This window comes from Trifolium pratense, linkage group LG7, assembly GCF_020283565.1.
Source record: "Trifolium pratense cultivar HEN17-A07 linkage group LG7, ARS_RC_1.1, whole genome shotgun sequence".
NCBI lineage: Eukaryota > Viridiplantae > Streptophyta > Magnoliopsida > Fabales > Fabaceae > Trifolium > Trifolium pratense.
In genome coordinates, this window is record NC_060065.1 from 15,701,073 (window position 1) to 15,768,472 (window position 67,400).

Genomic DNA, 67,400 nt, shown 5'->3' on the forward strand with positions numbered 1-67,400 from the left:
ATTCACCAAACTGGTACCGAAATGACCGCAATCGAGTTAAGTTTCCACAGAATCAAATTCCAGTAAATTTAGAGTTACACAGAGAGATTAATTATCATTTTAGTAAAGGTTTGTCCAAATTAATTATTGTATGAAACTACTATTGGTATTTTTGTCATATCTCTCACCTTGTAGCTCATTTTTTAATAGTATTTACATGTCTGGAAAGCTAACAAAATTACCCTTGTTGTCATTTCAATTTCTTCGAATTTGGAGTTACGATGTGTTTGGTAGACGATGTTGAATTTGAAGGTCAGAAGTAGATTTCTGCAAAATTAGTAATTGGACAGACCTTCACTAAAACGGTAATTAATCTCTCTTTGTAACTCCAAATTTAGTGGGGTTTGATTCTGTGGAAAGATAACTCGATTACGGTCATTTAGCTATCCGTTTGGTGAATTATTAATCCAAATTGAGTTGTGTGCGAAGCTTTGAAGTTGTGACTCGAAAGCATATTTTGTGCAGAATTTTGGGTGACATACCTTCACTAAAACGGTAATTAATCTCTCTTTGTAACTCCAAATTTAGTGTGGTTTGATTCTGTGTAAAGATAACTCGATTATGGTCATTTCGGTATCCTTTTAGTGAATTATTGATCCAAATTGAGTTGTGTGCGAAGCTTTGAAGTTGTTACTCGAAAGCAGATTTTGTGCAGAATTTTGGAAGACATACCTTCACTAAAACGGTAATTAATATCTCTCTGTAACTCCAAATTTAGTGGGGTTTGATTCTGTAGAAATTTAACTCGATTACGATCATTTCGGTATCAGTTTGGTGAATTATTGATCTAAATTGAGTTTTGTGCGAAACTTTGAAGTTTAGACTCGAAAACAAAATTTTAGGGGGAGCAAAATCCAAAAAATTATAAAACAGGGGGGTAAAAGTCCGCATTTTAAAACAGGAGGGGTAAAATTCCGATTTAATCAAAACAGGAGGGGTAAAACTGCATTTAAGCCTAAACAAAATATGATATCATTTAATTTTTTATTTATACACCTACTATCGAAAAAGTTAAAAATATTGTAAATCAAAATGTAAAGTCTTTAATCTCTTATTAATCAACATTGTTGTTTCAACACATCTTTAACCCTTATGGGTATGTCTTATATGTGTTTAAGCAGATTAGAAACAAACGAGAAAAAAAAACTTTTGGGACACTTGTCCGACATACGTTGTATAGTAGTGTCTTACAGGTGTCAGACACCGATTCAAAGAATGTCAGAATTAAAGAAAAATTATTTTGTTTGGCACGTATATCTGAGATATTTGACAGTGTCAACAAGTGTTATACGAGTGTCAAGCACTGACAAATATCAAACACCGCGACACGTCTAAGCATAAACGTGTTGATGCTTATTATTATATATAAGGGATACCAAATTTTGGTGTGATTGCTTAGAGTCTCTAGACTTATTTTATGGTAGTAAAAGACTATTTATTACGATGAAACATGCATACGAAACACAAGAATGAATACGTGGCGGTTCTACAAAGAGAGTTGAAAAGGTTTTGTTTGGCTTTGGCAGAAATCATGGGTTGGGTGACTGATATAGGGAACAGGATTTTTACGCGATTTTGGATCTCAACCGTCCGATTATAAATAGATGGTTCAGATTACAAACAGTTGATTTTAGTAATATATAATCTGGACTGTCTGATTTTAATCTAACGGTCGAGATCCAAAATCGCGTGAAACTGCGTGCAAAATGCACTGCAGCAAATCCAGATCCCTGATATAGTGGTCATGTGTTTAATTTTTGCCGCAACTTTTTGTAATTTTAAGCATTATCCTAATGAAAAAATAGTGAAAAATCAATGCAAATCAAGTTTGGTCGTAGTTAAAGGGTCAAGAAACCGTCATTCAAAAGTTGAACACCCAAAATGTCACATTTCTAGGATCCACCATGACCCGTGATGTCACACCATGGGCGTGGCAGGTTTACAGTGGGTGTGACCGGCTGATAAACAACATTCAAAATTCGGCAATTTTATGTCTCTTCAGTTCACTCTTTATTTTTTTTTGGTACATTCTTCAATTCACTCTTAATTATCCATTATCTCTAATAATGCTCTAGTGGTCATTGAGATGCATGACCACTCTTGTAACATATTCCAAAGTTGCAATATATTTTCTTAGTTTTATTTCTTGTTTTGTTTAATTTTCAATTTTGTTTTCTCCTCATCTTAGCGTTATGGAAATTCATCCAAGAGCATACTTTCCAAAATTCATTCCTTTATACTTTTGTTGGTGGAGTTTCCAAACATCTTCTTATTCAACCCTATTGCACTCAACTATGGTAAATCTTAAACGTGGACCGAAGTACCGAAAGATGAAGGATCGATGTCGGAACTATAGGATTGGATAAGCATTAATTTTGAAGAATGGAAATAGCCTAAAGGTGGTTGAAGTAATATAAGATAATGGTGGTTAATGAGTTCTACTAGAGTATTCCATGAAAATAGGATATTACGTTAGCTTAGAACATGCTTTTGTGGATTGTTTCGTTAATTAACTCGAGAAAGGACATTTGCTACATTTGCTTACCTCACCTTTTGAATTCTTTTTAAATTTATTCTCCATAGAAAAAGAAAAAGGTTGGAAATATGTTCTTGGGTGAAATATCATGATTTTAAGGTATATCTTTTAGGGTCATGCTAACCAGTGTCTCCGGGGCACTAGTTAAGGATACCAAAATGAGTAATTTTTGCATTGAAAAGAACATTTTTTATATTTATAAAAAGTAGATTACACAATTTCCAATACATTCATACCTTATTTAGCTTCTTAACCAGTGTCCTAGGGGCACTAGTTAGCATTTTCCTATCTTTTATTATATGAAGAACTATGACAAAAAAAATCCATTAGAAAAGTACGCAATTTCATGGCCTAATTATGAAAGTATGATGGAGTGTTACGAAATACTCCATACGTCCCAAAATATAAGCAAAAACTAGTCAACAAAAGTTGATGTATTTGGTTTAAAATTTAGTCCAGATACATTAACTTTTGTTGACTTATTTTTACTTATATTTTGGGACGAAGGGAGTAAGTCTTATTAGCCGTAAGAATAGATTGAATGCTAGGTTTGAAGAGCTTGCTATAAAATACATACAAAAAGCCGGTAGTGAGAATTGAAGCTTAAAAAAAATTTAGCAAGTAGCAACAGCCATTTCTAGCTAAACAATTTGGAGACAATCAATTCGACGAAATTGATTCGGAATAAAAACTAGCAACAACACGAGCAGCGGCAACCAATCCAGGAAATTGCTTTTGACCAAATGAATTTTCTGGAGGCCGGTTGATGGAGGTAAATCTTTAAAGGAACCAAGTTATGTCTCAGAAAAACCACTATTAGTTGTTAGAATCAAAATACACAAATAGTAGGAAAAGAGAAATACGGCTAGAGTTTCAATAGAATACCAAAAGTTTTTTATTACAAAAAAGTTACTAGAGAATATATAATAAAACCTAATGGACTCTAAACTAACAGACCAAATAACATAGACTATTAATTTATTATCTAACATTTACTCTCAAACTCACGATGCATCAGCAAGAAGCATTGTGAGTTTGTCAAACAAAATACGAAAAACATACTAAATACTATAAACTTCAAACACTACCCTTCAAGCTAAAGCTTACTAAGCTTTAAGCTTGTTACAAATTAAATGAACAGATCCAAACCAAACAGAAGAATCAACCAATAGAGGGAGAAGTGCAATCAATCGGAAGAAGTCAGGGAGAAGTGCAATGCAATTAGAAGAAGCCAAGAAGAAGTGCAATCAATCAGAAGAAGCCAGAGAGAAGTGCAATGCAATAAGAAGAAGAAGTCAGAGAGAAGTACAATGTAATTAGAAGAAGCGAGGGAGAAGTGCAATCAGAAGAAGCCAGTGAGAAGTGCAATCAATCAGAAGAATTCAGTAGGAAGAAGTGCAATCCAATAAGAAATCAGAAACCAAAAGAGAGAAAGACAATCAAAGAAGAGAAACCAACATACCAACAAAAAGAGGATCAACCAAAGAGAATAATCAACCAATCCAAATCACATGAGAAGCCGCCACATAAAATTACATTCACACCGTGCATCAAAAGAAATACTTCCAGAATAAACCAAGAAATTGCATATGCCAAAAACGATTCTGACCTACCACTAAACGCAATGGCACAGTAGCACAATTCTCACAAATCAATCTCATAAGATTGAAATTGATCTTCCAAACACCAAATTCAATGGCAAACATATAACTTACTAGAGCCAAACTTCAAAACCTAAATCAAACACGTTCCCAAACTTTTGGGAACTCGGCAGCGGAAACAGCGAGTAATTTAAGGCGGATCGAAACACGCTCTTGATACCATGTTAGAATCAAAATACACAAATAGTAGGAAAAAAGAAAGATGGCTAGGGTTTCAATAGAATACCAATAGTTTTTAATTACAAAAAAATTACTAGAGAATATATAATAAAACCTAATGGACTCTAAACTAACAGACTCAATAACATAGACTATTATTTTATTATCTAACATTAGTAACATGAGAAAACATGGATTAATTCCTCGACCTCCAAATTTGATCAACCATCAATCCGAACACACCTGACAAATATCTATCCTCATTAGAATGACCTGCTCTAATGTTACTAATTAACCATTCCTAAATATTTGAATTCCATGCGTAAAAAGAAAAATTGAATTCCAAAATTCCTCTAGCAAGTTATTTTTAGAAATAGTCTTCCACACCTTTTCAGTCTCTCAAAATATGTAGGTGAAATTCCTCCTCAGTTGATATATGACAATCAGGTTATATAGTCACACTCACATTTGGGGTACATATATGTTGGAAACAAGAATAAAAGGTGCAAATCTGGCTCAATTCACTAAACCATTTTGATAGGACAGCAAAACCTAAAATTCTGCAACCAATCTATGCCCACTTATCATTCACATGCAATAATCATAAACTTAAATATAAACACCTAATTAGGGTTCTTAAAATTCACTAACCCAATCTCAACTCTAATTCCTTTGCGGATTTTGTCTTGCTCTAAAATACTAGTACATCCATTTCAAATTACTTGTTTTAGAAAAAAAATGTTTCAAATTACTTGTCATAAAAGATTTAATATATATTTGGAAAACTAAAATGTTTTTAAATTTTTTTTGGTACATGACATATTAATTTTTTTTTGGTACATAATATATTAAATTTATTGGAAAGAGAAAGTGTGTGAAAAAGGAAAGAGAAAGTGTATGAAATTTTTTTTTATTCTTGAATTAAAATAAGGGTATAATAGAAAGATAAGGTGCAAAAATACACTTTTTTAATTTAATTTTTTTTTTGTCTCTAAAATGACAAGTAATTTGAAACGGAGGGAGTATATATACTTGCCTTGCCTTGCCTAATGACTTTTTTGCCTTTTACTAGACCATAGTATAACTACTTCGTGATACTAATTCTAATTCTAACTATTACTAATTTGACCTTCACTAATCTAGCTAAGAGTTTACTAATTTGACCTGCACTAAATCTAGCTAAGAGTTATACACTTTCCTGATATATTACAAAAATAAATAAAATAAATAAAATTTAAATCTAAACCAAACTGTAAAGAAAAATAAAAGGAAATAAGATAAATTCTAATGTCAAATATCCAAGAAATTTAACCAAATTTAAACTAAATACCAAGTACAAAATAAAAAAATAAGCAAATATTTTATGAAATTTTTCAATTCAAGTTGCATTAAAAATGCAAGCTAAGGATGTTGAACTCATATGCATCATCAAGAAGAGGGTGATGGAACCTTCACACCATAGTTTAGATGGACTCTGAAACGATCATCTATTGTGCCTTCATTTTTTTCATTTGTATTCAGCCAAAACTCAACCAATTCATCTGCTGTTGTTGTTGGGAGCACAGGTATCCCCATACATGTAATTTCAATCTACAATAAATGTAATTTGCGAGTGAACATTGAGAAACATTGATCTAATCAAGAGTCCGTTTGGATTAGCTTATTTTTGAGCTTATGCAAATAAATAATTTTTTATGTATTATTATAAGTTTATCAAAGGTAGTTTATGATAAAATAGCTTATAAAAATACAATTTTCATTAGTGAAAACTTATAAATTAACATAAAACCTCATCTATTTAAATATGTTATTTTGCATAAGCTCAAAAATATGCTAATAAAAACGAGCCCTAAATGTATTTGAAATTATCATAACCAATAAGAAGCAATTGTTTTAATCCCCAACAACACCAAAAGTCATGAAGAGACATGATTATATCGTCTTTTTTTGTAAACAAAAAATAAATAGGAAATATATATTATGAAAAGCATATATAGATGATTTTGTTATAAGAGTCTCACATTCAACGAGAGATTGTCTAAAAATATATTGATAACTGATAAGCGAAGGTTGAAGAGAATCCCTACTTTAAAAGTCAATTTTGTAAAATTGAGTTAAATTCAACTTACATTCTGAAAATTTCAACCTAAACACATAAAATTTCAATAAGAGGTGCTAAAATACTATGTACACCTCATCAATTTTTTTTTTTAAAGAACAAACTCAACTCATATCATTAATCAAATGATTGCTAATACAAAGAGGAATCGACTAAAAAATGCAGCGACTAGCTAGAATGTGCCGCCCTAACTAAAGTATAAGTGACCATATTTGTTTGTTGCTTAACAACTAATATTAATTTTCCTATTAAAAAACCATAAATCTAGGAGACCAGTACGCTAGATATTTTCCCAATATAACATAAATGCATTTCTGATATAAAATTAACAACATAATTTACCTCGTCTTTGTTCACAAAACCAAGTTTCTTTCTCAAAAACTTGTAAATGTAGGAGATTGGCACGCTAAGATTCCTGCAGAAAAAATGTTTATACAAACAAGAGAAATAAAAAATATATCATATTTTAGTCAAACTTTATCTAAATTTTAAGAAATTGTGTGAGCAGTGTGTGTAAAAATAGGATGCATTTAGCAACCGGAGTTGAGGACATGAGAATCTATAGTGTAGAACTTGAGATGGGATGAATTATGAATACCAGTTTTAGAGTTATATTATCCGCACATTCGTAGAATCAATTCACATAGCCTATTGGCATGTTATATATGCAATATACAATCAATATTTAGTCACATATTTTTATCATAAACATAAAATAATTAATCTTTAACTACTCTTTTATATTATAATAATGAATAAATCATATAACCTTTGCGCCAAAGATTGAGTTTTTCATTTGATAATTTTTTATATATGTAATCTATTCACTACAAGAAATCAACAATTTATTGGGGGTCAAAAGCCCTCTATAAGTGGCAAAAACCGCCACTTTCTTTCCATTTACCGGCGGCCAGATGGCGGCCTCAAAACGCCAAGAAATGGGGTGTTGGTAAGCATTGTGCGGCCAGAAACGCCAGAAAGTTGCGTGACGAAAGTTATTTGTATCTTGGTATATGACTACTCAGTTCTAAAATTGGGAAATTGATGTTATTGCTGTTATATTATTATAATTATTATAGGAATATTGAAGTTGTTGTTGTTTTTTGGAAATAGAATATTCAAAGTCTTATACGCGCACGTACGCACACACATAACAAAATATACTTTTTAATCTAAAATAACTATTATATTGGAGTATTTGTACATGTCTTGATAAATACTATGATATTGGCAATAAGATAAATATAATATTGGCAATAACAATAAACTATCATTCTACCACATGAAAACAATTATAAACAATAAATGTATGGAAAACTCAACATTGCTCTAGGAGTGAAGAAACAAGGAAAAGTTTTGTTTTTTTTAAGTATGACTCATAGTTTACTGATAAATGAACTGATTGAGGAAGCGGGGGCGAGAAACAATGAAATGTTTTTTTTATATAAATGATTGCATAGAAATACCATAAACATAGACCTATTTAAAGTGTCCTTAATGAGGAAAAATATTCATGAATAAATTAAAAATAGTGTGCGGTAAATGTAAAGGAATTTACCTCATTTGTGCATAACATGTAGTGATTTGTGGCAATGATGGACTTCCTTCCCTAAAAATATTAGTCTAATATTAGTTTATACACATAAACATCTAAAAATAAGATCTATGCTACTATTATAACATTCATTCACAAGATTTACAAAACTATATATTATAAATATCTTACTTATTTAGCGCCCTCAATTTGAATGTCCAAACCTTATAGTTTGGTGGTAAACTGTCATAATCAAAAAAGAAAGCTTGAGGTAAAATACTTGCAGCTCCAAATATGGTTTCCTCTTTAGGGTAAAGTCTTGATGACACTTCTTCTTCTTGTTCTTTTTCTTCTTCTTCTTCTTCAAGTTGAGTAATATCTCTCTTGTTTTTCTTATTTTCCAGCTTAGAAGTCAAAGTGCTTGATCCTGCTTCCATATTAGGCTTATGTCCACTAGCCTGCATTAGGACATCAGGGAGGTATTTGCGGGCCTCCTCCTCTTTTCCAACAGGAAATAGGAGGTTTCTCATGTCTTGCAAATTGAAGTCTGGCCTATAAGTAATAAAAACAACCAATAAATGCAAAAATAATAAACAAATAAATAAATTGTGTATGAATATCTAACCTCATACATGGCACAATACTGACACATTGACACTCATAATAGTTTGAGAAAATAAAATTAATTGAATTTAATATGGTGTGGTGATACATTCATATATGTCTTAGTATACATTAGACAGACACACTTTCAATATAAAGTATGAGTACTACATCGATCACAACACTAATAATAAATTGAGAAAAAAGATAGCAGTAATTGAATTCAATAACATGTGTTGATGTTGTGTTGGTGTCTACGTCTTCAATCTAAAATATATGTTAGTCATATATATGTTCCTAATTGAAGTTACATGTATAATTTTGTTTTTTTGAACAAGGAAGTTGCATGTATCCAAATGAAATAACAACTATCATTTATTATATTTAAATTACAAGTTCAACAATGTCAATACCACAAATCTTTGATCCAATTTCAGAATTATATACATGTTCATAATTGAAGTTCCATGTATAATTATATACTATATTTTTTATGATGAAGATCATTTGCTTATATTTTGATTCCATATATAATATAAATCATATGCATTCAACTGAATCATTGAAACAATTGTTTGGCTTGTAAAATTAATTAATAAATCTCTTCCTGGTACAATATTGCAAGTTAGAGTAACATTATTCATTGATATTGGATAATATAAAAATGATATCAAATGAAATAATAGAGTACACTACAACAGAAGAGTTTGAGAAGGACTAACCTCAGATTTATAAAAGGATTCACCCCTAAATAAATTCTGCATACAGGACAACATTCTAATTCCTCTTCTCTTATTTTGGTATAAATGCACTCCTTGCAAACTAAACCAAGTCCAAAGAAGAAGTAACAAATATTTAGAAATTTACAATCAATATTTTTTTTTTCTATTGTATAAGTATTCACAATAAATACATATCCAACATCGTCAACCTAAAAAATTAGCTAAGTTTATACTGAATTTCTAAGCTATTGTGTTGCTAAATCTTATGAGAGGATCACAATCCACAAAACGAAAAAATATCATATTTAAAATTAAATAACGAATGTAGAACTTAATTTTTATTTTTTTACCAAAGGCCCTTTTTATTTTTAGAGAAAAACTAAAATACTTTTCTGGAATTATGTCTTTTTTTATAATAATCAAAATGTAATTGAATAAAACAGAATGGTAATTCAACCCAAACACATATTTAATCTGCATCAACATACATAATGCACTACTAGAAATTTCATATTTAGAGATCGATTTAATGACCGGAAATTTGCCAAATCAGTCACTAAATTTATCGGCGACCAATTTTGTGTAGTGGCGAAAATTTGATTGCTAAATCGATTTCTAAAAGCGAATTTTTTAATAGTGGATACATGTCATGTTAGATTATTATAGTACACTAATAATAAAAAATTGAGCAATAGACTTTCCCAAATTTGAAAACAACTGCAGCAAATCATTTCCCTTTTATTAAATAAAAAGCCAATATGATATCAAATTATATATTTTAATTTTCCATATCATTTGTCAAACCTCTTACTTTTGCATATTTATGATTTTTTTTTCTATTTGTTACCTACTTAAAAGAAGGGGCTAAATAATATTTACCCTCAGTAATAATGTTAGTGAATTTCGATTTAAAACCTATAATATTTTTTTATTACCTCCTATTGTGTAGTGTAATTTGGTATTTTTCAAAAAACAAAATTACGTTTTATATAAAAAAAATGTTTTTATTTTTATAGAAATTTTGTCGTTAAAAACATATTTTTATTATGACAAATAAACACAAAACTTTTACTTTCAAAATAAAATATTGAATATCAAAATCATTTTTTATGTGGTGGGATATAGTTTCCCACCGAAAGATAAGTCTTTGACTTTGAGGGATAAATTAGATTTTTCCTTGTTACCATTTTATGTAGTTTTGTTTCACTTTTTTCTTTGGGATAAGGTTTTTCTTTGGGGTAAGGTCTGGTCTCCCGTTGTACATGTTTTTTTCATTTATTTATTTATATTATGAGTTATGGGCAGAGGATGAGAGCGATTAGGGATACCAACTTAGTTGAGAAGTCTATACAAGAAACCTGCAAATCTCAACAGATTTGGACACCAATAGATATTAAAAAAGAATCATGCAAATCTTAACAAATTTGAAAAACGGTCAGAGAATCAAGTATCGTAGAAAAATCACTCACACACAACATCAATCACACATCGACAACGCCAGATACAAACGTCACCACTACACCACCTCATCACCTCCAACCACCCCCAACACCCACCAAATTGCCACACCCACCGTGACCACCACCACCACAACACCACCACATCACCTCACCACCTCCACCGCGTCAAAACCACCACCGGAGCCAAAACAAGCCGGCAGCTCCGCCATCTCCAACCTCACCAACAACCTTGCAGCCAAAATTCCACCAAAAAGCCAAGATCTCCGCTGGAGCACGAAGCAACCGGTGGAGATCTCTCACTGTGTTGCTGCCAAAAAACATAAAACTTCCAGATCCGTCGCTAACCGCAACACAAAGAGGTCGTGTCGTCGGCGAAATTGGACAAAAAGGTGGTTTGGATGGCCAAGCACCATCATCACACCACCATCTTTAGTTTCTACATCTATGCAAAATGGGTTTTGGATAATAGGGATGTGGGTGGTGACTTTAGGTTTAGATCTAGAGAGAAGGCAGAGAAAAGTGTTTCGAAGGAGAGAGAAGGCGTTATCGTTTGTATTAACCCTAGTTGCTTAATGTTATGATGCTCTTGATTCAGAAAAAAAAAAAAAAAATCATTTTTTATTATCCTAATAAATAAATTGACCCTATCGTTACCAATATAAATTCTTTATGAAATATTAACAAAGATATATACTTGTAACCAAAATTTCAAAACCATAGAAAAGATTGAAGGATTCTATAGAATAGAAATTCTTACAAGTATGGAAGCAATTGATGATTTTGGTAGCTTCAGTTAGTAGATTGTTGCAAAGATTGCAAGACATGATTTTTGCAATCTTTTGGCCCCTAGCATAAAATTTTCCTTTTCTCTCCATCTTTTGATCAGTTGCTTGCAAAGTTAGTCCACAATTTGATACTATATCATCACCTGCATCATGCATCAATGAACATTTATAAGAACATTACACACTTAAATTAAAAATTCAACAATTAATTAATAAACCATTCAATTTTTTTTTTATAGAACACTCAATATGATTTATTAAAAAAAAAAAAAGCATACACATATTGATCAGCAGATTTGATCATACATGCAATCATAAGCTATCTTGATCGTTGATTTTGAGGTTAAACAATTTAAATTATACAACCAATAAATAAAAGTTATACATTTTCAATATAACTTAAGATAAGATGATTGAGATCTACAACAACAGTGAATTCATATATAAATAATTGTGAGTGTGGAAGTCATTTGTAAGAATTAAAAAGCAAAATAAGAAGAATATATGAGCCTACACACCTACTAGTTACTCCCTTTCTAGCAATTGCTTATCTCTTGATCTTATTCTTAACCATTTACTTATATACTACTTCCTCATGTCCTAATTACTTTTTAGATTCATTGAGAATCTGATGTATCTAGTCCATATTATAGGCTAAATACATTAGATTCTCAATGAATCTAAAAATTAAAGTCCCTTTTATATTAAGGACCGAAAAGAGTAATAATGAAGAGTGTGTTTTACTATGTGTTCGGGTGAACCATATGAGACCCACCTAAGCAATGTGTTTATATATGTTTTATTTAAATTTTATTTTTATTGTTAGAAAAGTAAATAATAAATTATATATGTTTTATTTAAAAAATAAAACAAATGTATTATAAATTTTAGTGCATTTTCATAATTTAATTTTAAATTTATGCAGATATAGTTTAGAAGTATTCTCCAAATTAAATTAATCATAATTCCATAGTTTTTTTTTTTACAGAAATTCCATAGTTATCCTCTATCCATATGAATGTGTCATATTTAGAATACACTATTCTTTTCATATTTAAATTGTTTTTTAAAAAAGCAATATAACATTAATTAAATATTAAATAAATTTAAAATTACACATTAAATATTGTTGACTCAATTTAATTAATGAAAAACTTTAATTTATGAATTGAATCATTAAGCATTTAAAAAAATTGGTGAATAAATTAATTGAGTAATTTAAATATATAATTTACAGATAAGTTATACAGTAAAAGTGATAATATATTAAGTTTGCCACATTATTATGTACTCTATTCGGCTTTAACTATAAGCAATTTTTCACTTTTTAGATTTATTGAAAAACTAATGTATATGGTCTATAATTAAGGCCAAATACATTAATTATTCAATGAATCTAAAAGGTGAAAATTTATTTATAATTGAGGCCGGAGGGAGTATGTGACTAAATCTCTACTTCAATTCATATTATTATTTTGATTAATAAATGCGAGAAATATGTTATTATATATTTACTTGTGATAATATGATCGAAAATTATTTTTCTATCATTTTGAAATAGATGGTAGTATGTTGGAACAAAGAGCATATATAATAATATAGTGTGAATCAGAAATAAAATTTAGAGTCCCACCATCGAGTATAGAACATATTAGTATGTATAACATACTAGTTTTTAAAGTCACTATGTTTGGTCTAGTGATGAGGGATTTGAGTAGTATGCATGAGGTTCTAGGTTCGATCCTCATTGCCAATATTGTAAATCAAAAAATATAATAGTGTTTAATTTGAAAAAAAATAAATAAATTAAGTTTCATATCGATAAGATTGCATACTTTATTTATTTAATTATTTATTTAACTTCCAAAAACACTATGATCCTGTTTGGATTAGCTTATTTTTGAGCTTACTCAAATAAATAAATAAATTTTTATGTATTATTATAAACTAGTTTATGATAAAATAGCTTATAAAAATACAATTTTTATTAGTGGAAACTTATAAAATAGCATAAAACATAATTTATATTGCATAAACTGAAAAATAAGTTAATCCAAACAGACCCTATATAAATATAAATAGTGCTTAATTAGAACAATTAACCTAGAAGAGAATAACAACACCGCATAAAACCTTTTGCGGTCAGCAGTTAGTTTGTTCCCATTGTGTTTAAACATTGCGGAAACAATGTTACTTTGAGAGGTCTTGCTAGTTTTTAAGGAATTAAGTGCTTGTTAGTGTCAGGTTGGACTACAAAGAATCAAAACTGTCAATTTCTTACCGTAGGAGCTGTCACGACCGTCGGACTCATTGTCACGGTCGTGACAGTGTTCAGGACCGGTTATATGGATGTGCAAGATGAGCCACCGCGCAGGGCTCAAACATTTAGGGGCCTCTAATTGTTTATATCGGTTTATTAAAAAATTTATATATGTACAAAAAATTAATGACTTTGTTACTACTAAAAATATTTTATTACTCGAAAAAAAGAAAATTTAATAGAGACGCTCTTAATTTTATAAGTAACTTGCAGTTGATTGTAAAAAAAGAAGCAACATCACAAGAATTTTTTTTCCCGAAAGAAATGTAAAGTTGATAATGATATTAGATTGAAGATGTATTTTGGTGTTATCTATATATATAATTCCTAGATAGTTCTCCTACTATCCATCTTAACCCTAATCCACATCACCCACTTACATCCAATTAAATCACATAATAATGCCACATCACTTCCTTATATTATATCATTTTCATCTCTATTTTTTTTTGTTTCCACATCACTTCCTTATATTATATCATTCTCATCTCTATTTTTTTTTATATTATATCAATCTCATAATAAATAATAAAGAATTATGTTTCTCCAATTATCCAAAAATTGATGTCACAAGATGTTATACTTTTCTACATTATTATAACATTTCTTAGTGACAATGAAGATGAACATAGTTGGATTCTCTTTCAACATTTATCCCATTTAAATGTCAACCGTTTTCATAGAAACAACAAAGAGTTTATAATTTAGTCACACAAAAAAATACGAAGAGTGTATACATTATTGACTTAATTACATTATAATTTTAGAGAAGAGTGAAGGTTATGCAAAAAGTTAGGTTATGGGATTGAAATATATAATAACTATTATCATTATCATATTTCATTCAATTTTAGTGTGTCGCCTATGCGTTGCACTATTGCATTGGCTGGCGCACCCCACAAAAAAAAAAATTCATTCAATTTTGATGGTCCGTACTCATTCTCTATACATATAGGTATATATATTGGTTGGAGGAAGTGATAAGTACATCACTTTTATATTATTATTATTATTATTATTATTATTATTATTTTCATTTTATAATACTTATTGTTACAATTTATACGAATAATTTTTCAACATTATAATATAAAATACCACATAACACATGTGCATCGCACGGGTGTGAGACTAGTTGATTAAAACATGTCGTTTTTAGATGTTATTTACTATGATGATTATTTTTTATGTTATTTACAATTTAAATAGATAATGACTTCTTTTTTTAATTTTTTTTTATTAAAGATCCATTTTTAATTTACAAACAGGGACTCCAAATACTCGGGACCGACCCTGACAGTGTTTCTATACACTATATCTTCTCATTTTTTAGATTTGTCAGAGGGCTTGTCACGATATGACAGATCTTCTTCACCTTGTATTTGATTTTCCACTTCTTAAATCAAAATGTAACGGCTAGGAATGCCATAATGCACGAAATTATCATCCTTAACTTCATTTTCCATTATCCGTTCATAAAGGAAGTGTCCCTTTATAAAGCACATATGATGTCATGATTAAATATCCATCAATTAGGGGCTAGAAAATGCTCATTTCCACTTGTTCATGTGTTTGGACCTACAAAATGCAAAACAAAGCAAATGCAGCAAAATAGTTCCAAGAACCTGAACAATAAGCAAAATTTATTAAGTAAAATAACTAATAAAACCATGCATATTTTAGAGGTACAAGGTAACAACTAGATTTAGATGATCTAAATTTTGCAAGCCTTCATACGAAGAATAACACTAAAGTGTGATTGCTCATGAAAGCGCAGAGGTTCGAGAGGCAGAGGGACGCCTAGGATAGATAGTGTTTCGCGAGGTAAAACGATTCAACTTTTAGATACCACAACTTGTGAGGATTTGAGCCAAATATTTTCACGGTATTACTTTTTCTTTCTATATCTTATGAGAATATCCGTGTATTTGTTTATTTTTTAGAACTTGTATTTATTCTATGTTAGCTGATATGTTTAGACTTTTACTCGCATTGAGCCAAATGTTGGAATAATATTTTATATTATTTAATTATTATATTCCAATAATTATTATGTGGCCATATGTATATTTATATTAATTATATTAGCCATTTATCAAATTAAATGCATAAATTGATTAAGTGATCAAATAAAGTTAAAAAGACTATTGGATTTCTATTTAGAATTAATTAATTGGATATGAGCTCAAATGAGTGGATGTTAGGATGACCCATTTTGGGATAATGGGAACCCTAATGGGTCATCACCTATATAAGGCTATGGTCCCCAATAAACCGTATGTAAGTAAACACTCTCTTCTCCCCATCTGAAGAGACTCAAGGCATTATGGTACAACTTAAGGAAGAACCATAAGCCGCCAAACCTTTGTTTCAGGATTACTGCCAAAAAGACTTATCTCCATGGATCCAGGTATTCCCAAAGATCAACTTGTCGATCCTATGATTTTATACATGCTTTTGTGACTATTTTGTTTCCGCACTATGTCATAATGTGTTGAGCATGTATATGTGTTTAATCTTTAGTGATTTAATTCCAACACCAATATATTTGGTACTTTGAGCCTTTTCAAGCCACCATGTTGTTATTATTATCCTTTGCTTAACCCCTTTGAGGCGTAAAAATTATCGCTTTTCTTTCGATGACAAATCACATTATAAATCTATAGATCTGAAAAATAAATTTGTTTACCCTCTTTAGAGTTAGATAAAAACTTTAATTCTCTTGTCTTGACAATATTATAAGTTTGAGGTTGCTCATGAAATCTACAACATTCTACGTTTGCGATAGGGATACAAGAGAAATTATTAGCATCACATAAAGAGACAAGATTTTCTTTGATTTAAACTTTAAATTCACATGGATACATATTATTAATTTTAAGTCATGTAATAAACCGACAGTGAATTATTACTCTCTCCGTTCCAAAATGTAAGTCACTTTGAGAAAAAAATTGTACCAAATTATAAGTCACTTTACATTACCAATGAAACATTTAATGCTATTTTTTCTATTATACCCTTAATTATTTATTACTCTCTCTTCTTTCAAGTATTCAATTTATCTTTCATATACCACTAATGAAGGACAATTTTATAAACTAACTCATAATTTCTCTTTTTCATACAACATTAATTACATTTCTTAATTTGTATAATTTGTGTAATTTCTCTTTTTCATACAACAATGGTTCCTTTTTTTTAAATTCTTTTCTCTACGGAACTGCCCTTGACAACAATGGTTCAAAAGAAAAAATCACCATCGACCAAACAAAGCATCGTCCCTCCATTGACCCACTATCATCGCACTACCGTCGACCAAACTATCATCGTCCCTCCATTGACCCACCACCACTCCATTTAAGAAAGTGTCAGTGCTCAATGCTCAAGCAGGCAACCATTGAGAAAACCCATGAGCAAAAAAATAATCATCAATAAAAAAAATTGTGGCTTTTCAATTTAATGGGTGTATAAAATTTGCAATAAAACCCGAAGAGGAATGACAAATTTGCAACTACGGCATATACAAATGGCATTTCTACGAATTTGAAGAGGAGATATCACTACAACAAAATTGCATTTTAGCTTCAAAAATATTAGCGTCTGCCCCGACGCGGATGCTATTAGCGTCTATTTAGAGTCTGTATGACTGACGCTACTGTCTTTTTATTGTAAATCTTTATTTTAATTAAATAATTATAGATAGCGTCCGCTTTGATAGACACGATTGAGACACTAATAAAAAATAAAATAAAATTCATCTTAGAGTCTACTGGAGCGGACTCTAATAAACAATAAATTAAATTTAAAAAAACTTTTTGTTAAGAGCCAATTTTTTTTCCCAATTTTTCATTTTCCCACTTTTTTCTTTTCCTTCCCTATTTCAGCAATGAGCAATAATATATCATTTGATATATTTTTGCTTTTCTTTCTCAAATACACAAAAAGAAGTGACAAAAAAATACAGAAAAAGAAGAAAACAACCCTAATCCTTATCCCTCTTTTCACTAAAACCCTTTTCCTCTTTCTCTTTTCACGCATCATACCTTCACCCTCCCTTCTTCTGCGAGCGAAACCCTCACCCTCACCTCAGCGCTGCGCCATTCTTTCACCACTTCCCCAATCGTTACGTTGTTGAGCTAAGTGTACGTTTCAGAGCCATCATCTTCTCATTCTATCGATTCTGTAAGTTTACAAATTTGGTTCAATTTCTCTTTTGATTATAGTCTTCTCCTCATTCTTTAATGGATTCTGATTCCAATTTCAATTTTTCATCCAAACCCTAATATTCATATGAACCCTAAATATGAATCAGTTCTCTCTTGTTACAAATTTCAATTTTTCATTGTTTATTGTTCAAATTTCATTCTCAATTTACAATAGATTTATCTTATAAAAAATTGAAATGCATAATACTCTAAATTTTTACCAATAAACTTCAAGGGATTGTTTCATAATTTATTCTGCTTCTTAATGGGTTTTACCATTTTTTGTCATTGTTCCCTTTGTCTTGTGTTTGACTTGACTGATATGTTGATTTTAGGCACATTATTGGGTAGTTAGAGAATGATAAATTTTTTATAGCAGTTACAATCGTAGCAAGCCACTTACTTTCACATTGTTGATGTTTGATATAACAAGGTAACTAGCTAAATTTAATAGTGATTGATATCTTGTATGTCTTGTCTCAAGGTGATGACAGCAATCAAAGAATACATTGTATAAAATTTAGAATTCAAAAGCCTAGGGTTTTTCTTTTCATGTGGTTTGGAAGAAAACTGTGTGTAACTAGCCAAAAATAACATAGAAGTTTTCATTGATAATAATGAGGAGGTGTAGGAGAATTTAGCTTATAAGAATGATGATTGTTGTTTATATACTCATTTGTGATCTTCATTTATTTTGACAGAACAAGAAGCAAGTAAAACAGGATGATACGTCTCAATTTCGGACTCAGTTTGGATTCTCTAGTCCTTTGCATTGTCGAATTGACAACAAACGATAAAGTTTCTTCAGGTCTGCCTTAATGATAGTTGGTTTTGGTTCTTATTTATTTGGTTTAGACTATCAATATTAAGATTGATAACTTTCTAATCATTATTATCTTCAAACGAAATTATCTTTCTCCCTTTACCACAGTGGAAGCCATTCTCACAATGTTTAACTTCAATGCATTAGGAAGAGTTTAAGAAAATGAATCACACTAAGTGAATTGCAAATTTGGCTTTAGTTGGTTTGCTTATCTTATTGCTTCAGGTGATACTCCGAAATTTATAAGTAGACTTAGTGCATTCATGTATTCTGCTACTCTTCAATATAATAGTATTGCCTCCATAGATTTTATTTAGTTTATGGAATTTTGATGCTCTTACCTTGTTTAGGTATGTTGATGTATGAGTTAGAGTGAAGTGGATTTATTTCCATTCCTTAATCCCTCAATCATGTTGTATTTAATTGTGCAGTCCAATGAAACATGCTATTCGTTTTCCCTTTTTGATAATATGATAAGAGACTTTTCACATATTGTCTTTCTTTAGCCAAATTGTTTCCCTTTGTTGTAAAATAAAAGGATAATTGTTTATGACCTGTTTTTATTATTGTTCCAAATGTCCTTAATATATGTTGAGTGTTATTAATTGTGATATATTTTTATTATTTATATTGATTTCAATACAATGCTGATTATAAAAATTACTTTTTTATGGTGTTGTTGGGCCTTTGTTGGTTCAACTCTGGAGGTACTCTGATGCCCTGAATAGGTTGTCCCTTGCTGCTATGCTTTTCTTCTTCTATCAGTTTGGCTGTTTCCCTTTTAATATGTTGTGTTGGTCTTCTTGTTTGCAGGCCGAAGCAGTGCTTTAGTGATGTTGCTGTCATCTTTTTTTTTTTTGAAGTGTTTAGTGGTTTCTAGTTCTGTTTTTAGGAGGGTCAGAGTGCATCATTTTTTGCTTCAGTTTTGATTTATTTTAAGTCCCTGTGTTGGCAGATTTGATTGATTTGTTTATGTTTAATTTTTATCCTCTAGGCATCATGGAGATAAAGAACTTTCAATTTCCTTCGCCGGTGACAAAAATTTCAATTCTTGAGGTAACGATTCAATGATAATGTTACCAATTTGTTTTGCTTTTGTTTTCATTAGTTGAGGGGTCATTCTTTGATAAGTTCTTCAAATTTACTATAAACTTGGACCCAATGCTACTTTCTCCTTCCTACCCTAACATCCTTCTTTCTCATATTTCACAACTACAATAAATTGATAGTTTTCTTCAATTAAGCATAATGTTTGATTTTCTATCTTTTGTATCTTGCAGTGCGCTTTATTTCTCTGAGAGGTGGATGTAGCTCATTCTGTAGCAGTCAATACTTGTGATAGAGGTATTTTATATTGATTAAATTTAACTTTTAAGGTAATAGAAAATTGAAGCGAAAGGTTCTTACAACTTTTTAATGTGTGTGTGCGCGTAAGTAGTTTAACTCTGCTTTTCATTATTGAGTTTTCCTATCAAAATGTATGCTAGTGTTTAGAACATAGTTGGCTTATAGATAAGTAGCAATATTTTATAAGGTTGCTCTATCCTCTATGACTTTTTTTTTTCTTCTTCCGAGTTGATTAGTTTTTTTCAATTGCTTGAATTTGGCGATGTGACACTCACCTTTTAGACTTTTAGTCTTGCTTTGTTCATGTGTGATTTTTCTATCAAAATTCTTAAATTTGATGGTATAAGTTAGGTCTATTTTGATGGGTTATATATTTTGTGGGTTATGTATTTTGTGGGATATTTTGGTGGGTTATATATTAGTGAGTTATATTTTGATTGATGGTAAGTTAGGACTATTTTAATGGATTATATATTTTGCGGGATATTTTGGTGGATGTAGACATTTTTTGTTGAAATTATATATGGTTATATATTAGAAATAGAAGGTCTAGTAAAGAACTACTTAATTTGTATTTTAGATGTACTAATACTAATTGTTTGTTGATTTTCCATCAGCTACAAAGCTATATTTGAAAAAAAAAAAAAAGTTTGCGTCTGCTTTTAGTTGACACTATATTATTCAAAAACTAGTTTATAGCATCTAAAAAAAGCAGACGCTAAGCTTAGCGTCTGCTTTTAGTTGACACTATTATTCAAAAACTAATTCATTGCATCTAACAAAAGCAGACGCTAATATTAGCCAATAGCGTCCGCCATATATTCAAGTCACTAGCTTCAGCTTTGCGTTTAAAAAGACAGACGCTAAAGTAGCGTCTGCTGGACGCAACTGCTAGCTTCAGGCAATTAAGCGTCCGCCACGACACAGACTCTAGGTAGACGCTAAACCCTTGTAGCGTCCGTTTTTTGGTATTTAGCGTCTGTTTTTGGCGGACGCTCCAAAGCAGTTTTCTTGTAGTGTATCAGAATGACACGATACGACGGTCGAAGGAGTGAGGTTCGACCGCAACCACAATCAACGATGGACCAGAGATTTAAGATTTCTTCTTTTTATCTTTTTCAAGAAGTGCCCGACCTTACTTATTTAAGACTTAAAAGCTACTTTAAGAATAAAGTTGAAAATAAAAACATTAAACTTAAAGTTGAAGTTGTTTGGTAATTTTTTTTTAACTTGATTATCACTTTTAAGTTAAATCTGTTTGGTAAAATATTTTTATAAAAGTTTAGATATTTTAATACAAATTTATCATAAACAACATGTTTATGAAATTCATGTTTTTTTTAATTAAAAAAATTATATTCTTTAGAGACGTGTTTTTTTTTTACGGAAGACGTGATTTTTTTATAATGCAAATACAACATAATTATGGAAGACGTGAATTCTAAGAGTTTATGAAATAGTCCATAATTAAAGATGAGTAATGCCTGTTGAGCCTCTAAACAGTCGATGATTTATGTTCGTCTACACAACCCAAACACAAGTGAGCCAAATGAGCTGCAAAAAAGAACGGCGCACTCGAGATCCACCTAAAGATGATGTAAATTGGGTAAAGTGGTCACTAAAAGTAGTGGAATCCACCGTCGGAATGCCAATCCACGCACTATCTAAAGCCGAAAGACATCTGGCAGAGCTACACAAGATGAATAAATGTTGGGCCGACTCGACCACATCACATCCAAAAACGCAATGATGAGCTGTAGGAGATAAGATGCCTCTAGTGACCAGGTTTGCTTTTGTGGGTCACGCAATAAACGCCACACGATGATAGAAACCTTCAAGAGGACCTAAGAATGCCAAATGAGAGTATCTGCACCGTCCACAGTAGCCGAATCATGAGAAGTCAAGAGATGGTAAGCTCCCCGTATAGTGTAGCATGTATCAGGGTCTGACTGTCACTGCCACCTATATGAAGACTGAGCCTGCAAGGAAAGGTTAAAAAGCAAAGACTGACATTACCTCAGCTTCTCCTCCTCCCACGCCCTTAATTGCCTCCGCCACTCCCAAGCCTCCCCCTCCGCCCCCACCCTAGCAATAACATCTCAGCCACCGTACGCAGTTTAGTCTCCGCCAAATCAAACAGACGTCCAAACCGCTCACACAAAGGAATCCCCTCCACCCAGGGATCGGTCCAGAAAAAAGTATCTAGCCCGTCCCCCACCCTTTTCAAAATATTCTCCCCAAACCAACTACCCACTGACTCACCACCCTCCCTAATACGCGCTATCTCCCTCCACCATCGCAGAGTCTACCACCCACCATCCCGTAACGTGCTGTCAAACACTCTAAACCACAACCCCTCTCTGTCCACCAACATCCTCCAACACCGATTACATAAAAGAGCTAAATTAAACTCCCTCAACTGCTTGACCCCCAACCCTCCATACTCCTTACGTAAGCCAAATTAACTTTATTATATTATTATTAATGGCTTAATTAGTCTTTTGGTCCCTTAAAGACATTTTAGGTTTCACAATGGTCCCTTAAAGAAAAAAATGTATGAATTGGTCCCTTAAAGACACATCCGTTTCTCAATTGGTCCTTTCTGTCAATTTTTTACAAAAAACGTTAGTTTTAATTGACTGGATTGTGGACGCCATTAAGTGTAAGTTGTCTACCAAAAACCTTATTAATTTTTAAAATTTTAACCATTGGAATTTTTTGTTATATTTGGAGTTAAAATTTGACGGAAAGGGCCAATATGGCAAACATATATGTCTTTAAGGGACCAATCCAGACCTTTTTTTCTTTAAGGGACCAATCTGAGCCTTTTTATCTTTAAGGGACCATTGTGAAACCTAAAATGTCTTTAAGTGACCAATAAACTAATTAAGCCATTATTAATTGTTAACAGTAAACTTTGCAGTAATATTGTTTATGTTTCGTTTATAAAAAAAATATGTTTCTTTTTTTTTTTGATAAAAATATTGTTTATGTTTTTTTATAGAGTATTGTTTTTTATTTTATTTTTGTATTCCTATTTTTATGCGGATTCTTCTTATTTTTTCTATATTCTTTCTATAATTTTTTTTATTGATTAAACTTTATATAATTTTTTCTATTGTTTTTTTTTCTATTTTTATGTATAGATAATCTCTTTTGTTTTTATTTTTAATCATATCATCTTTCTATATTTTTTTTAGTGAAATTAAAATGAAGAATATAAAACTTGCAACGTGGTTAAAAGCAATAAGGATAAATTAGTAATTTTGGTGATAATCAATTTTAATATATTAGTAATTAGTAATATATTTTTAAGTTTTTTTTTTATTTTTTTTTTACAAATTTAACATTTTTAAGTTAAAAAAGGTAAATAAAGGTAGAACACGTGGCATCAATTAGTACACACGATTGATCAGACAGATGCAAGTAACCCAATGTCACCGTGACTTTCCCGCTTTAGGTCAGGTAATCCGGATCCTTGAAGGGGGTATATTTGAAGTTTGAACTGAAGACAGTTTCAAGTTTCAACTCATCCTCGCTCGCCTCTCGGTCTGTCGTTCGTCACGCCGCCAGGCGCCAGCTGCTAACTTAACTTCGTCTTATTTCTAATTTTTAAAGGTTTGTCTTATTTCTAATGTTTATTGCAATTTTGTTTTTCTATTTTTTGTCTTATTTGTTTTGTTTGGATAATTTGACCTCCGCATGTTGTAATGGTTTCACATCAATAGCTGATTTTGGTGTTGAAATCTCTTTGTGTACCAACAAATAGGGATGGTAAAATTGGGGTTTGTTGCAAATTGAACAATGGAAGCAAAACAGCGCTTAAACCCCACAACGACAATGACAACAAACAAGAAGAAGAAAATCAACCAAACCCCAGAGAACAAGTTCCAATTCGAGCTAAATTCATGTTCCAAATCAAAGAACTTCCGCGGCGCGATTTCTCTGTACGATGATGCCGTTTCAAATAAAACTCGTCTCAACCAACACCACCTCAATGCACTTCTCTACCTCTGTTCCAACGCAGTCACAAACCCTTCCCTCAAACACCTCGCCTTAGATTATGGCTTTCGCATATTCAACCACATGTCATCCCTAAATATCACTCCTAACGAAGCCACTGTTGCCACTGTCGCTAGACTTGCCGCTGCTAACGGTGATGGTGACCGTGCATTTGAATTGGTAAAAGACATTGGTAAGTACAATGTTTCCCCTAGGTTAAGGACATATGATCCCGCATTGTTCTGCTTTTGTGAATTTCTTGATGCTGATAAAGCCTATGAGGTTGAGGAGCATATGAATAGTGTTGGGGTTAGTTTGGAGGAACCAGAAATTGCGGCACTTTTAAAGGTTAGTGTGAAGAAGGGTAGAGCTGATAGGGTTTATAAGTATCTTCACAAGCTAAGAAGCGGTGTGAGGTGTATAGGGGAATCGACGGCAACAATTATTGAGGAGTGGTTTCAGAGCAGCGAGGCGCGTGAGGTTGGTGAGGAGAATTTGGATGCAAGGATGGTCAGAGAGGGGGTTTTGAGGAATGGAGGAGGGTGGCATGGTTTGGGGTGGGTTGGAAAAGGGGATTGGGTTGTATCTAAAACAAGGGTTGATGGTGATGGGATTTGTTGTGGATGTGGTGAGCAATTGGTTTGTGTGGATATTGATGATGAAGAGATGGAGAAATTTGCTTTGTCTATTGCTGCATTGGCCGTGGAGCGTGAGGTCAAGGCAAATTTTAGTGAATTTCAGGTTAGTGACTGACTAACTGCAAAATAATTTCAAACTGTACTTATGAATATGATTGGTGTTGAGGTTGAGGTCATTATCTTTAAAAACTAATTTTATGCGGACTCCATAATGTATTGGCATGCATTCCCATTTTCCGAACATACCTTGATGACATTTTTTTCATATCAAATAACATTGTCGTTGTTCTAGTGAAAGTAATGTTATCAACACTGTTTCTATCATGATTGTTCATCTTGCAAAAAGTCAATTTAGTGCTCTCATAAATACATTAACTTTCAAAGTGTGTCGACTTCTTTAAAAGCTAATTTTACGTGGACTCCATAATGTATTGGCATGCATTCCAATTTTCTGAACATACATTGATGACATTTTTTCATATCAAATAACATTGTCTTTGTTCTAGTGAAAGTAATGTTATCAACACTTTTTATCATGATTGTTCATCTTGCAAAATGTCAATTTAGTGTTCTCATAAATACTTTAACTTTCAAAGTGTGTCGACTTTTTTACCGAATGGATTAATAGAGAGAACATTGTTAACATTTTTTTAAAAGTTGTAATTGTAACTTGGTTTTGATGATTTTCCTCATGTGTCCTCTTTTTGGCAACTACAAGGGTGGCTTGAGAAACATGACTGTTATGAAGCCATAGTGGATGGTGCAAATATTGGGCTCTACCAGCAAAATTTTGCTAATGGCGGATTTAGTATTAATCAGGTATGCCTATGTTACATGGCCATTTATCCTTTTTATTTACTGTCAATTGTCAAATGTTATGCAAGCTCTTAATCTTGGTTGATAAGTAAACTTTACAGTTTATGCTACTAATTGTGTCTTTATTTTGATTATATAATAATGTAGCTTGATGATGTTGTGAAAGAATTGTACAATCGAAGTGGGAAAAAATGGCCGCTAGTTATCTTACACAACAAGCGTGTGAGAGGGCTGATGGAAAATCCTTCCAGCAGAATATTGGTAGAGGAGTGGATGAAAAATGGTGTACTATATACAACTCCAAATGGATCGAATGATGACTGGTAAATTGCAAAATCTATTTTAAAGTTTTGCTGATGTCTTCATCTTAGGACAACATTATCGTTTCTTGAAATGTTTCAATGTTTCTTTACTATAGCTACAAATATAATACCTTTAATATAGTACGTCATTTTGGATTAAGGGATAGCACTACTTAAAAACACTTCTAGGTTTCTGTTTGTTAACTATATAAATTTTTTTATACACTTCTAGGTGTTCTTCGTCGTAGTCATATTGATGTAAATAATGTTTGGGTTGCCATTAAAATAAGTACGGTGATCCCAACACTAGTTACGTGAAATTCAAATAAGAACAAGACTAACAATACCACATGGGAAATTAGTTTTGGAGTGAAAAAGAATTGTTTTTTCTAGTCATGCACAAGGTTAGCTTTAAAAATAGTCCATTGTAACCACCATATAGCTGTAAACATAAGGTAGCAATTCAAATTTCACAAGATTTCCTTAAAACAAATAGACATGTCACATACCCTATAAAAATGTGACAATGTAACAATATGGGAAACTGGAAACAATATAAGAAAGCTAAGAAAGAGACTAACAAGGCAATGGGCAACGGAGAACTAAAGCTTTTTTTCGACCATGGATGGAGAAAAATCTATTTATAAGCTTCCTAGAGGTAGAGAAAGAAAGACTGGAGACTTGGACCAAGTGAAATGTATTAAGGAAGCTGACACAGCTTCACATTTTTATGTTGTTGAAAATACGCATGGATCTTATCTCAAATGATCCAGGAACTCATGCATCCAATTACGTCTGTGAGCATGTCAAAGCAAAATTGTTGATTGCAGCCATGTGAGATGGATGTGATCTTGTTCACGTGCTTCGTTGGCCGGAGTAACATGATTAATTGCTGCGTTATCAACAGTATCGAATTTGACAGGAATTGAAGGCGGATTGATGATAAAATGAAGTTTATGCTCTTTACTGACATGGTTGACCTGTTGGCACTGTAGGAGATAATTTTCAGAGTCTAATTTCTCGGAGATTGCAAAGAAGGAATATTTGTTGGATGGAGAAGAAGACCCAATTTAAAAAAGCGGCGGCGGAGGCACCGTTTGCGACAGTGGAGTCTGGCAAGAGGCCTCATAAACGAAAGGACATTCTGTGATACCATTTTAGAATTCTATGAATCTCATTGATTCTGTGTGTGTGGAGAGAGAGAGAGGGGGGGGGGAGAGAGAGAGAGAGAGAGAGAGAGAGAGAGAGAGAGAGAGAGAGAGAGAGAGAGAGAGAGAGAGAGAGAGAGAGAGAGAGAGAGAGAGAGAGAGAGAGAGAGAGAGAGAGAGAGAGAGAGAGTGAGATAGTGAGAGAGAGAGTGAGAGAGTGAGAGAGAGAGAGAATCTAACTGAACTGTAACTAACTTTCTAATTCTGTTTTTCTTGCTACAAGTGATAGAGACTATGCTGCCTTATATAGGTCAGCAGGATTGATTAAACTAGGTGGTTAAACACTTATTCATATCTAACTATGCTAAGAACACAACAGTTAACTTACTGAGCTGGTTAAGAAACTCAGCAACTAATTACATGTGGTAGCTAATTGGGTGGTTTCAACTAACTAAAGGTTAGTTGAAACTATCTTTTAATAAGGAACGAGATATTAAAGGTAGATGGAAGAATTATTTCCACAAATCATTTAATGAAGGATATAGAATTTCATAGGGCTCTAATGGGATAGACAATAATCAAAATTATACCTTTTCTTTTAGAATTCAAGAGCATGATGTTAAAGAAGAACTGAGGTAGGATAATGGCAAAACAGGTGGGCTAGAAAACATACTTGTTGAGGTATTGAGAGAGTGTAGGAGATAGCAGCATTAGTTGGCTTGGTTTTATTTCAGAGTGTGCTAATTTTTTGGTCAAAATAATTTGTATATATAGTTGAATTTACCGCTAAATAATACACCATCACTTCGATGCAATTTCATTTTGTGGTATTCCTTTTTACATTGGTCAGTTTTGTTTTGAATCTTTCAATCACTATTATGTGAAACCTTTTTTTACATTATTTGATTTTATCACCTTCTATTTTGGGTTGGATTTTATCACCTTATTTTTTGGGGTTCAGGTATTGGCTCTATGCTGCCATAAAACTCAGGTGCTTGCTTGTGACAAATGATGAAATGCGAGATCACATATTTGAACTCATAGGAAGCAACTTTTTTAATCAGTGGAAAGAAAGACATCAAGTAAGATATTTCTTATTTCTAAGATTGTTATTCTAGCATCATCAAGGAATTTTACCTGCTCACCTCAGAAAAAATTTCCTTGATAATTTAAGTTTTCAGATTTTTGTTCACACCCCCCTATGTGCTTTATTACAACTGTGCACTTTATATTATCTACCTTCTTTCAAAATTGGTTACACTAGTATCAGATCAAAGAGTTTTTGTTCTTATTTTTTGGCTGTGTGCCGATGTCGTTATATTTGTTGGTTTTTTGGGGAAAGGGTTTATTGGGAGAAAAAAGTTTGATATGTTTTAAGTTTTAGAAATACCATAAACAATTTGTATTATTGTTACGACAGTCTCTGTTTTTTGAGGTAGTGATAGTTGTTTCCCATCTGTAGAGCCTTCAAAGTTGATATGTATCCTACAAAATCTGATTTGTAGGCAATTGAAGATTTTTATGTTGTGCCCATATTTTTGTCACAAGTTTGTTTTCTTTATCTACAGGTACACTACACTTTTGTTAAGGGGAACTTGAAACTTCAGATGCCACCATCATATTCATTGGTTATCCAGGTAATATTTTGCATGTGCCGTGATATTTGTTTAATGCTGTCTTTCTACTGTTTTTTCTCGGATTGTACCAGAGTGATCTCCACACTACATGACAGACAAATATTTTTGTTCCTTTGGTATCTGAGGGTTGATTTGTGTTATCACATAGGTTTTGTAAGTAGCTTTAGTTATTTATTTCTGGCATCAGGGTGAATTGTATTTAGTATGATGGTTGTATGTGTTTCCTAACAACTAACCCCAAGCCAGAGAGAAGTGATTCTTAGTTAGACTGAAATATCGGTATATTGTGAAAATAGCAATGCTTATGGGTATATCTTTAGTTTGCATTTTAGTTTGTTCATTTATAATGATTTTTTTCGCTGTTTAGTATTCGTTGGGTTGTAAAAAGGGGCAACAGTGCAATATCCTTGGAGATTTTGCTGCACATGATAATCATGATTGTTTTACTCCAATGGCCAATGTGTTTGGACATGTCATGCCTTTCCAAATCCATATGAATCTCAAGATGCCTAAGTGCATGTTTTTCCCTGTTTTTAACAAAGAGAAGTCTAGCAGTACACTCTTCCCAACACATTCCCTCCTATTGATTAAAATATAAATGGATCACAATATTTTGAAAATGGGTCCCACTATATTATGTCAGCCCCATATTAATTTGGAGGTTCCATATGAATTTCAACAAACTCGGTATCCGGCCTAAGGACCGACTAATCCGAGAGGATCAATCCCACCGACTAAGCCAGGGTTTTTGCTCTGTATGGACTTGCCCGCTAAAATTGGAACTGGGGGAGGGGGGGGATCGAACCTGAGACCTTGAGAGGGAATCAAAATGAGTGTGTTAGAAAAAGTATGTTAAAAATTAGTCACAAAAAAAAAAACGTATTTTAAAGAGTGTATTGCTAGTATTTCTATTTTAACATAATTCCTATGAAGAAATAACTCAAATCTGATATCTTAAGATTGGTAATTACTAGCAAACAAGGGGTCATGACTCATGAGCATTATCATTACTCTAAGATGCCATACGAAACATGAAAAACCTAAATACTCTTGCTTCTGAGGTGTTTGTATACTATGATTCACAATTATAAAATTCGGATTTTTTTTTAATAAGCTATTTCTGAATTTATTCCTTGTGTAAAATCTGAAAATATTGTGTTTCAGGAATCAGAAAAAGGATCATGGCACGTGCCATTGGCACTGGGCACTAGCAACGAGTCTTCTAGACCTTGGCTCTGCATTACACGGAAAAGTGCGGATAATAATGTTGCTACTGTTTCTAACGGTGTGGCTACTTCTGGAAATGGTGATCTGGACCAGCCACAGAAATTAGCAGACAATGTTCGTAGCTTAGATTCCCAAGTCATTGATAATAACAGTACTTCCATCACTGGTAAAAGAAAAGAGAGGTCTGAACCTTCATGATAAATCTTTTTATTGGCTTGATATTTCACCTTTAACGGTTATCGGGGGCTGGTGGCTATAAAGATGATGGTTAAGCTGCTACCTGTACTGTTTATTGAGCTTTTTACAGTTTCCATAGTTTTAAACCAATTGAGACAAAGTCTTATTTATCATTTGGCACAATTTTTTCTAGGATCTTACGACGATATTTAATTCATGTTGTACACCCTGTCTTATATGGAAAAAGGTATTGGTAGGTTTTTAAAAACCGAGGCCTACTTCAGTTGTTGTGTACTTGGAATAATGTTGATAGTTTTGTTCACTTCTATTGACTGAAATACTATATCTATTGCATTATTTTACCAATAATCATTACAAGGCAATGAGGAATAGAATGAAAATCTTTACAGCAAGAACATGATGTGGTTATCCTTGTAAGAGTGTGAACAACTTCATTGATTTATCTTTTTTACAAATACAACTATGTGATATGATTATCCTTGATACAATTGTCCAAACTCGAATTCTTCAACTTGTGCATAAATAACATTGTCCTTTACCATTTTTTAATCTAGTTCAAAAGCAATGTGATCCTGTTGTAGAGAAGAAATCCCTATTCCAAAAATAAATATTAACATTACTCTTTTTACAACATTTTAATTTGAAATGGTTTTAAAAAAGAGGAATACTACAGCAGTCTTTCATGAGAAAAGTGGCCTAGATGGGAGAGAGATTAGAAGGAGATCAAAGATGGGGAGAGAGAGATAAGATGTGAGGATTTTGTTCCGTCTCTCGCTCACTTTTTTGTACAGTCTCATAGTCACTTTACAAATTAAACACCAATTTTTTGTCCTCTCTAGTACAATGTTCTTTTATAAACCAAATGCACCCTAAATAAAAATTTAGTCCTGTTGCAATGTTAGAGAAAGTTTGCACGGTGGCGTGGCGAAAAGTGTGTAAGCCCTATGATGCCGCCAGGGGGATGGACATTCGATCTCTTTAACACACATGAATGAATCCCTTCTTCAATTGTGTTGGAAATTCATGTCGAGTCAAGAGTAATGGGCTTGTATGTGTAGAGCTCGGTGTTTGAAGGATAATATGAAGGTTAGTTCCTTTTTGCGTTCGTCTATTTGGCACAGTTTGAAACCACATTTTGGAACGGTTTAGCATATTTATTATTGGCGAGACAATTGGCTAGGCTTGCCATTGGTGGAAGCATTACAAACTCCTCCGCTAGCATCTCGCCTTCTTGATACTAAAGTCTCTTCGCTAATTCGTAATGGTAGTTGGCATATCATTGGCTATATTGAAGAAAGAAGGAAAAAAAAAATCCTAATTTAGTGGATAGAATTACAAAGGTTGTTCCCCCTGAACAGCCTCTTATTGATAAATTGGTTTGGAAGGCGTCCAAAGATGGGTAACTTGATGGCGAAACAAAGTGATTCCACCATCGATGTTGACGAATCAAAATGATTGTGGTTTGGCATAACATTCATAACAAAATGCCAACATTTAGTCGGCATGCCTATTCTACCCTTGATGCCTTGATGAGTTCATTTAAAAAAGAAAGACAAAAATTATCACTTAGTAGATAAATTTATTCTACTTATTTTGACATTTTCGTTCTTTATATATAGTAAATACACAGAACGTTTTTTTACATAAAAAATTGTCAAGACAAGATTAATAAAAAGATATTTTATTGTTGCTTTATATGTGACCCTGTTGTTAGATAAAATATTAGTTAGAAATGATGAATTAAAAAAATATATATAAATAACTATAACTCTTGTGACATTTATTTTAAGAAATACAAGACAATTATTCGCTTCACAAGTTTCTTTTCTCTTTGCCAACAAATAAATAGAAAATGTTTTCACAAAGTAAACGGAGCAAATACTTTTTATTTTGCATGGAAGCTTTGATGTGGAAACAAACAATGAAACTCTTGGATTTTCATCATAAATGGACTATTATGGAAATATCTTAAGCACGGGTTATATCTTTAAGTTAAAAGGTAATCATTTTGAACCTTATGATAATAGTTCAGTTCAAAATAATCTAAGTTTATTATCTCTTTTTTAAGCTAAAGAAGAATCTCATCCATAATTGTCTTGTGATTGATTTAAGTTAAAAACATATGTATTTTTCATAAGCTCAGTATATCACTAATATCCTATCAAACAACATGCTTTTGATAAAACCAAACTTTTTATAGCTGTAACTAAGGTTGTAAGAATCCAACCTGATAAAAGGATCTTTCTGGATGCACAATTATATGCCATCACAAATGTTGTTAGACAGACTCAAGGGTTAATAACCCCAGAATTTCTGGCTAAAGAACAAAAAAATGAAGAGGATACTACATTCAAAGATTTGAGAAGAATGTCGCATTATACTACAAAGGTATGACTCTCCAGCACAAGTCAAATCAATGGGGAAGTCTATCCAACGGCTTCACTGCAGCGACCCCACTGAGTTCCTTTCTGAAATATTTTTCATAAGCGACCTTTAACTTTCCCTTCCCAGCAGCTTTATGGAATTTCAATATCATATCCGCACAATCCCTATAGTTATTGCAGACAGTTAGCATAAAATAAAGCCACAAAATTTTGAAACTGAAATTGACAATCTTAGAACAAGTGCCTGATCTGTGAAACTTCGTAGCGCGCATGCTTCTGAAGTAGTGGTGTCCATGTTGGGGTTACTTTCAAGGTACAACGTGCAACATAGAGAGCTGATGCACATAGTAATGAAGGCTTGAACGCTAAAGCTTCATATTCAACTAAGCATAGGTCAATGAGAAAGAATGACATGTGTTCAAGCTGCAAAAATAAATTAGAAACAAAAAAATGTGTCATGCATAAATATTTAATTAGAATGACCAATTTCTCATCCAAAATAACTACTAGTCATAAATCAATTAGTATGTCTATATATTGTGCATGCTGAATTACATACCTTCATATCTGATTGTGCAGCCTTGAGAAACCTAACCATAAAAACGTAAGGAGTGGGAGCATTAAGACGGAACTTCAATTTTCTAAGAATAAGCTTTTCCTGAACAGAAAAATCCATCCGAGTCGTTGGTTAGAAAATTAACATTAATAGTAAGAACCATGTTGAACCTTATACATGTGCAAATAAAAACCGAAAATTGAACAAAACCAGCAAGATTTTTGAATTTATCAACTGGATCATTTGAAGATTAAAGAAATAGAAAATGATGTATTATTCAACAGTATTTCCTCTAAACAAGATGGACCAGAGGTGGAAAAGAATCCAACTAGTCTTCAGTATTGAAAAGACTCTGCTCCTTATATTTCTCCAGTTGTATTGTAGATCCATTTCTTTACTTCGCACTTTTCTTATTTTCATTATTTTGGTTAATTCATTTAACAATGCATGAAAAAATGTATCGAGATCATTCTCAGTTTAAACATGACAGGTAAGAGCTAGTAGTGTCCTATGAAATGCTTATTATATGAATATAATAATTGCCTACCATTCCAAGCATCTGATCTCTAGTATACGACTCGGCTGAGATGCTAATCAAATCTTTTACCTATAACAAATGAGACAAAATAAAAATTACAATCATCACAATGAATCACACCCCCTCTTTCTTCAAAATAAATGTTTGAAATGACTTCTCACCCTTGGGTGCCAAAAGTCCTCATACTTTGAAGCCAGCAAAAGTGCTGTAAGACCAACTAACTGCATATCACTTGTTTTTATGTTCACTTGGGAAAGATATTGATCCAACAGTGTCACTGTCAGATATAGGGTCTCAGGCATCAAATCATATTTGAAGTGTACCTGTAAAAGCCAAGAAATAAGCAAAGAAAACGACTAATGTTGGATCTACAAAAGAAAATTATCAGCAAGACAAATGGATAAAGGGACTTATTAACATCCAAAAGAGGGAAAAGATGGAACAATATATAAAGAAAGGACAAGGATAAAAGATAAGACATCTTAAAGATGATGGAAATTAGTTATGTACCTCAATTAGCCAGTTGACTAATACTCCCCGCATGTGAGGAGTAATCTCTGTCTGAATTGACATGTAATTTGATAGAGCTTGACTATGTGCCTGCGATTGCAAGTAATTTTTAGAAACTGAAATAAGAGAACGATAACGGAATATAAATTTAAATGTGCAAAGTTAAAATCTATTTGTAGCATTATGCTTATGATTCATTCATGTTCAGAATTTTGAACCTCCAATATACGATTCTTGGATAAAATTGTGGACGTTGATTATATTGACTGTACGGTATGATACCTATGATTGGTATGTATTGTACGTATTAATTACGATAATTCCAGCAAAGATTGGATGACATCCACTAAAAATACAACAAAGCTAAAAAGGTCAAGTTATTTGAATTATATTCAACAGAAGCAACTTGACGAGATGCATACATGTCTCAAGGTTCAGATGTTTTCTATAAAAAGTTATTTACTGATTCTATAATCAGGGGAGCAATAAAATCCAACAGTAAAATTATAGGAAAATAAGAACAAATGGACAAGCATGTTCAAGAAAGAAGAAAATTGATCAAAAACCAATAACAAAATGGATGTTTCTATGGTAAACAATTTCAAATTTCAATCTGTGGGTAAATGATATCAGAAGCTTAATCAGCATTACCTCGGTATCCCAATAGTACTGATATATATCATCAATGTATTCAGAAACTTCTAGATGATTACATTCATCATCTATATTTGGTAGGTTATCCTGCGCCCTAACTTCACCATTTTCCTTGAGAATCTGCAAATTTAGGCTTATTCTCATTTCAAAATTTTTAGGGGACCTTAAAAAAAAGTGGTATAATAAATTGAGCATGGTACCTTAGATTTTTCCATTAATGAAGTTGTATAAGATTTCCGACGGCTGGATCTTTTTCTTGGAATCAACTCTGATAAATCTGTTTTCAGACTGCTCTCCCCTTCAGATGGAAGATGGGTTTGATTTGCGTCATCGGAAACAACCACGGAACTATTCTCGGGAAGAGATGAAGAAACTTTTGCCTCATCCTTAGATGCTATTGCGGTGGTTGGTTTTGATATGTTCTCGCCTGATATGGATTTAGATTTTAGAGTCCTCTGAGATGTAGAAGCCTTGAGTGTGGTCTTAACAATAGGCTGCATACAAAAAGGCAAAAAATCAGGTTCCAACTTCACTCACTGCATTAGAAAAGTACTCTTAAAGTTTAGAAACATAAGTATAAATGTGGTGGAAATTATTGACTAATGGAATAGAAGGAAGCTTAAAATCACACAATGAACCAAGAAAAATAGAGCACAACATCTTCAACAAGTATGTTGAAGAAACATTAGCAGCAATGCTTTCTTACAGCATAAGAAATAAATTCCAAATGTAAAACAAAATAAGCATAGATATGAAAACAGCTTTAAAAATAAAAAACCAAATGGAATGAAATTCCATAGAACAATTGCAACACCAACCAACCAAATAAAACAATTAGAGCAGACAAGAAACTTTAAAGTACAGCGAACATACCTTGGCGGACTTCCTTGAGGATGCTTGGTAAGCATTACTTGTAACCCTACACCCCCAGATGAAATGACCAATTAATAACGACAAATCACATCCTCTAAACTAGCAATTATCAATTTTGATAAATCCAAGAGAAGTAGTAGTTACTGAAGAACACAAAAGCAGGTCCAGCTATAAACAGAGATATCTAGCAGCTCCAAATTCCATAAAAATATAAAAATAAAACATCAGATGGGTCTTCTCATTCAAAACTCCAAATTAATGTGCCTACACCCAAGCCAGAGTATTTATGTATTCTGTAGTATATTGCTTTCTACCAGTGTATTGTGTTACGTTACGTATGCATTAGCCTTTCTCTGTGTAATATTGTATATCATATCTTGTTCTAGCTCTCACTTTGAGTTAGTCTAAGTTAGTGCATTTTGTTACATTGTTAGAGAAGAATCTAACTCGAGTACACTAAAAGCAATTCTACAAAGAGTACAGCAATATCTGATTAACGAATAGGAATGTCATTTTTTACTAGTTCTCTCTCTGTCTCTCTATTTGCTTTGAACTGTACTAATGGCTGTATCTCTTCAAATTCATGATCTGCTTTGTCCTCTAGTGGCAACCGTATTGGAAAATCCATCCAGATACTAGTCAAGGAACCAAGGTGTCTCGTATTCTTCTCACAGGTTGTCTCTGTCAAAGTCATAGGAATTTCTTGCATTGGAAAAACAATTTGAGGATGTAACCAACATCAATAACCTATATGGATTCATTGGGAATCCTCAAATACCTTAGCGGTTGGCTTATCAATCAGATCATAAATCTGGTGTTGTGATTGTAGCATACCAACAACTGGGAGCAGTAAGATCAAATATTCATCTTTTGGATAGTCTCTTCACTCTTAGTCACTTATCACGCAAGTAATAGGATGTACGCATTTTTTTTCAACGGTGGGATGCTATTTATCACTGCTTCTACTCAAACATTAAGGCCAAAGTTCGTCAACTCAGGGAGGAGCTGCAGAATTCCACAAAAGGAGGAAGAACAATCTCAATATGCCTTATTTGAATTAAATCCATTATTGATTCCCAAACCTCTATCATATATCTATCGTTTTGCAGGACCATATTGATGCAATCGTTCACTTACACATGAGGACTATGATCCCTTTATTACTATAGTAAATGGTTGATTTGATCCTTTGCCTATAACAAATGTTGAATCTCTTCTCATAGCTTGAGGTTTGTGTCAAAAAGCATCATCACCCTCTCAAACTGATACCCATTATGAACACGAAGTTAAGAGTCATCTCCTTATCCACGACCACCAAATCCAACAATGAACTTTGGCCTCTCAATTTGGCTATGGCACTCGACCATTTGGTCTTTGACATGGAGGCAAATCTAACGGCAGTGGTCGCGGAGTAATTTAACATTATGAAAAGCACCGTAAGAATAATGGAGAAAAGGTGTATGAAACAAAAGCAGGTACCCAAAGAATGTGGGTATCTATTTCAATAAGGTAACAAGCCCAAAATTCATAGGACCCAAGGTCACTATACCATGATAACTCTTTTGTCTAGATGGAACTACATTAAAGTTCAAACCCTTGGGTAGAGTTGTAGGTCAATAGTACCAATTATTATAGGCTAACTTGCTAGACTCCTCCAGGTTTGCAACTTGAAGACCAATCAAACAGAAAATATACTAAAAGTACGCAATTATCAGAGGCATAGACTAATAATATGATTACTTATTAATTACTAATTATCACTTACATTTGAATAAAGCCATCACTAACTCGAGTCTTCAATAGATGGCTCCTTGTATTAATTAGTTGGGAACTAACTCTTCTGTCTGTTGTCAGCTTACCTGAAATAAACAGTCAATTAAGTTTGATCAAAATAGAATAAGTCAGCTCGTTGACATTTTCAGAGCTTTTATTTGTGTCATGACTGCTTACTTGGAAGACCAGTTTGGCCATTAGCTCTTTCAGAACTTCCAGCATTTTCCTAGAAGGAAGTAAAATAAGAAGAGAAACAAGAAAAGGAAAAATTAAATGACATTATATTTGCCATTATTCATCACCATGAAAGATAAATTGTAAATAAAATTATGCTAACCTTTGTGTTATTACTCTCAACCCTGTTTACCCTCCTTGGAACTGGCAGCGACTTCCTTGAAATGCTTTGAAGAGACAAATAAACGTTCTGGTTTTAGTCGCGTGTTGTTCATAAAATTTAAATAAAACAACAAAATGAAATTCACAAAACCTTGTTGTTGGCAACATAGGCTTCTTTGCAAACCTAAAAGGAAAAAAATGTGTCAGGATAATTTCTAGAATAACATGCTTGTAATCATAAATAACAAACATAAATAACTGAATATTCAATTAAATGTGAGATAAACAAAAGACGGGGACCTCAAGTACCTATCCTTTGTAGCAACTGATTGACGTCCATTTGAACTATTCTTCTGATCACCTAAAGAAACCCTTAAACCTGTGCCTAAAGGAACTGGCAGAGACTTCCTTGAAATGCTTGGAAGAGACAAATCAATGTTCTGGTTTTAGTCGCATGTTGTTCATAAAACTTACACAAATCAATAAAATGAAATTCACAAAACCTTGTAGTTGTTGTAGGTAACATAGGCTTCCTTGCAAACCTAAAAGATAAAAAAGTACCGGGATAAATTTTAGAATAACATGCTTGGAATCATAAATAACAAACATATATAACTTAATATCCAATTAATAGTGAGATAAACAAAGTGATGGGATCTTAAGTACCTATTCTTCGTGGCAACTGACTGACCTCCATTTGAATTTGAACTATTCTTCTGATCACCTAAAGAAACCCTTAAACCTGTGCCTACCAATTATTAGATGAAAGGAAGAAAAAAAATTTAAAACTGTTCAATCACACAATAAAAAGGTCTTGGGGAAATTAGTCACCTCTATTGGGAGCATCTAATTGAACTCCACCACGACTAGTATTTCGTTGCTCTCTTACCTGATTTGAGCAAGAAAATAATCAGTGCTGCATGCATGCTACCTTTCTACTATCACCGTCCCAACAAGAAAACATGCAAAGTTCAATAGTTAAGGTTGCTGAATGTAGAAACGGTTAATGGTTAAAAAGGGTGAAAATGGAGTAGGTATGAAGTTAGTGGGGCCAGCTGATTCTGCTGTGCTATCATATGGCTTCGGTGCAACTACTTCAAGCTGCCTAAAAGTAAAACCACTGAATCTACCAGCAACTACCTCCAGAAGTTTATATTATATACATGACTCAAGGCAGTGCAATTTCCTAAGTCATTGCAAAGTATGTTTATTTACTAAAAAAAGTCCAATCAGCCACAGTAAGGATAGCAACTAAAAAAATCCTAGCCAGCAACACTTACATCCTTTTTAGATTGTAGTTAAATCTGGAGATCAATCTCATAGCTACTGCCGCATTAAATTAAAAATGCTATGCCCGATAACACTAGTAGGTCTTTCTAAATAAAAGACGAGCTGGAGACAAGGGCAATTGAGAAAAGAAGAAAAAAAAAACATAGATAAATGATTTACCGCAATAACAAATAGAATAGATCACAAAATTATCTGCCCAAAAAACAAGATGAATGGTTTCCTAGGACGTTTTCACATTTATGTTTTTATTAATATTTTTATAAGTGATTTTGTAGATTATATAGCCACGATTCCATCATTGGGGCATCAAGTACATTAATTAATTAGTACAAGTAAAAAGGAGTATTCCTTTAGCTGAATAACTGATTGAGTAAACAAAAAAAAAACAAAAAAACAGGTCGAGCAGAAAACTAGAAGTGTGACTTTTCATACCGTGCTGGATTTCCTCAGAGAGATGCCCACTGTTTTAGTAGTTGAACCTCCTGAAACCCTGGTAAGGCACATAAGACATAAAATAACAGACATTCAGTTAAGGAAGAATGCATTCGAAGAAACCTTAATGAAGTCAGTTAGGTTGCTATTAAATAATCCAGTGAACTATCAGACACCAAGATAAAGGCCCCATGAAAGAATGTCAATAATCTAGTATGAGAAAAAAAAATCAATAACTATATAAATGATGGCAAGTTGCATTCCAACAGTGACTAGCAAAGATTTTACAAAAACAGACCTCCCCTCCTAACTCTCTATCAACCTACAATAAAGAAGATTCTTACTTTATTTTGGAGATATTACGCTTAGCAGCTGTCGTAAAGTTTCCTTGAGCATTGGTAACATCAGCCAATGCCTTTCTCGCGTTCATATTTGCTACCAAAAGCAAAAATATGTGAAAATGATAAATCTGGTTTGCAACATATTTGTCCATGTTTTAATGAAAAATAAGTCCAGTTAAAACTTACCAGAAGTGCCATAAGTTCCTTTACTTTTCTCCATGCTTTTGAAGTCACCCTTCATCATTAAGTTGCAAATTAATTATACATGCAGTAAGCAATACCATGCTGAAGGATGTAGCATATATAGAGACTTTCCAAGTATTTCCTGATATTGTGAGTACTTAAAAAGTGTTCGAAGTGTAGAATGTAACGTACCTTTGAATTATTGACACCATTTGAAATAACCCCTTTGTTAGCTTCTATAGCACTCTTTCTACATAAGTTACAAAATGGGAAGAGAGAACAAATAGATCAATATGTATCTATGGTACTCAATAAACTAGACCTAAAGAAAATATATGACATTCTGCTGTTTTGTGTGTTATCATGGTTTCTAAAAATCAATTCTGCACATCAAAATGAAATACTCAATACAATACATACACACATAAAACTAGGAAGTTCTGGTACTATAGCACTCTTTCTATACGAAAAATATATCAATATGTTGCACTATGGTCCTTAAGAAATTACAAATAAATGAATTATATGTCATTCTATTCTGTTGTATGTTATCATGGTTTCTTAAATCAATTCTGCACTTCAAAATATAAATGAATTATACTCTACACAAATATATAACACAAGGAAGCAGCTCTGGACCCTAAATGATATAATGATGAGACAAACCAGTTGTTCAATTAAAACCACAATAGAATCTAAGCAAATGATAATAATTAAAAAAAATTAACAACAACAACGATAATAAAAACAATTAAAATTCTCAAAGCGAAAGAGACGAAATTCCCTTCCACTAAAGCAGAACAGCGAAAGGGCATCATTGTTCATCTAATATCCCAAAAAACAAACAACTGAAGTGAAGTAGCGGTTCAAAACAATGCACAGCCTTTTTTCACCAATAAATGCAATCAATAAGATATCAAAAAAAGGTATCGTCATACCTTGAAGCTGCACCGACTTCTCTTGCAGATGTCCTAAAGAAAGAATTAGAATTAGTTCTGAAAACATTTCATACTCAATTACATATAAAGGAAAAGAAATAAAATCACATACATGGTCCCATCATCAACTTTAATCCGGTCATTTTCCGAAAAAACCTTGAAATTCTTACCACCCACTGTTCCATATAAATTAAAACAACATCAAAATCAAGCAATATATAAAATTAATTAAATTAAAATAATCAGTACAGTCTAGTCGATAACATTTCAAATTCACAAAAAAATTATAAAAAAAAAATTAATTAAAAACATACCAGTTGGACGCGATTGGCCACCTACGGCAGCTCGCGTTGATTCCGCTCTCGATTTTCCCTGAAACATGCAAGAACGAAACAAGAAAGTCAGAAAAAAGAAAACGAAAACCCTAAGCACTGTTCCTGAGAGGTTGATAATGAGAGGATTTGTGCGAAATTTGAAAATGAAAGGAGATTAGGTTAGGGTTTATGAGATGATTGAAAGGGATGAAAAATGACCTTGAGAGTAACCATTGAGGTTTTGGAAGAGAAACGCGATGCACTTTGCAGAGAAGAAGAAAATAGAGAAAGAATTATTATACCGTTGGAATGAATCTCCCAAAATTCAACGTGAAGAAGACCGCGTTGTGTTGTGCCTTTACATTTTGAATTCATGTCATTTTACATTAATATCCCTCGTCTAGTCTCCGGAGGAATTTTTTACTTTTTTTTAATATTTTTTTGGATAAAACATGTTTTTCAGAATCAGGAGTGCTAGGGTCACACCCTCTAACACACTCCAATCATAACTTGCTACCGGTTTGAAGAGTGTAACCATTTATTATTAATATTTTTTTTTTTGTAAAGGAACATTGCACATCAATTAGAGGAGTGTGTTAGAGAGAACACTGCATATCAATTATAACTCAACTTGACTAAGTAAGGTCACAAAGAGTCAAGATACAAGAACCAAAAGAAACTAAACAAAGCTCAAGCAAAGCATAGGACTAGACCACCAGCTATGGCAATTCAAAGTTAGAATACTACTCGTCGCTTTCAACCACCTGTAGGAAAAAGTTTTGATCTTGTCCAACATGTGATGCACTGAATTTGCTGAACCTCTGAACAATCTGTGGTTTCTTTCGGTCCACAAAACCACACAACAGCAAGCCATATGAGCTGCAAGAGAGAACGTCGTGCTCGAAGACCACCTGTTGAATCTGTAAACTTGACAAAATGATCTGAAGGAGTTTGAGCAGTCACCAGAGAAGAGTCAATCCAGGAGCTAACAAGAGGCCAAAGGGCACCAAAAGTGCTGCAAGAAAGAAACAAGTGCCGAGCTGACTCAACCTCTCCGCAACCAGAAACACAATGATGATCCGCCACAGGCAAAATCCCTCGAGTAACCAGGTTTGCTTTGGTAGGTAACCTGTCCCGCAAGAGTCGCCAGGCACAGATGGAAACCTTCAAAGGAACCCGGCGGTGCCAAATGAGGCCTGACACAACATCCAAAGTAACTGCATCCTGTGTCGTCAAAAGCTGATATGCACTACGAACAGTATAAACATCGTCCAAGTTAGACTGCCACTGCCACCTATATGAAACATGATCCTGCAAAGAGAGGGTAAAAAGTAAAGACTGACACTCTTCCAGCAACTCCTCCTCTCACGCCCACAACCGACGCCGCCACACCCACGCCTCCCGTCCAGCCTCCCAACCATGCATAAACATCTCAGCCACAGAAATCGAATTGTTTTCTTCCAGGTCAAACAACCTCCCAAACCGCTCCCGCAATGAGATCCCATCCACCTAGGGATCAGTCCAGAAAAAAGTGTTAGACCCATCCCCCGCCTTTCTCGAAACATGCTCTCTGAACCACCCTCCCCCGACCTCACCTCCTCCATCCCAAATACGCGCCAACACCCTCCACCACGTAGACCCACGCGCTCCACCCTCACACAGTCTACCTCTCTCAATTAGTATTTTATTATTTTAGCTAGTTTTAATTTTATAATATTTTAGCTAGATTTGTTATTTTGATTTAGCTAGATTTGCTATTTTCTTTTAGTTAGATTTGTTATTTTTATTTAACTAGTTTTATTATTTTCTTTCAGTTAGATTTGTTATTTTTATTTAGCTAGGTTTGTTATTTTCTTTTACAATTTTTTAGGAGATTTGTTATTTTTATTTTTCACTACTATTTAACCTAAACTATTGTAGCCTTAAAGACAACTTTTTCATTCAATAAAATATAGAGAATTTTCTTAAGTTTGGTGGATTCCAAATTATTCTTTCTGGTGGATTCCAGAAATCTGGTGGATTCTAGAGTTTTTTTATCTAACAAGATTAGCGCTTGCTATTCCTTCCCGCTACCGTACTGCGTCAGCTGGTATCAGAGCAGGTTTCTTATGTTCTTTTCCTAACGTGAACAACCGTGGGAGATCAACCAATAACCATGGCAGACCTTGAGTGTACCACGGCTTTAACCACGGCCTTAACTGCTTTGAATGTACAAATAGCGGCGTTGAGGACTAAGGTGGACGAACTTAATCATCGTGTGAATCAGTACTTGACCTCGGTGTTCGAAGAAGTTGGGGGAGTGTTGTGCGGCGCTGCAAGCTTTTCCTCAAAGATAACCCTAGATCTAATATTGGGTGGGTTCAAAGAAAGGCAAACCAGGCAGCCCATGAGTTGGCAAAATGGGTTGAATTTGAGCCCAACAAAGAGTAGACCAATGATATCCCCTATTGTATTAGGCCTTTTATCCAAAAAGATAAAGGCAATGTAATCTCTAGTCTTGAATAAATAATTTTTTTCCCTTCAAAAAAACTTGGATGCTATGAGTTTGTTCGCAGATTCATTGAATTTGTACTTGAATTTGATGTACTCTACCAATTTGAATAAATCAATATCTTTATTTTAATAAAAAAATATAAAAATAACTAATCTATCTAAAATATAAAAATAACAAATATAGCTAAGAAATAGTAGTAAAATAAAATCTAACTAAAATAATAAAATATTAAAAAAAGGTGAATTCTTCGGCACACATATTATGTGGATGTGTACCGGTACACTGCTGATGTGGTTAACAAGTAATATAGTAATTAATGCAGATTTGTCAAAAAAAAAATTAATGCAGATTTTGTTTCTTTATTAAGTTTTTTTTATATTAAACACTACTTTTTAATATTGGCAAATGTATCTTTTCACAATAAATCAAATCATGCATCATATCTTTCAACTTATATATGATTTTCAACAAATTCAAATATTTTAATATTATTCTAATATCTTATAAATAAGGCAAAATTACACTACAGGTCCTTTATCTTATTTTTTTGTAACACTTTAGTCTTTATCTTTTTTTTGTAACAATTTGGTCCTTTATCTATTTTTTCGTAACACTTTGATCCGTATCTTATTTATTTATAAAAAAATAAAGGACCAAAGTGTTACAAAAAAACAAGATAAAGGACCAAACTGTTACAAAAAAAAGGACTAAAATGTTACAAATAAAAAAAATAAAGCACTAAAGTGTTACAAATAAAAGATAAAGGACCAAAGTGTTACAAAAAAATAAGATAAAGGACCTGTAGTGTAATTTTGCCTATAAATAATATTATTGTTAGTCCAATTAAGTGATATTAAACGACTTGAATGAGCAAAATTGAATTCCTTAATAAAGTAAGTATAATTAGTTAAGTTTGCATATGAACTATGTTTCAAGTTGAAGGGTTTGATCTAAATTTTTTTATTTCTATTGACACAATTGGCATTATTAGTCGAGACTTAATAGTCATTTCATTTGAACTAAGTTTTTTTAAGTCATAGTTAATCTAACTAGTTGAGGTTGAATTGTTTGATTTTAGAATTTGAATTCTTAAGTGTTTCTCATTCCCACTTGGTCAAGTTGAATAGTGAGATTGAGAATGTTTGATCTCCTTAGTTCCTTTCAGTCTAATTGGTTGTGACTTAACAATCCTTTCATAATAACTAGGTTTTTGGTGTAATAATTCGTCCAACAATATGAGATTGAACTGTTAGCTAGAATGTTGAAATTCAACTTTTTAAGTGTTTATCATTTCAATTAGGTCAAGTTGAATAGATTAACTGAGATGAATTGATTCCCTATGTCACAGTTGAGAAAATTAGTTGAGACTTAACACTCATTTCATATGAATTACGTTTCTTGAGTGATAGTTAATCTAACTAGTTGATGTTGAACTGTTACATTGTCGACATTTAAATTCTTAAGTGTTTTACATTTCAATTTGGTCAAATTATTTCTTTAGTTCTTATCGGTAGAATTGGTAGCAACTTAATAATCCTTTTATGATAACTAGGTTTTTGATTCACATGTAATCCAATTAGTTGACATCTAAATGTTATATTGCTAAAAATTTAAATGTCATGTGTCTCGTTCTAATTAGGTGGTATTGAATTGTTTGAGAAAAAAATTAAAATCAAACACGTACAATACAATTGAAGTTGTCCTGTCAAGTCGTTTAAGTTTTAGCAGATCAAAGCACCCTTAATCATAGTTGGTAGAATTACTCTTTTTTTTTTTTTTTTAAGAATCACGCACTACATGAAAACCTCAATTTTCTAATAAAACTTGTTGAGGGCTTAAGTAAGAAAAGCCCTCAAACTTATTAGGGGGCTTCTATGATACATATGAAAAAATTCAATCTACTGGTACATTAGATCAATTAATTAATAATTATTTATTAAATCAAAAAATTATTTGCCGATTATTGTATTTCAGAGATAATAATTTCATAAGAAAAGACACAATTTCAATATTTTATAAGCAATACACAAACATTTTTACATTTTTTCATAAAAAAAATCAATATTGACTATCACGAGTGATAAAAATTTTATTTTTTTTATAATTTTGATAAATAGTATTTAGTTATTATAATATTTTAAATGATAAAAAATGATTTCTTTCGGAAAAACATTCATTTACATAATAATTTAATGATCTAATATATAGGAAAAATATTCATTTACCTAATAGAGGTCTGGATGGGGTTCAATTTGAAAGCGACTCGCAGGTGTTGACTAAAGCTATTCGAACGAGGCGTAGTGGTAATTCGGAATTTAGTTTAATTGTTGCTGATATTATCCAAATTATGTTATCGTGTATAAACTTTGAAGTGAAGTTTGTTAGGAGACAAGCGAATATGGTTGCTCATTCACTTGCTCGGGCGGCCAATTCTTGGGCTAGTTTCCGTAGATTTGAGATTATTCCCTTATGTATTGAACATTTACTAGTTAATGAAAGGTGTCAAGTTTGTTTGATTAAAAAATTAAAAAAATTTTAAGGAATATTTTTAGTAAAGGGTAATTTTGGTAGAAACTCTCAAATATCTCAAATATTGTACAAAAAAAAAATTTGAGAGTTTCTACAAAAAAAAAAAATATTTGAGAGAGTTTTCAAAAAATAAAAGTACCGAATATATAATATTTGAGAGAGTTTTTTTAAAAAATATATACCATTTGAGATATTTGAGAGTTTCTACCAAAATTACCCTTTATTACAAATATTTCCTTACCTCCCATTCCCTCCATCTACTTCGAACCAAACATACTCTAAAGGAAAATGCTACTCCATCCGATCCTATATATAAGAAAAAGTTTATTTTTTAGATTCATTGTAAAATTAATGTATCTAGATAACATTATAGTCTAGATACATCAACTTTACATTGAATTTAAAAATAAACTTTTTCTTATATATAGGATCGGAGGGGGTATTTAGTAAGAATTTTTTGATGCAAGAAAGAGAAGAATGATACCCACAACCTAAAACAAAAAAAATCCAACCGCCGGAAATTGAAAAACCTCGAAATTGCATATATGAAATAAAAATATGAACTTTACGAGAAATTGAAAGAAATGCTTCAAAATGAGTGGTGCTATAAGTATAAAAAATAATATAAATTGATGAAAAGCAAAAAAATACACATTAAAACCCTTTTGTCAATTTCACAAAAAAAAACTTTTGTAAAAAAAAAATCATTTTAAAATTTTTGTAAATTAAAAATCTCATTTTTTTTTACAAAACATCTCTTTTTATTTTGACAAAAGGCAATTTAGGAAATTTCTTTAATTTCCATTTTAAAATTTTTGTAAATTAAAAGAGTAATTTAAGAAATTTCTATTTAAAGAAGTCTTGAAATGACATGTTAAATTATTATTACATGTGGACCAATTAAAATTATACACCTTAACAGTGTACCGATACACGTCCACATAAGATGTGTACCGGAGTGTTCACCTTAAAAAAAAAAACCCTCCTATAGAAACCAACTACGATATATGACATGTGACATGGCAAGTAGGAGCACTAATTTTTGTTCACGGCAACTAAATAACCAACGCAACAAACAACATGTAAAGCCAAAAAAAATTATTATTTTATTGGCTTAAATGCAGTTTTGGCCCCCCATGTTTCACAATTGTTTGATTTTGATCCTCCACATTTTAATTGCTTGATTTTAACCCCCTAAGTTTCACAATTGCTTGATTTTAGCCCTCCAAGTTTCAATTGCTCGATTTTAGCCCCCCAAGTTTACCCCCTTTTGCATTTGCTAGCCCCCATTGAATATTTTGATTAAAAATTGGTTATGTGGCATTTTAAAATTAAATAAGTATTTAAAATAAATAAATAAATTACAAATTGTTTTTTATTACAAACTAAATTATAATTTTTATTTTATTATATGTAGTTTGTAAAATAATTTTGTTATATAAAAAAGTAAAAAAAACATTTTATGAATTATTTTTTAAAAACTTTGTAAACTTTTTTTTAAATAAAAAATAATTATTAAACTTTTTATTAAAAAAACAATTTTTAATACATTTTTATAAAAGCAAATATTATTATTTTTTAATTAAAACATATTTTTAATTTTTTTAAAATGTCACATAAGCAATTTATAGTCAAAAAAGTCAACGGGGGGCTAGCAAATGCAAAAGGGGGTAAACTTGGAGGGCCAAAATCGAGCCATTGAAACTTGGAGGGCTAAAATCAAGCAATTGTGAAACTTAGAGGGTTAAAATCAAGCAATTGAAATGTGGGGGGCCAAAATCAAGCAATTGTGAAACTTGAGGGGCCAAAACTGCATTTAAGCCTATTTTATTCAATCAACTTTGAATCAAAACTAATTACAAATACAAAAATATACATATGTGGGGTCAAACTTTGGTTTTTTTTATAAAGAATCAATGTTAAAGTAAAAAAATATTTAAATGAAGTATAAATTTTTTAAATCCTACCGATCACTTTGGCCCTATAAAAAATAACTTAGTTTACTCGTTTTTACTCCATTAAAAATGCTCTTAAGGAACTGTTTCTCCTTTGTAAGTTTTTTTCCATAGATAAAATGTCATAAAAAAAAAATTAATAATAAAATGTAACAATGAATTGATGCGGTAAAAGATACGGGACGCAACCGATAATCTATTAAAAAAAATAAAGAAATAATAATGGTGGTGTAATGTAATAAGGGGAGGGAACCGGAATCCCTAGAAACCCAGAGAAGAGAGTTTCGGACAGAGTTGAGTGTTTTGTATCTATCTATCTATCAACACACAGCAGCAAAGGGTGAAGTGAAGATGAAGCAGTTACTGACAAAGTCCCTATCGGTTTGTTCTTTGCCAACCACTCTTCAACAACTTGCTTCCCATCAACCCAAAGGTACACTTTCTCTTTCATTTTTCCCACTTCAAATATTGTTGGATTCTTATTCAGTTTCGGAATGCAAGGATGACATGGCTATGTAATGGTTATAATTAGTTCTAATTTACTAAAACCTAATGTTTAAAATCAAAAAATTTAGTGTTTGGTGTGTACAGTACAATATAATACTCTCTGATAGTAACACTCACACTATTAAGTTCAAATGTATAACAATTTTCTTGGACTTTAACAACCTCGTCATTATGACCCTGTTTGGATAAACAACTTAATTAGCCGCTTATGTACAAGCAATTTCTATAAATAATGATAAAATAAAGTCAAACTAAGCTTATTTTTCATAAGCTATCCTCTTGAGCTTATGAAAATAAGCTGAAATCAGCTTATAGACATGTCATAAGCTGTTTCCATAAGCTCTTCCAAACAGTCTCACAATTGTTTATGCCAATAGATAAGCTCAAATAAGTCAATCTAAACATACCCTAACTCAATTAGATTCTTTTTCTCTAGAGCTTATGAAAATAAGTTGAAAACAACTTACAAACATGTCGTAAGCTGTTTCATTAAGCTCTTTCAAACAGTCTCACAAGTGTGTGTTTATGCCAGTAGATAAGCTCAAATAAGTCAATCAAAGCATACCCTTACTCAATTAGATTATTTTCCATGACTCAATTTTTTTTGTATATTCTTAATCTGTAGTATTTCAATTGTAGATAGATATAGTATTATAGATTACGTCAATAGTAATACATGGGAAAGTTTTTTCCTTTTAAGCTTACTGAATTATTTTATGAATAGTTTGGGTTTGGTAGGTGTTGCAAAGGTTGTACTAAAGAAAGGGAAGACCCAACTCTTTAAAGATGGCAACCCAATGGTATACAGTGGAGCCGTTGATAGAATTATCGGTAGGCCGCCTCCTAAGACTGGCGATATTGTTTTGGTATCAGATGGCACGGAGAAACCAATAGGGTGGGGCTTGTACAACTCGGTTTCTATGTTTTCTGTTCGTCTCATGCAGCTTCAAGACGAAGCAACCAGGTTTTTGTATATGATTATTCATTCGTCGCTTTTTGTTTCACCATAGCCTGTTAACGTGGTATTTAGTTTTAATTTTTTTATCACACAGTGATTCAGCATGTGCATTAAACATGGAGAAACTGCTTGAAACAAGAATTGATTCTGCTGTTGAATTGCGTACAAGGTTGGGTCTTCCTTCTGTCCATACGAATGCGTATCGTCTAATCAATAGTGAGGGTGACAGGTGAGAAATCAATGGTTGAACTTTTCCTCCTCATGTTTCCTTTTGTCAACTTTGAATGTTCCTATACATCACTGAACAGTTAGTTCTTTTGAGTAGATCCATGATTTTTTTTCTTTTCCATTTTCTAAAACCATACACTTGCACTGTTTTTTCTCTATTGCCAACAAGAGGGATGAATTGAGGAATGTAGATGCTATACCGCCTTTTTTGTTTGAACATATTTCCTTTTAGAGATTTATATGTTAAGTAGGTCGGACACAAATAACCACTCTTTTATAGTTTTTAAATGATAATGCTTCCAAGAAGTTCATTTGGACGATTTTGAATTGGGTTTTTCTGGTTTCACGACAGATTATCAGGATTGATAGTTGATGTATTTGGAGATGTAGCTGTAGTAGCATCATCTGCTGCTTGGGTTGAGAAGTACAAATCAGAGATAGAGGCATGTATCCGGAAAATCAATTATATCAATCATATAAATTGGAGACCGTCTATTGATATTTTAAAGGAAGATGGAGTTAATGTGTCTGATTCAAAAGAATTGCTTTCATCTACTTGTCCTGAAAGAACAAAGGTATACTGTGATCCGTCCAAATGTTGTTCTTCAAAATTTTGGACAGTTTCTTTTTTCTATTTACTTCTCCTAGGTAATTATGACATTGCACTGGATAGTCAATCAATGCCGCTAAACAATGGTCTTATTATTTTCTTCATGTATTTCTATTTTGTTATTGCATTGATGTATAGTACAAGGTAAATAGAAGTAATATGTCATGACTCATGAAGTTAAAATATAGCTGAACCAAACAACTTTTCTACTCAAAGTTTTAATTTGAAAAAATTAGAGGTAAATATTATTTATTTTATGTCTTTTCAGAAAACACACTCAGGAGTCCTATTTTGTTATCCTTACATAATGCAAATTATATTTTGCACCTTAGCACATGTTTCCATAACTAAAAATCCGAGAAGATGAAATGTTGTGTTTTTTTTTTTTGGACTAATGGTAACTGAGATGTGAAATTTACGAAGTTTGAGATTTCACATGTTTGTTGTCCTCATCTGTCAGATTATGGAAAATGGAATTGTGTACACGATTTCACTGAAAGGACAGAAGACAGGATTCTACGCAGATCAGCGCGAGAATCGTCAGTTCATATCGGGAATTTCAGATGGCCGAAAGGTTCTTGATCTTTGTTGCTATAGTGGTGGTTTTTCTCTAAATGCAGTGCGTGGAGGTGCTCTAAATGTCACTGGTACATTCTATGTCGCTATTTCTTTCTTCATTATCATTGTCTATGATTGACAATATACTATTTTAAATAATTTGGTTGTTTAGAAAGAAAGGAAGCATACACATACTGAGAGTTAAAAACTAGTTCAAGAAAGGTGGGCCCAACCCAACACGTCATAATAACCTAATAACTATTCTTTGCTACTTCAGATTGGATTGCTTTAAACTCGATGAATTTCTTTTCCCTGGCTTGAAATAGTCCAAAAGTAGTTTTGAGATTCATAAAGGGCAATAGAAAATTTTCTACATTATAACTCGGTCTTTTTTGCTGGAATATGTAGAGGGAGAGTTTAATTGATCTGTATTGTATTATTGTTGCGAGTAATATCCAGTAGACTGATTTAATAAGTTTGGTTATGTTGACGATTTTGTTAGGTGTTGACTCATCGCTGCCAGCTCTGGAGCTTGCTAAAGAAAATGTTGTACTTAACAACATTGATCCTGGAAGAATATCCTTTTTGAAAGAAGATGCAACTGAATTCATGAAGGGTGCTCTTCTGAGAAATGAATCTTGGGATATTGTCATCATTGATCCTCCTAAACTGGCTCCTTCAAAAAAGGTATTGATCATGACTGCAATAGTTATGTTTTGACATACTTTGAGACTCTGGCTTCCTAAAGAAAAGAGTAATTGGGTTTCTTTTGTTTGTGATATAGTTTATTTGCTTTTCATTTTTATCTTGTGATTCATATCTCTTAAATTTTATATTGGGCCTAACTCATCCCTACAAAACCGGCTTGTAAGGTGAGGGTTGCCAAAGCTATATAAACGCTACACAGGCCATATCTCTTAGCAATGTGAGACTAAATCCACCCCTTCACACCCAACACAATGAAGGTGTTGGAGGCTGCAATGAAGGCAACTCAAATGCTGCAATTAGGCAGATGGGGGCGGACCGCAATGAAGGCAGAATATCCAACACCCCCCCTCACACTCAGGCCCAATGGGCCTGAAGCGTGGACGATGCGGGAAGCCCAACAATAGATCTAGGATAGGCTCTGATACCATGTCAGATTTTATATTGGGTCTAACTCATCCTTACAAAACCGGCTTTGTTGTTTGTGGTTGAGTATAGGCCTCCCAAATTCTAATATGGTATCAAAGCCTATCCTAGATTCATTTGTTGTCTGTTGTGGACACCTCCCATATTTGGGCCACCCGTTGTTGTTGATTTCACGTTCCAGCTTGTTCAGTTCTGGACGTGAGGGGGTGTGTTAGAAGTCCCACATTGGCTAGAGATATGGTAAAGATAGTCTTTATAAGTGTAGTGCAAACCTCAACTCTCAAGCTAGCTTTTGTGGTTGAGTATAGGCCTCTAAAATTCTAATAATATCCGATAATGCTAATTGTCAACATTACAAAATTGGTCATTGTAATGGTATTATTATGTGAATTTTGTTGACTGTGTGTATGTTTGTAAGTATGAATTTCTCCATGTCTCTCTGCATGGTGCAACAGGTTTTCTTCTATCATGTAAAAGCTGTGGTCTACTTGAAAAGCGTCTACTTCTTGAAAAGCTTCACATAAATTGACCTACTGCTACATGTTCACCATAATTTTTGGCCAAAAATATGTAAATATAATAAAAATTTCCATTTTCAAGTGATTAAATATATTCTCTGCTTTTGTCAAAAAAAATAAAATAAATTCTCTGATACAAACTGGGTACTTCATTACATTTTTATTATAAAGAATAGGTAAAATCCCTTAGTTACAAAGGTCTGCAGCCTCCCTGTCCTAAGGACCTAAGTTGTGTTGTCAAATATAGGCCATCGGAGCCACAATCCTATCCGTTAGTTTTGCACTGCCTTTAGTGGTTGGTTGGTTCCAATTCCAACAACTGCACATCCATTGAAGTGTTGCTATCTTTGCCCATTGATGTTACAACAGTAGCAATAGGCTCACTTGTTTTAATCTACTATTACCACCAACCAAACTGTAGCAGTTATTAGGCGAGAAAGTGACCACTTGTCACACATTGACACAGTTAGTTTGGAAACACTAATCAACTAGAGCTGATGGGACACATACATATTTTTACTGCATTGGAAATAGGATTGGGGAACAGAGTAGATCAAGGCTTATTATTAATTTTTATTTTATGAGCCCCAAGTTTGGTCATTTGTAGAGAAGACTTATAGCCCGTTAGTTTATTAGATAGAGAATCTTTCCATAGCTAGAGGTAAAGGGAGGGAGACTGAGGAAAACTAATACATGACAGGGCTTTATTGCTTAGATTTATTGCTGACTCATATAATAGGAATGGTCTTTCATTGTTGTTGATTCTGCATGTGATATTTAATACCTCAAACTATGTAATAATGTAACCAGTGCTTTACTTGAATTTATTTGGAACTAAAAGCGATTCCAAAAGTGAAGATCTTGAAATTTATTTTGTGATCTGGTGTTGTCACCTAGGTTTTGCAATACATTGTTGCTTCTTCTCATTTTCAACTTTCAGCTTTTTGTCTTGGAAACTGTAATGTTAATGTAAATTGTATTATTTTACAGGTTCTACATGGTGCGTCTGGTATGTACAGAAATTTGAATTCATTGGCCATGCAACTTACAAAAAGAGGCGGTCTTCTGATGACCTGTTCCTGTTCTGGAGCTGTGACCCAGAGCGGAATTTTCCCGCGTATCCTACAGGTATTGTAGGTCCTATTTGAAATTTATTGCCTGTGCATTATTCTATTATTGTTATAAATAATTTCTGACTGGTCATAAATTTAACTAACGTGCATCTTTGTCCCCACTTTAGCAAATATAATGATAATATGATACCGCTGTGCTATTAATCTATTTGGCCAATCATTGGCTTGGGAACTTATAAATTAAAGTAATAGTCACCGCGCACATAATAACATAAAGTTTATTAGTGAAGAAAAATGATTGAAAGACATGATTGATTAGGTAATTAATAGGATGCTTGTGGAGCAAACAAGTGGCTGGATTTCCATCACACATTACAGACTATTATTATGTTTTGTTTGAGAGTTAGGAGAAAAAGGGTGAGGGGGAATGCGGAAGGAAAGGGAAAGAGAAGAAACAAAACGTATTTTTGCTTGAATATTTTATGTGAGATCAAGTCTACGGTGCACAAGTTTTTCACCATGCACAAACTTGTTTTGACCATTGGATCAAATGAGATGTGACATATTGATCCAATGGTGAGACATTAATCAAATGATAAGGACAAACTTGTGCATGATGAAATACTTGTCTCACTTGTGCATATTAGACCGTCTATACGCGAAGGGAAATGAAATGGAGTTATCCATTTAAAGACTATAAATTGCAAATCTAAGATATAGTTATCCGTTTAAAGAAATAGATAGTATGAGTTGAAAGACTAGTACTTGTTTGTCAGTGCAGATTTTGACTTTAGATTGCCTCAATGCTTTAAAATCATCATTGTTGAGTATTTGACACAAATGAGTGAAAATCTAGTAGCTCATATAACCCCAAAAGAGTCAAGATCGACCAGTGAGATGATGGGGGATAAGGATAAGCTTCATCGTCCAGAGGGAAACAGCCCAGATCACGTTTGCATTTGCGCTAGAGGGAAGAAAAGTGATATACCAGATTGTGGATAGCTAATGTTTTGTATCACAAAGTAAATTTAGTATAAAAAGATAATACGAGAAAGTTTCTACTCCTTTTATTTTCACTCATTATGAGTATCCACTACATCAGTCTAGTGTGACAATGGAAGTTTTTTATACCATTTATCTGTTTGCAATAATAAAGTCTTGAAGCCTTAAGTAGTATGCTTAAATCAATAGACATTTTGTTAACAAGTTTAACGGATAAACATTTTACGAATATTTTTTTTTCTAATACAAGTTAATGAATTATTACATTTTCTGGTTTTATTAGAGTGCAGCATCTATGGCAAAGAGAAAAATCACTGTTCTAAGAGATGCTGGAGCTGCCTGTGATCATCCTATTGATCCATCGTACCCAGAAGGCACATACCTAACCAACATTCTATTGAGAGTTTCATGAGTGTTGTTTGTACTGTTAGGTTCATTCATTTAATTTCTTCAATGTAATTCTATATTTTGATGCAATGTTGCGGAATTTCTTTTTCAGTCACTTAGAAGAAAATCTGCTTACTCAAATCAGTTGAAAGAAGAAATAGGATTAGGTTTTATTTATTTAATTATTGATTGTCAAACTGAATTAATTCATTCTTGAAGCCAAAGTCATAATCCTTTGCCAACTGCCAAATGATGAAACACATCTGACATGAAGTTGGGATGTATTGTAATATTAATGAATCTTTCACAATTACTTTCTTAAACATGTCTTTGGATTATTGTCAAGTTATACCCCTTCAAATCATTTTTATAAGAAACAAAAGGCAAAATCATCAAGATCAAAGAGTAGTTGAATGTAACCAAAGAATGTTAGTTTTTAGTTAATAAATAAGCTTATACTAATTAAAATTTGTTGCTGCATTTCATTTTTTAGAATATCACATTTAGTTTCTTCATAACTTACATTGGTAACATAACTTCACTTGCATTAGAACATCTCATTTTAAGTGAACTATTGTTTGTTTATTAATTAACTTGCATTAAACATAACTTACATTGGTGATGTATTTCTAAACAATATCTACCTCATTTGAGTGAACACTTAAACTCCTAGAATAGCTTATTAAATAAGCATTGAATGGATCTATTTAAGCAAAGGCACCTTATTATATTGCACTCACGCTATGCTTTAACAAGTTCAATTGATTGAACCTACACTATCTATGGCTTGATTATTTATGTAGTTCGATTATGATCGTCTTAATTCAAACGATTTAAAATATAATCAACGATCTCACAAGTTTAATGTTCGGAGGCAGTAAAAGAACATTCAATCTCTTGTATACATTTCTACTATTTTCACTCGCTAAAAAGCCAAAAAGTATAGACAAGAATGTGATCCTCGATCGCAAAATACAAAACAGTCAATTCTTACGCAGAAGACGGAAAAGTAAAAAAGAATTATTTTTGGGCAATAAATACTCCTAATGTCTGAAAAGTTATTTGTATGAATATGTATTAATAACATTGATTTACAAAATAACACAGCCACTGTAGTATGTAGAATAATAAAAATACACAAGGCAATCCTGGAAGATAATGCACAACTAGCTTCCTCTGCTCACTGCCCTGCTGCATTCCTATTCCATGACAAGTATGATGGATCGCCAAGTTGCCTATAACATAAGAATCAAACAGATTAGGAGCTAATAATATTCAAAATTGGCATTGTGCATGTTTGTTGAAATGAGTCTGTCAACTACTACTTCAATTTCAACTGATATATAAGGGACTGCTTCGGACAAAAAGTATATTATAGGGATTAAAACATCAACACCGTTCAATAAAAGAGCTTAAAGACGTCAACATTGACGCATTTCAATAACAGTCAAATGATTTAAGATTTACTTCAAAATTTACAGAGATGGTGATTTAATGATTTCATCACAAACTTTCAATCAAAAGGTTAGCTTTGTAAAACGAAAAGTATATTTAAACTCTTTTTTCTCAATCTACCATATGTCAGAGACGAAAACTCTCATATCAGAAATTTTTCATAAATACACACTGAATTTGAAATGCACTCAACATATTACTAACTCGAGCAAAATCTGTAGTTTATAATCAAATTGACTAAAGGTGAGCTAATGAATTTGAAATGCACTCAACATATTACTAACTCGAGCAAAATCTGTAGTTTATAATCAAATTGACTAAAGGCGAGCTAATGAATTTGAAATGCACTCAACATATTACTAACTCGAGCAAAATCTGTAGTTTATAATCAAATTGACTAAAGGTGAGCTAATGAATACTGTGTTGGTGAGTAAGAAGTAAAATAAGCAACTATGTGCAAAGAGTGAATGCATTAACACCATTTCTGATCAAATCAATATACCAGAAAACCATGTACAAAGGAATTTGCATGGTACAAAGAAGTAGATGATTTTTCTTACCTTGGCTTGACAAAATATACAATAGCAAAAGCCATTGCCAAAAAGAAACTCAATCCTCCAACACTGAGATAAGCAATGCCAAGGAAGTCATTCTTTCCACCAAGCCAACTAGTAGTTGACAATACAAGTTTCTTCTTGCCACTAAAACTGTATGTGTTGTAGTTATTCTGCAATACCACATTTATCACATCACCTTTCTCCAAATCCACCTCAATCTTTCCATAAAGCTTCCTAAAAGTTGGCAAAGCCGCAGTTCGCATCCAAACGATAAGATCCTCTTGCTGACTCAACTGTTTCATAAAAATTCAAAAAGTGAGTAACTTATCTCATTGATGCAAGCAAATTGAGAATGTCAATACAATCACAAGATGAACAGTGGAATACACCGGAAATCATGAAATCAGGAACAAAAATATTTGCTTTTACAAAAGATTGATCTATGATTTCCAGTGCATGTCAAGGGATTTAGAGGAAAGGAAAACCATAAAATTATTTTAACCGGAAAGATTCTAATAGCTACATGCTAATCCAAATTCGGCATAATTCTATAAATATACAGGTTCATGAAGAAGATTTACCGGTATTGTTTCATTGAGACTAGCACCACCTTTAATAGTACCATTCTGGAAATTTTTAGGGAAAACATCACTTCCGAATTTGTGATCCCTATCACTCTTCCATGAGATTCCTTTCTTGTTCACTGTCACATTATTGTTGTTGCGCGAGAAGCTGTATGTATCATTGAACATGCTCCAAGCTATAAGACCACAAGGTACGATTGGCACTCCATCTACATTGCTTTCAGGGTCACAACCACTTGTTGAGTTTCCTTTTCCAGCATCCCTCAATTGCTCATCATTTCGGCTTTTCACATACCTATATATTTTTTTTTAAAATGAACGTATTTATGAGAATATAAACAATTACACAATATATTCTATGATTAAGATTACACCATTATACAACCAATCGTTGAGAGTGGAAATTGTGGAATGAAACAAATAATCCAAGACAGCAGAGAACATAAACTTAAAACTCATATGAGTATCTCTTTAAACTTAAAACTCATACAAATAGTTCATAGTTATCTCAGTTATAGAACAGAATCACAACTAAAACTCTAAAATTTTATAATTATTTGTTAAAATATTTCTCGCATTTAGATGGTAGTTTGCAAATGAACTTCATTTCAGTTGACAAACTAGCTATTTTTCTGCATTCATTTATTACTACAAACTGTCCAACTTTTTTCCTCAAACTTAAATGATATGAAATAATCCTGTTTTTCACGTTAGAAAACCATAATGGGAACACATGAAAGCGGAGCCAAAATAAATGTATTGCAAATAGGTGATGGTTTTGTTGAAAAGTTCATGGCATACACATATCTACCGCCTAGATACATTTCTAAAACAATGACAAGATGAAAGTCACTGGGCAAAGATATCCAAACAATCGGGGGAAGTAAGCAACAAAACCCAAAGAACGTGAGGTCATTGTCACTTCAAACCACTTTCCTCTGTGCTTGGTAAATGTGAAATTCAAACAGATAATGAATGCAAGATTCATGAGAAATAAAAGGGAACATACCGACGATGATTCTGGTAAAAGTTGTCAAGCTGATAGTAAACATAGATAGGAGACTTCATTCGCTTCTCAACCTATTCATAAGATCAACGTTTAAAACAAAAGAACATCAAAATTTGAAATCCACAATTCATCAATTATAAGAACAGAGTTAAAGCAGAAATAACAGATGAAGAGAAATTCGAGTCAAAGAACCGTACATGCAGCTCCCTTTTGCAAGTTTTATCGGCACCACTCTGAATGTATGCTATTTTGTCTGTCCAATTTGACGGCACACACGCTGCCTCATACCTATCAACAATTTCAACAACCTGATACATAGATAGTAATAACAAATTCAAAGTCAGCACAAAGAATTATACACATGTAATTTAGAGCTGTAAACAAAAACCAAAAAACAGTATGCGTACATCTCGTGAAGCAATAAGCGAAGCAACTCCAATAGGGATAAATATGGCGGTGACAATCAAGAATGCTGAAATAACCTGCAAGGAAAGTAATATACCATGTAAATAGACTTCTAAATGCATATAGGTTAAATAGATAATCACAATTCACAAACACTATACACAAAAAATCATATTTACCGCTTGTGGTGTTAGAATAGGCTTGCATGCTGGAAGTTCTTGTTGCGTAAACTTCGAGTCTGAAAGACATGAACATTTTTTCAAAGAAAACTCTAGTCAGCAACTTTGTTTGTAAGTAGAAACACATAGAACACAAATACAAAATTGTTGTCAAATCCAAACATATTGTCTAACTCATAAATCATTTATCTAACTTCACAACACATTCCTCAACTAAACTCAACCAATAATAATAATCAACATATCAAATAGTAAGTTTCAAAAACCATGAGGTAATATTTACTTAAACAAAGTCTTATGTCTTATATTCATGAAATAGAACTTCATAAAAGATAACAACAAACCAAACCCTTTCACTAAACATAAAAAAGGAACAAAATTTAAATAACAAACAGAACCAAATTAGAAAAATCAAAACATGGGCATGAATAAATTGAGCTCAAAACCCTAAAAAACAAGTCTTGATATGATAAAACAAAATTTCTTACACTTGGGTCGTTTAGTTTGTCTTCTATTAACAGTAGGATCATTGGATCCAGCGCTATTTGTTGCCATAACAGAATCAAACAGTTCCCTTCTTGAAAAAATAGTTGACCTTTTTGCAAAGAACTTGAAAGACGAAAGAGAAAAAATGATAATTAAAGAATGAATAAAGATTTTGAGAAGAAGAGAATGTTATAATTAAAGAGAAATGAGAGAGAAGAAGGGTTACCGGTTAAGCAGGTGGAAAAGAGAATTGACTTTGTATAAAGAAAGGAAGAAGGAAGGAGGTTTCGTGTGACAGGGGCGGCCGGTGACTCTTTCTCTCTCTCTCTCTTTGAGTTTCTCTCTCTATGTTTTGTGTTTATTTAGGTTGAAAGAAGAACAGAAGAGAGGAAGAAAGAGAGAGAAAGGGACAACAACAACATGAGGGAGAGACCAAAGAGACCAGTCAAATAAATACAAATTACACGCTTTGAATTCAATTCTGGCTTGGCTTATATATGAATTTTTGTTATTTTTCTTTTTCTTCTTTTCTTTCTAATTTTGGTTTTTATTTTTTGCCTTTTTCAAATGTTCTAGACAATGGACCTATAGCTGAAAGTTCAATGTCACGTTATTACATATATCATCATAGAGTTTAATTATTGTGCACCGTCGGTGTAAATCTTTTTTACACATACATTCAATGACGCGTTGCCACATCATTTAATGAATGTGACACATCATGTGTTTTTAATGACCATACATGATGTGTCGGTATATTATTGGACGCATGTGCAAAATAACTTTACACCGACGGTGCATATAAATTAAATTCATCATCATATAGTAGTAAATAAATTTACGGTAAAATAATTTATTTGATAGGAACATCGCATTTTATATAACAAAACTCGTATTCAAGGGGACTCGTCCAAATTCACTCCGATTTGACAGAAATTTCAAATTAACTGAATTTGAGTTTGGATTTTCACTGGTTTCAAAACATAGGGGTGGACGATAATGATAATATTGATACTCGTCCTGTTTCTATCGGATAATGGGGATATTTATATCTCTTAGATTAAACAAGCTACTTTCCTTTATTTTTTCCTTGTTTACAAAAATTATATTGTTTAAAAAAATAGTCTTGGGTTTTATTTTTTTAATAAAAAAATACCAAAATACAACCCATGTTTATGTGGGGTGGGGGGAAATGAGGATACTAAACCCCATTGGTTATGAGTTTGAAGTTCTACTCTTTATTCCATCGACTATGAGGATACCTGAATTTTATGAGTTTGAATTTGAGGAGGGCAAACCGCGTCCACGCCTCACTTCATTGACATGCCTAATGAAGATTATTTCTAATGTGCAACTCTCATATAAGTTAGCATGCACAACTTTTGTTAGTCGTTGGATTAAAAAAGTTAACTTGATCTTTAGTAGAACTTTATATAGGATATTTCAACATTTTTCTCCCAATTACTCATCTTCGTCATAACCAATTCCAACACACTCTTCCCGATTCACCTCTATGTCATCTTTGAAACCACAACAAAGTCACACCTATCAACCCATTTTTTCGACCTTTATGTCGTTAGTGATGTATGTTCTTCGTTTCACGAAGATAAGATCAAAATGGGTCTTAAAAAGGCACAATTCCACTTGTTCATGCATTTTGGATCTACAAAAGCTAAAACAAAGCAAATGTAGTAAGAAAATATTAATAACTTGACTTATAAGCAAACTTTATTTATACTAAAAAGTCAAATTTTTTATCGTTTCAAAACTCATTTGATAGCTAAAAATGACACACCAATTTTTATTACAGAAATGTTATACAGACGCAAATCCCTAACAAATATACAACACAGTAGAAAACTGTTCATTTATACTTTGCCTTTATACACTACCTCACGCGTGACTTCTTTTTCCTTTTTTATATTTTAATTTTTTTTCTCTCTTTCACACCACCAAAACACACACAGCTTCTCCCTCTTTGGCGAAAATCTCACCGGTTCTCACCCTATGCAAATTGCCTTCTCCATCTCAGCTCGAAGCTTCTCCCTCTCTGTGCAAAACCCCGACACAATCGTCCCCTCTCTTCGACGATATCAGTCTACTACGTTGAACTTGTTCATTCGATTCAAAGTTAGTTCATTGTTCCTTTTGATTCTGCTCTTCTCCTTATTCTTCAAAAATTCTGATTTTAATTTCCCTTTTCCTTATGGTTATTTGATATGCATGATTTAGGGTATAAATTGGGGCTTTTGTGATTTCTGTTGATTTTTGTTTGTTTCACCTCCAAACTCTTTCTCTTGCGATTTTGAAAAATCAAAAGTCAATTTCAGGTTTGTTTCTCATTTTTTTAGGGTTTAGATTTATTTATTTTTTCCTTTCCTGCAACTTTAAATTGTTCCATTTCATGTGGTCAAGTCAAAAAACATAATTTGAGAGATGGGAGAATCATCTTCGACATTGTTGATTAGGAGTATAGAAAAAAAATAAATTTAGTTTCAACAACCCTAATTTGGTTAATGGTGTGGGTGTGTTGTACTGTTTTTCTACTTTGTTTGGTTTGTGGTGTCTGTGCTGTGTTTCTGTCTGCTGGGCGTTCTTCCTTGGTTTTCTGCTATATGTTTTGGGCGCCTGGCCTTGTGGATCTTTTGATTATTTTTTGCTGTTTTGGGGTGCTTTGTTTTTCAATTCTGTTGGGAGTTTAGGGTGTTTTGGAGGCTTTTTTTTAGCTCCCTGTTTTCTGTTCTGTTTTCTTGTACTGTGACTTACTCACTTGGCACCTCTTATGCCTTGTTTGAGTTTATTAATAAATTTGCTGATTCAAAAAAAAAAAGGGAAGAAACGAGTAATTTGAAAAGGTTTAACAAGATTAGTTTGAAAAGATTAATTTGATTAAAGTTGAATTAAATACCAGAGAACCATAAAATCTAAATAAATTGCTTATAGACACTGATATCCTATGAATTTTTAGGTGAATTTCTAACTACTATGTTAATTTAAAATATTTGTTTTTGTTTCCATTTTTGTTTCGTTAACCATTTGTTATTGTTACATTATGCATATCAATATTTAATTTCAGATGAGGATAAAGCATACAATGAACCATCTAAATAAGTTGATCGATTATAATCCTAACTTGAACGAACCGCAAAAGAACTGACTTCGTCAAACTCCTTTTAAATGGGTTGTTGATATGACATACCACACAAAGGTTAGTGGACCTTTGTTAGAAGAGTTGTTGAGTAGATGAGACTCTATTAGTCATGGATTTAGAGTAGGTTACAAGATATAGTTGCATTTACACCGGCAGATGTATGTATTGCATTAGGATTACAAATTGTAGGAACAACTGTACTTGTACCTCTTAACGATAACAGTGATTGTCATGTTAAATCATTGTTTAATGGAGAGGATGTTACAATTGATAGTATACAACAAAAACTTAATGTCCTTAACACAGAACAAGACATTGAAGATTTTTGTAGAGTATATATACTTTTTGCCTTCTTTGCATTATATTTTCCTAAGAAAAGCATGAATGTCACCAGTGTACCATTTAAGTTGTCGGACGACCTAAATTTGCTTGAAACGTATAACTGGGGTCAAGTGGTGTATGAAGATTTAGTCGAAAGCATAAACACTACTGCTAACAAATACGCTCAAAGTGGAAGAGACTCGAGTAAAGAAATGATTCTTTCAGGTTGTTCTGCCATTTTACAGGTACACATAATTGAGCTTGTTGGTTTAATTGTATAAATTTATAAATTATTTATGTTGATTTGGTGTGTGATATTTTATTTTGATATAGATATGAGTTGTTGAGAAACTGCAATTATGTAACATATCAACAAAGTGTTTTCCACGTATTAATAAGTGGACAACACTTCCATTTCATGATAACGAAATGCAAAATATATTTGCAAATGCAAATGTTAGCACTCACATTGTATATTAATGCATGTGTATGCTTTTATAATTTTTTTATCACTTTGTTTTCGACTAATCAAGTTCGTTTAATGTGATTAGTTGGTTGAAGATTTGGTTCCAACCGAAGAAGACCAACAATTCGATGTTGTTGCTGAAGCCATTCGACAGTCCGAAGTTATGCATACGAATGATATTTACACCAGCTTTGATGCAACCGCTGTTTTAAGAAAACAACAAATATTGTTTGACCACAATAAAGCATTTAGGGAAAAGATTTCTATGATTGCGGAGGAAATGAAATTGCTAAAAGAAGCAGATAAAGGCGGTAAGGAAGAAAGTCGGTTGGGAAATGAGGGCGGGGAGGAAGAGAGCGAGCTTGTAGGAAAACAAGAGGATAATGGCAGGGAGAAAGTGATCGAGTCTGTAAAAAAAGTAGAGGATAAGAAAAGATGCCAAGAACTTATCAAACATTTATATGAAACTTGCACAACTCAATCCAGAGCGAATGTGTAAGCGTGTAATTAGTTTAATTTTTTTAACTACTTCATATATGTTATCATTTTATTTTTGTTCATCACAATTTTATTTGGCCTTAATTATCTTTTTTATTTAGAGTGTTTGTTCGAGTACATGAAGCAGTAATGCATGGTCATATTTTAGAATGCAAAAACCAAGGGGGTGGCTCTCCAGTCTAGTTAGTTATTATCGACACCTAGTTCTATGTGATTCCCATTACCAGGGACGGATCCAGAAACTTACTACACGGGGGGCCGAAAATAAGAACAATTATTTTGACTCTTAAACATATATTTTTTTTTAGTTATTTTGATTCTCAAACCCTCAAATTTATCTTTTGTTTGTTAGTTTGGTCCTCAAATATGTTTTGTATTAGTCGATTTGTTCAAAACATTACAATAATAGACAGATTTGAAAATATTTTTATTATTTCAATACACTGTATTGACAACATCTCATATATTTAAAGAAGAAATCATTGTTTGCTCTCCACATATATATACTATTTTTTATGCGTGTATTTTTATCATATTATAATATTATTTTATGTATGTATAATACTCAACTAAAGTGTTATAAATAGATAGTTGAGTTGAGACTTGATAATATATATTATTATATACATATATGAGGGGGAGGGGGGGGCCTTGGCCACTGCCTGCCCCCCTTTGAATCCGTCCCTGCCCATTACTTAAATACTATTTGTTTCTTAGCAATTGTTTTGTTTAATGCTTCAACTAATGTCTGCGGCCACCCAAATAATGATGGGGGATCTTTTGAAAAATAGAGATCACATGAAGCGTTTCATAATTATGCATGCATTTTCTGTGAGTAAGCTATGAATACATGTACATTTAATAATTGTTGCGGTAAATTTTGCAAAATATATAATTCACCAAAATTGTTATTGTAGGATGATGTGATTGCAAATTTACCTAAGTTGCATCACAATCTTTCACACCCATGCATGACTCGTCACTCGTTTACTAATCTTGTATCGAACCATTTAAGGATAAGTGATGATCCAATCGAAATCATGAGGCTTTGCAACTTGGTAAGTGTACACTCTCACTTTGTCTTTGCGGCATTTAATTTTTCTATGCAACTTAATTAGTTAATATTTTGGTTTTCGTATTTTAGATCTTTGCCCCGACCATCCAAGACCAACATTGGTTTTGTTATGTACTTGATAAGATCAAAAAGAAGTTGTTCGTGCTAAACTCTTTGTATAGTGAAAGAAATGAAGAGGAAAAACAGTTGGATCTTTTTATGGTAAATAATTTTATTCACAAATTAATGATGATTGTTTTGATTGATAGCAAATGTTTGACAAGTAATTGTTGATCACCTTTTATTATGTGGATCTATAGAAGAGGAACTTCGAGAACTTGCTGCATTTCATGGATGAATGCCAAACATTAGAGCTCGTTTACGAGGACTTGCCACAACAAAAAAATATGTAAAGAAATGCTGGAAACTTTACTTCATTTATGATTTATAATTTTTTAGCAAGGGATTATATTCACGATTCATATTGTACATATTTTGTAGCCATAACTGTGGAATATATGTTTTAAAGTATTTGGAGATGTGGGATGGTGACAGGAAATGGGGTGACAGAACCATGCTGATTTCACATTGGTAAAATTTGAACGATTTGTCAACTTAACTAGTATTTTATTGAAATAGTAATATATATATATATATATATATATATATATATATATATATATATATATATATATATATATATATATATATATATATATATATATATAAATTTATCTGTAATTGATGTATGTGTAGGACGAAATTCTATATTTTCGTCGACAATTTGTTTGTGAAATGAGTGTTGCATCCTCAAAATCTCGAGTTGAAACATGTACGAGTAGAAGCAAGTCTCCCGAATGACTTCTCAATAGATTCGCTTCAGTCTTGATTGGGTAACCCATCTATCATCATCATCATCTTTTTTTTTTTTTTTTCATTGTGTGTTGTCATTTTTTTTGCATTGTGAATTTGATGGTCCTCCATATCCATGGTGTATTGATGTATGTGTCCTTTTAAGTTTTTGTTTTGTTGTCGGTGGTGACTTAACCAAAAGTGTGCCTCCTAAATTATTTGCATTACAGATATGGGGAGAGTTTCACTCTCACAATGCAGGGAAGCGTAATCTTGTGCAAGATCCCCAAATGGTAATTTAGGCGCAGTTGAAGTGACCATGAATCAAGTAACAAATCAAGATTCCTGAAGGTTGAGATAATGTCTGCTATGAGTTAAGACTGTGAGCGGACAAATGCTGATGCTCATATTTCTGTGAGAGTGTCCTAAAAGTTTATGCTTTTATTTTGGCTGTTAAGCAAACAAATCTTTGGGTTTCCTTCTTCATACCTGACTTAATTTTTTAGTGATCAAATAGTGTGATTCTCCTAAATTATTTGTATTTCAGATATGGGGAGTCAGCGTGATATAACCAGGGAGTTGAATATGATAGTTGGTTAACTAGTTTAAATTGTTCCAAACACATAAAAATGTTTCATTCACTGTAGTTCTTTTTTAGTTTTTAACTATATCAACTGCAAAAAGCCAGAAGAGTGCCCCATTCCAAAGTACAAACGTGATCAAATAGTGAGATTCTCCTAAATTATTCGTATTTCAGATATGGAGAGTCACGTGCATTTTAACAATGGAGTTGAGGAAGACAATTGGTTAAGTCGACTAAACTCTTCCATACTAGGAAAAATCATTCACGTTTAATGGAATAAACACACTTGTGGTTAGGTAATAGAGGGATTCAAAATACATATAATATCAATAACTAAAAATAAAGTACAAATATTAATGAAGAATACAAACACTTATGAAATTTTAGAAGACATGTCACTCCACACCCGGACATTTGTGATTAATTACACTATTCTTCATCAGAATT

At 32.6% G+C, this 67,400-nt stretch overlaps 5 protein-coding genes and 2 long non-coding RNA genes across 13 annotated transcripts; 4 read left to right on the forward strand and 3 right to left on the reverse strand.

The window, feature by feature from the left end:
• Positions 1-5,725: 5,725 nt before the first annotated feature.
• On the reverse strand, positions 5,726-7,137 carry LOC123900115. The gene is made up of 3 exons (XR_006805803.1): positions 7,113-7,137; positions 6,857-6,929; positions 5,726-5,985 (listed from the first exon to the last, which is right to left on the reverse strand). It is a non-coding gene; the product is annotated as an uncharacterized LOC123900115 (long non-coding RNA).
• A 10,678-nt stretch (positions 7,138-17,815) lies between these two features.
• On the forward strand, positions 17,816-20,946 carry LOC123900071. Of its 3 annotated transcripts, XR_006805793.1 has the most exons (5): positions 17,820-18,120; positions 18,845-18,951; positions 19,075-19,191; positions 19,961-20,022; positions 20,247-20,946. It is a non-coding gene; the product is annotated as an uncharacterized LOC123900071 (long non-coding RNA). The 3 variants fall into 3 exon arrangements; XR_006805794.1 differs by having other exon boundaries at positions 17,816-18,120; positions 18,845-19,191; XR_006805792.1 differs by lacking the exon at positions 19,075-19,191 and having other exon boundaries at positions 17,830-18,120.
• Positions 20,947-23,889: 2,943 nt separating this feature from the next.
• LOC123899490 (proteinaceous RNase P 2-like) lies at positions 23,890-30,656 on the forward strand. 2 transcript variants are annotated; one of them, XM_045950635.1, is made up of 7 exons: positions 23,890-23,931; positions 24,083-25,057; positions 25,672-25,772; positions 25,917-26,092; positions 28,181-28,301; positions 28,788-28,856; positions 30,021-30,656. In XM_045950635.1, exons 2-7 carry the CDS (start codon positions 24,118-24,120, stop codon positions 30,279-30,281), a joined length of 1,668 nt encoding a protein of 555 aa, XP_045806591.1. In that variant the 5' UTR covers positions 23,890-23,931; positions 24,083-24,117; the 3' UTR covers positions 30,282-30,656. The 2 variants fall into 2 exon arrangements, with proteins under 2 accessions (XP_045806591.1, XP_045806592.1); XM_045950636.1 differs by lacking the exon at positions 23,890-23,931 and having other exon boundaries at positions 23,958-25,057.
• Positions 30,657-32,455: 1,799 nt separating this feature from the next.
• Positions 32,456-38,444, reverse strand: LOC123899654 (putative cyclin-B3-1). 2 transcript variants are annotated; one of them, XM_045950839.1, is made up of 15 exons: positions 38,409-38,444; positions 38,215-38,322; positions 38,057-38,089; positions 37,907-37,970; positions 37,747-37,795; positions 37,562-37,655; positions 35,797-35,842; positions 35,124-35,417; positions 34,921-35,043; positions 34,270-34,359; positions 33,921-34,082; positions 33,769-33,828; positions 33,225-33,323; positions 32,910-33,088; positions 32,456-32,830 (listed from the first exon to the last, which is right to left on the reverse strand). In XM_045950839.1, the coding sequence occupies exons 1-15, from the start codon at positions 38,429-38,431 to the stop codon at positions 32,695-32,697; spliced, it is 1,560 nt and encodes a 519-aa protein (XP_045806795.1). In that variant the 5' UTR covers positions 38,432-38,444; the 3' UTR covers positions 32,456-32,694. The 2 variants fall into 2 exon arrangements, with proteins under 2 accessions (XP_045806795.1, XP_045806797.1); XM_045950841.1 differs by having other exon boundaries at positions 32,465-32,830; positions 38,215-38,313; positions 38,409-38,437.
• Positions 38,445-48,579: 10,135 nt separating this feature from the next.
• LOC123897439 (ribosomal RNA large subunit methyltransferase I-like) lies at positions 48,580-55,535 on the forward strand. Of its 3 annotated transcripts, none has more exons than XM_045948083.1 (8): positions 48,580-48,814; positions 49,627-49,852; positions 49,941-50,075; positions 50,427-50,649; positions 51,145-51,331; positions 51,745-51,929; positions 53,882-54,019; positions 55,250-55,535. In XM_045948083.1, the coding sequence occupies exons 1-8, from the start codon at positions 48,733-48,735 to the stop codon at positions 55,376-55,378; spliced, it is 1,305 nt and encodes a 434-aa protein (XP_045804039.1). In that variant the 5' UTR covers positions 48,580-48,732; the 3' UTR covers positions 55,379-55,535. The 3 variants fall into 3 exon arrangements, with proteins under 3 accessions (XP_045804039.1, XP_045804040.1, XP_045804041.1); XM_045948084.1 differs by having other exon boundaries at positions 55,257-55,304; XM_045948085.1 differs by having other exon boundaries at positions 48,682-48,814; positions 49,613-49,852.
• Positions 55,536-56,400: 865 nt separating this feature from the next.
• Positions 56,401-60,489, reverse strand: LOC123897440 (ALA-interacting subunit 3-like). The gene is made up of 9 exons (XM_045948086.1): positions 60,255-60,489; positions 60,031-60,151; positions 59,543-59,601; positions 59,366-59,440; positions 59,156-59,266; positions 58,959-59,029; positions 57,947-58,244; positions 57,369-57,658; positions 56,401-56,588 (listed from the first exon to the last, which is right to left on the reverse strand). The coding sequence occupies exons 2-9, from the start codon at positions 60,095-60,097 to the stop codon at positions 56,534-56,536; spliced, it is 1,026 nt and encodes a 341-aa protein (XP_045804042.1). The 5' UTR covers positions 60,098-60,151; positions 60,255-60,489; the 3' UTR covers positions 56,401-56,533.
• Positions 60,490-63,340: 2,851 nt separating this feature from the next.
• LOC123895945 lies at positions 63,341-64,465 on the forward strand. Its single transcript, XM_045946410.1, has 2 exons — positions 63,341-63,745; positions 64,052-64,465. Exons 1-2 carry the CDS (start codon positions 63,560-63,562, stop codon positions 64,463-64,465), a joined length of 600 nt encoding a protein of 199 aa, XP_045802366.1. The 5' UTR covers positions 63,341-63,559.
• The last annotated feature ends 2,935 nt before the right edge of the window (positions 64,466-67,400 follow it).

Bases quoted from the DNA above. Each gene is read 5' to 3' on its own strand.
- LOC123899490 (XM_045950635.1), top strand. From the start codon at position 24,118: ATGGAAGCAAAACAGCGCTTAAACCCCACAACGACAATGACAACAAAC. The intron at 25,058-25,671 runs TTAGTGACTGAC...GGCAACTACAAG, and splicing joins AAATTTTAGTGAATTTCAGG to GGTGGCTTGAGAAACATGAC. The intron at 26,093-28,180 runs GTAAATTGCAAA...TTTGGGGTTCAG, and splicing joins AATGGATCGAATGATGACTG to GTATTGGCTCTATGCTGCCA.
- LOC123899654 (XM_045950839.1), bottom strand. From the start codon at position 38,431: ATGTTACCTACAACAACTACAAG. The intron at 38,090-38,214 runs GTACTTGAGGTC...TTTTCCTTTTAG, and splicing joins TCAGTTGCTACAAAGGATAG to GTTTGCAAAGAAGCCTATGT. The intron at 35,044-35,123 runs GTACCATGCTCA...CTAAATTTGCAG, and splicing joins CATTAATGGAAAAATCTAAG to ATTCTCAAGGAAAATGGTGA.
- LOC123897439 (XM_045948083.1), top strand. From the start codon at position 48,733: ATGAAGCAGTTACTGACAAAGTCCCTATCGGTTTGTTCTTTGCCAACC. The intron at 50,076-50,426 runs GTGAGAAATCAA...GTTTCACGACAG, and splicing joins ATCAATAGTGAGGGTGACAG to ATTATCAGGATTGATAGTTG. The intron at 51,332-51,744 runs GTACATTCTATG...CGATTTTGTTAG, and splicing joins AGGTGCTCTAAATGTCACTG to GTGTTGACTCATCGCTGCCA.
- LOC123897440 (XM_045948086.1), bottom strand. From the start codon at position 60,097: ATGGCAACAAATAGCGCTGGATCCAATGATCCTACTGTTAATAGAAGA. The intron at 59,602-60,030 runs GTAAGAAATTTT...CATGTCTTTCAG, and splicing joins ACAAACTAAACGACCCAAGT to ACTCGAAGTTTACGCAACAA. The intron at 59,030-59,155 runs GTACGGTTCTTT...TCTTATGAATAG, and splicing joins CTTGCAAAAGGGAGCTGCAT to GTTGAGAAGCGAATGAAGTC.
- LOC123895945 (XM_045946410.1), top strand. From the start codon at position 63,560: ATGAATGTCACCAGTGTACCATTTAAGTTGTCGGACGACCTAAATTTG. The intron at 63,746-64,051 runs GTACACATAATT...TAATGTGATTAG, and splicing joins GTTGTTCTGCCATTTTACAG to TTGGTTGAAGATTTGGTTCC.